Here is a 72,089-nt window from a genome sequence, read left to right as displayed (position 1 = left end):
CTCGCCAAGTGAGTCGATACTTGTCCCAAGCGCTGTAGTGATAACATTATTGCTCGGGTTCTCTGCAAACATCCTAACTGCCTTCTTGAAAGCGCTCACGCGATATGGGCAAGGTGCCATGCTGGGGGCAGCAGCACCAACCGCAACCTGACTACCTGCCTCAATTAACTCGAACCAGTAAACAACATGCTGCACTCCCAATAAATAAATTACTAGACCATCAAAAACTGTTATTTCCAGTAAACAACATCCAGGCAGGACTCTTTCAGTTGCATCAATCAACTGAATTAACTGAATCCAGTAAACAACATGCTGCACTCTCAACTAATGAATGAATATACAGTGCAAAATTCTTATTCCAGTAAACAACATCCATCAGTCTAACTGGACCATTCACCCAGGATTTCAAAAGCAACTTACAGTAGTCTGGATTCTAAATGGGCAAAATTAACTCTAAGCAGCTAAAGAAAAAATGAAACGTATTTTCCTCATCTCTAATTCCAGATAGAAGCATGTGGATTCATCTTTCTAGTTCAGAGCTCCGAGGCCTCACACGAGCTGTCCCTCATTCACCACCGCTGATATGTCCATCGCGCAGATCCGTGCTTCCGCGCTCACTGTCGTAGGCCAGTGTATTGTCTGTCCATACATTTGGGAAAGTGCATGGTTGTGCCCATCTCGATGCTCTGCTATGTACCATCCATTGTCCTTTGTCCGCAGTAGTCTGATAAGGGCTGGGCATTCACACCGGCAGGAACAAGTATTTTCAACAATTGGCTTCCCCTGATGGAACAAACAAAAAGTTAGATTCAGTCACAGGCATTTTCAAATCTGTTCTCTGTGAAAAACTAGTAATCAATTTCTGCTGTAACATTAGCCGTACCACACATCCACGGACTATCTCTTGCATATACTTAGTATTGCTAACGTTTAGCCTGCTCTTTCCATATCGTATTCCAAATCCTTTCTCCCAGGACTACAAATTGTAAAGTCATAAGCTTCTCCGAGCGTGTCAAAACTTGTTCCAATCTTTGGCACCATAACTATGTCACCTGGATGCTCGGCAAATTCCCTGACAGACTTCTCCAGCGCCGTGACCCTGTCCGGGCAAGGAGGCCTTCCTAGAGCAGCAGCACCTACACGCACTCTGCCCAGTCACAACAGAGAAACAGTCAGGTGGTGTTTTCTGCTACACCCATTTGTTATGAAATTCCAGCCCACAAAATTCTGAGCTACACTAACATCTTACAAAATTGCAGTTCATGCTATATTATCCTAAACAAGTTTATAAAACCTTCCCACACACGTATATATACTGTTGGTGTTCATGCTATTTAATCACGGTTATGTATACTGTTCCACCCTCATTTCATCAGTTACTGCTTGCATATCTGACAGGACACACACATTTGCAGTGCCAAATTTTGATGCAATTCAGATGGTAAGTTGTAGTACCTTTGCGTCCACCCTGGTGTTTATGGGTCAATTTGCTCTATTGAGTGCTCGGAGCACTGAGCCATGTCCGCGCCTGCTGCCTCCGCCCGGCAAATCTGCCCGTCAGCACTTGAAGCGGCCGGTGCTGGATCCTCAACCTCAGCCACCGCGGATACTGGGAAGTGGGAACTGCACGGGCTCCATTGCCCCATTGTTATCATTCACCTCTTCCGGGAGCGTTCTACTTAATCAACCCAAAATTTTAAGCGACGGAATCTAGATCAGTACCCAAAATCCGAGTCAAAACCATTGAAAATAATGGGCCAAGTAGCAGATCCCAACCTGTTTATCGGCTGCAGTAAGAACTCCATGGTCGCCGGAGCCTGTCCGAGGTTGCTGCACCGCCCAGTCACCGTCGTCGGAGTCATTATCTCCACCTCTTCATCGACCGGGACGAGAGGCAAATCCAACTTCACTCCCGTAACCAGCGACTGACCCAACTACTGCATTAAGTGCGGGCACTGCCGGCGCTAGCGGAAAGCACCGTACCTGATCCACGGATCAGGACGCCGGCGACAAGCTCGAGCCACGGCTCAGGCACGCACAGGCGACGCCGTGCACCCCTCCGTCCACCTTGCCTCATCTGTCAGACGCGTATTGTGCCGTATATCCTAATTTTCCATCGTCGGCATGGACCCACCAACTGTCTATAGCATTTAATGCGACGAATCTCGTAGCAATTCTGGACGGGCGTGATTCCGAGCTCCTGTGAGCTCGTGATCACATACTCCGCGTCCGTAATTCTTGGCATCTCTTTTGGCAGTGAACCCAAGTACGTAGCTGTAGTAGCTTGCCTTGCTTCAGAGCCAAAGCCTTCGGGCGTACACGCTCAGCTCTTTCCACCTCGACCAAAAGAAGTGCTGAACCACTTCGAAAGCTCCTCAAGCCTCAAGGTCTCTGATCAATTGCTTTGTCTTGACATTTTTTTTTTGAGCAAAGCTTTGTCTTGACATGGCGAGCAGCTCTTTGAGCTGGGCCAGAGCCTTCTGCTCGATGGGCTTGAACGGAATGAGAAGAACAGGGTATCGAATGGAAGTAAAAGGTGATTTTTGTTCTACGGAAAAGTACCAAAAAGGATTACAAATATTCAACCAACACCCTCACTAGGAAATGAAATCAAAATGTTAAATATTACGGATGTAGTTCAATCCGGTCTTTGATGATGTCTGCTTTAGCTCGTTTAGCTATGAGGTGTGCTGTGAATGATTAGCAGTTTAGCAAACCATGCCTTTCTTTCTTATGAAAACGAAATCTCTTCCTTTTGCGAGAAATGAAAACGAAATCTTAACAGATGAAGGTTTTTTCCGGAGATGCTTTCGTGGCGTAGTTTTCTTCTCACACCCTCTCTGCCCTGTACTTCAAAATACTATTAATGAAGAACCTGCCATTCATACTCAGCAGTCAGCACCCAATCCCCCGTCGCACCCACATCCCTCACCGCACCAGGAGCCCAGGAGCGGTGACGCGCTGGAAGAACTGGGCTCCGTCGACGCCGCTCCGCCTCCTCCGTCCCATGCTCTCCTCTGACACTGCTCGGTTGACGCTACTCCGGCCTACACTGCTCTCCTTTGATCTGGTGCTCTCCCGCCGCTGGTCCGGTCGACGCTGCTCTCCCCGACCTGCTGCTCTCCTTCGACCTGCTCTGACACGCCGTTTGCCCCGCCGTCCGAGTCAACCCCCTGGGTCATCTAGTCAGCACGCCAAGCTCCCCTGCAGTCGGGCACCTCCTCTTCCGTGAAGCATTTTGTAAGTTGTACTGTGTCACTAATGTGTGAATAAATTATGAATATAGCTCGGAGCAATTTTACTTTTTGACATTCCTAGTTGCATTTCTGATGTGGTAAAACATGTCTTGAATATCAAAAGCTCAATAGATTAGCACAAGCCCATAGACACAAAATCGATTAAAATGCAACTGCTCACTGTCAACAAATTGCAAAATTGCTCATGGCAAATACAGCAAACGTTACACTAGGCTTCGAATGTAACTCAACTCACTGAGGGTAAAATCACAACATCAGTATGAAAGGTAGCGTACACATGGAATGACTAACGATGAAGCTCACAGGTTCAGAATTCAGATACAAGGCAAGTAGGCAACACAACACAGCCAAGCAGAGTACAATTTAAGGGGGAATCACACTAAACATACTGAATGACACAAACCTGCAGGAGGCAAAAAAATTAGTGGGCAACCAGCACCTCCACTTCGGCTGAAGGAGCCACCGCCGTGCTTGGTTTAGGGGCAGGGGCAGGGCCGGCGTGCATTACCAACGCCCACAGAAGCATTATAAGCTCCACACCACCAGCCATGGCCTCAGCGTGGTTCTCGAGCTTACTTGAAGAAGCGGCACGCAGGATCATCTCTGACCAGAATTCAGCAAGCACATCCCACGCTGTGCTCCCGTCTTCTCTCACCAGCTGCGTGGCAAGAGACGCGCCCTTCTGCAGCACCTCATGCGCCTCCGGTATGCTCAGCAATTTCACAAGGACCTCGTATCTCGTAGCGCCACAGGACAGAAGATGCAAGGAGTTCTTCTTGACTGCCTTGTACAAGCTCTGGCACCACCTGTCATCGTCAGGGAGTAGCTCGGGCACGTTGGACACCAAGTACGCACAGTACCTCGACAAGTGAGTGGCGGTGATCTCACAATCAGAAGCAGGTGCAGGGGATGGTTGCCTCAGTTCAAGTAAGCTTGTTGCTATATGACATATGAGCATCATGTGAGCCACACCCTTGTCACTGCAATTCCAGATGAGGTTGCCGCTCCGAGGCAAAAAGGCTCCTCCACTGCTTGGGGTCCCATTGCTTGCTCTGAGTGTGTTGAAGATCTCAGTTTTTACCATTGGAGGTACCTTCACATCCTTACTTTGATCGCCCAAACAGAGAAGAATCCGAAGACGTGTGAGAAGAACAATTGGGTGGTATCTTTGGTGGAGAACAAGCAACGAGCATTGGTTCATTTTGTCCATCCTATGCTTCATCAACTTGCATCTGAGCCCTGACACAATACTAACACATTTGTGTATGAAAGGAGGTTGCTTCATATTGTCATGTTTTGCTACATGCCGGCAAATGAGGGCCACATTGGTCCAGTTGGAGAATATATAGGAACCAATATCCCTTACCTCTGCAAGCACAACTAGTACAAGAAGTATGGATACGAGTATTATATCAAAGGCCAAGCTTCCAATGTTAACTGTGGCTTTGGTTTCACTGCTATTGAGTTTAAAAGCATCCAAACATACCATTGCACAAGAAATCTGACCAATGCCACCTATGCCTTCAAAAATAATTTTCTTGACCATCAACCATAGAGTATAGAGACAATATTGTATGGTGAGCAATGAGGTAACGATGCTTAATATCGGTAGGTAACTCTTTGAATAAAACATAGGGAGAGATGTATAGTAGTAATCATGCAGAAATGACAGCTCGTCTTCAATGACCCTAAAAACCCTTTCAGCAGTTGTATCCTCCATCAACTGATGCCAGAAGAAGTTGTGAGCTTGTGCAAAGCCAGCCTCAACGATTGTATAGCCAGCAAATCGACACCGCAATAACTTGAACAGTGCAAATGAAAAGCATATTTCGTTGATTCGTGACATTGGCCCAATAAGTTTATCATCCAATTGCCAAACTTTGTCAATTGTCACTAAGGAGTTGTTCCCTATGGAGTTTGTATCTTGGCTGGGTATCGGTTTGATACAATAACCTTGAGGCTGTTTCTCTACCTTCTGTCTCTCCTCGCCCATAAGTATAAGTTGTGGAGGAAGTAATTGTTCATATATTGCCTCTACATTTTGCTCAACTGCTGGTCCAACACGCTGATTTCTCTCATGTAACAGCATCATGTATCCAACAATAAGACGAGGGCTGCGCCCATGAGACAAAGAACGCCGGGCCATCCAAAATGCAAAACATTTTAGCCCCAATTTTGCAAAGAGAAGACCAATGAAAAGCCATACTAGAAATTTCAACGAGGGCCCAGCGAAAAAGCTCAACGCGAGGTACGAGGTCCACATTGCTTGTGCGAGTAGTACCACTGGGAGATCATTGCTTCTACCTTCTCTATCATCTGTAGCGACCATTGTACTGGTATTGATTCCAATCATTTGAGAAAGGCCTACCCACAACAGGATTAGGAGTAGGTGCGCAGCTGCACTGCAGCTGATTACCATGATTTCATATGAGTCGCTTTCCTCCGGAGGGAGGATGCGGATCTGTGTTTTTGAATAGGTTGAGCTAATTGTGGAGCCATTAGAGACAACATATGATAAGATTGGCAGGAACAAGGTAGTGGCTCCAAGGAAGAAGAAGCGAATAAAGGATCGGTGCCGGTAGTGAGGCATGTAGAGGCCTACTACAACAAGAATTCCAACAAATATGACATTGAGGATGCTGAGTCCGTTTACTGGCATTACCATTTGTGGATTCAGCAATCGCGAGAAATGACCCGAAGCAAAAGTGGAGCAGTTTCCAATTTCAGGCCAGTCTGCTTCCATGACCTGATTGATGAATTAATTACAGCATCAGCACAAATGCTGACATATATTAATACTGTGTGCAAGGGATTTGCTCATGAGCTAGTACCATGTACGAGCACTACAACGGACACAGAGTAAAAAGGGAAAGCTGCCGCTATTTCAGGACTCCATGCGAATAAGCACCAGCGCGTCGCAAACATAGCTGTACCGCACATGTGCAAATATAGTTAACAAAATAACCTTATTTTGGTCCCTAAACTATTGCAATTCCTGAAATCTCAATATCGTGGTCCCTTCCTACACCAAGAATGGTTTTGATGATGATATGGTGGTGTTTTCACACATGCGGCAGCCCAGTCAACATAGAAAACCATTCTTTTTAGAGAAAAGCCAGTAATAGCCAAAAACCATAGCAATATCTAGAAAAAAATGTAGAATTCGATAAGTGCAAACGTTACTATTTCTATTTTAAAATGGCAGAATTCAGTGAATTTCTAAAATACTTGAATTTTTTATTTCTCTATTGTTTTTTTTATTTTCCTTCTAGTCCGCAAGGCTTTGAGACACTAGTGACCAAAAATTGATTTTAGCTTAGGTGAGGGGCCAAGCTGAGACCTTGGCAGTAGGCGAAAGCGTAAAACGTGCTTTTTTTGCGGATGGAAAGGAGATTCTCATTACTCACGGAGGCTTCTCAGCCATAACCAAGTTTACAACAAAACTTGGTTACAGCTGAGAACCAAGTTTTCTTTCACCAAATTTAAAGGCACACACACGCAGCTTACTTAGAAAAACTCCTGCATTTATTTGTAAACATATGGACATTTTGGTTGGCAAAGTGAGCATATTAGATTTGCCACAAAAAAACTCATAATATCAATGCTTAATTCAATGTTATCAAATGTGTTAGTCAAAGTGATACATTAAAGATCTGATAAAAAAGTAAACCAGAGTATTAAATAAGAGTTTTCCTTTCATGTAACTTTTGTGTGTGCGGTGCTAAGGTACATCGAATATCTAGGCTACTACTTCATGCTTCATGATCCATGACGGATCGACGGCGTGTCGCCAAAAAATATCCCTCTCTTGATCCATGTAAATTTTGGTTTAATATTTAAAACCTCTAAATCTTCTAAAAATTTAGCAACATTTACAATCCGTTTAAACATTTGTGTTCCTGGTACTGAGTTCTTAAAAACAAGACCAATATATATCAAATATATGTCTGAAAGAAATGGAATGTTCAAGTTAAAAACTGTGTGGAACTTTTATGAAACATGTTTGAAAATAGTGAACTTTTCTAAAACTATTGTCTATACATGAGATGCTCGTATGTTTAATATAATATAGAACTTCTTTGAAACTTTTGTAAAGCTTGGTAAATTTCTTGTGAAAATTATTATTTTTGTGGGGATTATTGTGAAACTGTTGTGCATACATGAGATGTTTTGTAGTTTCACGTGAAACAAGTAAAAAATAACTAGCTTTATAGTTTCAGATATGAGCCATATTTGTTTTATGTTTTAGAATTGAATTGGTTTATTATCTCTAGTTGATGCTATGTTCTCCACGGCTTGGTTCTTATGGATCTCCTCCAGGTCCTAGGCATCTTGTGTCTAGCTCTGCTCTCTATTGGTACTCAAATTAGTACTTTGTCTTTGCATGTGTCTGTCCATTCCTTCAACACTGATGCACTCAGAGTGGCAAAACCCCTTCAATAAGAAGCATAAGACCTAAAGAGAGGAGACAGAACCGAAAGAAAGACAACAAGGTCTTTGAAAGTGGGAAGAAAGCCAAGTATATGATGGTGTGTAGGGTCTTTCAAATCAATTAGGAAAGCATGAGCTAAGAACGCACAGGCTTTCTGCGCCTTGACAAGTGGATCTATGATAAAATAGCTTCTTCAACTATTAAATGTTCAATATTGTTCTCACTAATACAGAAGTAATCATCCCAGCAAAACCAAAAACGTGCATCCCGGCCTTTTCTCCACATGTTTGGGTAAGCGTTATGGATAGCGGGTCGGAGGACTTTCCATGGCGGGTTTTCATGATTTAAAAAGATGAGAGAAAATTCATGCATGTCTCAGTTGTGACCACGGTTTTTTTAAGTTGGCGGTAGTGTTAGCACTCGTGGGCTCTCTGCTCCTCTCATCATCATGGAAGAGCCACAGAAGCGTTCTCGCTGCTTCATCTTGTGTCATATCTTGTGTCATCGGTGGAGGACTGAGATTAAGCCGACATTGGTCGCTAGTTCCCTACTTGTTTCTGTCATGGTAGCTGCTTCTCTCATCATCCCATGGAAGGTGGCTGTTGGAAGCAAAGGGAGCGACCACCTTCTATGCTCTTCCGCCACAAAATAGTTGCCTCCACTGGTGCGGTGGGTTGTGCACCATCATGAGCCCTCGTCCTCCATCTGTTGCTTCAGGAAGCTCATCGTCTGACCACTGTTGGAGCACAGAACCTACGCTAGATCTGCCCCTGGAGGTCACCATCGAGGATCATGACGGCACACACTCAGTGTGGCATGCCTGAGACCGAGCTCTGTAGCTGGAAGTGTCGCCTCTCCTTTCCCATGATCCGCTTCAACCTTGGAGCCAATTGTCGTGATGGAGAGAGATAGGGGATAGGGGAAAACCAGAGTGGATAGGAAGGTTCTCTTTTTAAGAACACAAGCGCGGGAAAGGAATGTTCGACACCAAAGCCTAGTGTCACACTTGGCCCAACTGCTTTGGTGGCGTAGGCTGCCTGAGGGCCTTTTTATATGCTAGGCTTGTTTGGCCAAGCGGTTCTTGTCCAATGCAAGGAAGTTTTGTAAACTAGTCAGTCTTAGTGTTGTTTATTTTGAGACGAGTTTGGGGCTTATTCGGTTTACATGATTTCTAAATCACTGGAATAAGAAACGTAGAGGATTGGCATGGGGAATCGTTTGGGTTTGGCGCGCCGGCCCAACGCTCGGCCGGTCGCTTTCCCAGCTACGCTCATGGGGCCACACGCACAACTCATCGCCCACCCGCCGTTTCCTTTAGAAAGTCTATCCTCCACGCACTTCTCTTTCCTCATGCCTCACATCTCTCCTCCCAAATCCTAGTCCGCCATGAAATCCCTCCCTCTTTTTTCCTCTGACTCCACACCGGCGAGCAAGCCACTCCGGTTAGCCTGCGCTACCCCTTGAACCTCCCCCTTAGTCTATCCCCCACGATCCATGGCCACAGACGGCGGCGTTCTGGACCTGGCGATGTGTCGTGCTGCAAGGGGACAGGTTCCTATGCTGGAACCGTCGCCGTGCTAACCGTCGACGCGCCGTGCTGGAATCCGGCCACGCCGATGCTGGAACCAGTGAAGAAAATTGCTGGAACCGGCTACTCGATTTGTTACAACCGAGGATTCAAGTCGCTGCATCCATGGCGGTGGAGGTATTCTTTTGCTGGAACCCCCGAGTTGATTTGCTGGAACCGGCTACTAGATTTGTTGGATTCGGCAAAGTTTTTTGTTGCGGCCGTCAGCAGCGACGCATATGTTTTTGTTGTAACCGGTGTATGTTTTTCCTACCATCGGTGATTTGATTTGCTACAATCGTTTCATTTTTTGCTAAATTCATTCACAGTCGAGCTACGTCATGCGAACGGCGGCAACCTTTTTTGCTGCAACCATTGTAGTTTTTGCTACGTCCGTCGAGGATTTTTGCTACATCATTTTTTCATGGTGGAGCTGCAAGCTCGACGGCGGCGAAGATGATTTTGTGTTGCAACCATCATTTCTTTTTGCTACGACCTATGGAATTTTTGCTACATACATTCATTTTTTTTATTTTTTCTGAGATGGCGTGCTTCATCTGACGATGGAAGACAGCGAGCGCGGGAGACCAACGCGAGCGCGGCGGCGTGGGGGAGGACGTCGGTGCCGCCGGGCCTCGCCGCGGGCACACGCACGCGGTGGCTGGGGCAGAGACATCTCGCATCGGACGAGTGGATCTGAAACTGAAGAAGACGGGGGAAGAAGACGATGACGTGGGGGTGAGGGGGCGAATCGAACAGTTGTTTAGCTGCTGGATCGCACGGCTAGGTAGCGACCGGCCCTAATTTGGGCCGGTGCGCCGGCATCTATCAGCCCCCATTGTCATGACATTACCACTCCGATCCTTAGCAATTTTTTATGAGATTTCATCTAATGCATTGAAACCTTATGAATATGGCTAATATGAACACAATCCTTAGGAATCTAGTATCTTCATTCGTATAAAACAAATGTAAACATAGAATAATATTCCGTGGGTGAAAATTGTATAAGAAACCTCCAAAGTTTTCCAAACTGCATGAGTCGTACAAAATAGGCCTGTCTTAGTTGTATTGACATTTGTTGTTTGTAGTAAGAGTGTGGAGCTATTTCTCGCTCGGTGCGAATCGGAGCTCCGTCTTGCCTATGACGGGTGTGCTACTGATCCAGCCATTATTATAGCTGTGGTGCGAGTTTTTTTCCTATGTGTTTTTGTTTGTATTTTTTCACTATTTTTTGCCGTTTTCTTCGCTTTTCTTTGCTTTTTTCCTTTTCTTTTTTTTGGTTTTTTTGTTTCTTTCACGGTTTCATTGGTTTTCCTTGGGTTTTTGTTGTTATTTTTCTTTAACACATTGTACATTTTTTGTATACATCAGGAACATTTTTATACACATCTAATACTTTTCAAATATGTATTTTAATTTTAAAAATTATCTTTTGATGCCTACTCTGTTCATACATATTGTACATTTTTGGTATACTTATAAACCACTTTTTACACATGATTAACATTCTTCAGTACATGTTTTTGAGAAACAATTGAATACATGTTAAACATTTTTTAAATGATGTTCAAAACATTTTTTCTAGTAATACTGAACACTTTTAAAATATGCGGATATTTTTGCATTGTATAAATACTTTTTAAAAATGTCACAAATATATATTTGAAATGCATGAACATTTTTTAAATGTAACATACATTTTTTTGAACACTACAAAACATTTTTTGTTGAATTACATGAATATTTTCCTATACATTCTATAACATTTAAAGAAAATTAACATACATTTTTTTAAACGTGACACATTTTTTAAATGTCAGGAACAGTTTTTAAAATTCTATCAACATTATTTTAAAATTACACTAACAAATAATTGACACTGTATTAACAGATAGATCTATCTGATGCGGATTTTCCTAGCCCGTTTCCAATATATTGTATGACATATCGTCTTCTGCATTGTACTTGTGCCTTCTTTCGAATATAGCATCACCACAATCAAAGATTCTAACATGTCGTAAACTGTGTGGCTCTTTTCGTTTTTTGAGATTTCAAATTTAAATTAAGGTTTTTTTCATGCATCGTGAAATACTTAATTTGAATTTGAGAACGATGCATGAAGCTAAGGTCAAGGACTTTACACCTACTCATACCATTGTGGAGGTGAAGCAAGGCTTTTATTTAATGAACCACAAGCACCCGCTGCAATCTATGTCAAGGACTTTACACCTTCTTGTTATGTGTGTGTGTGTGTCTGGGGGGGGGGGGGGGGGGTGGTGTTGGATGGGCGGGGGGTGAGCGAGATCTCGCTATTGGGCCTTGGGCCATGGAGGTCGCAATTTCCACCGCTGGTTCACAGGAGCCCGTTCCCAGCGCCGTTGAGATAACTTTTGCGTTGGTATGGCTCTCGTCTAAGCAACGGGTTGTCAAATTCGTGGGAAAACCCGTGGTGTTGGGGATTTGGAGATGGGTCGGATTTGGTCTGGGTTTTGGAGCGGCGTTGGGGATTTGGGAGATCGTATGACTTTAAGCGTTTTTTTTTTTGCAGGGGGACTTGAAGCGTTTTCGGCCTTAAATTGAGATCAGCAAAGGATAAGAAGATCCTGATCGGATGTCTAACAATATATAGAGGATGGATAAACCAAGACATACTATTTTCAAGAGTAATTCAGAGCATGGAATTCAATTTGACAGAAGTTGTTGAGTTGCAGGACAAGAACTACTAAAATCTTTGTCATAGTCACACACACAAAAAAAAAATCTTCAACAGATATTTATGTATATGGTCTGACGATATGAATAGTATGGAAATGGCATAGCCTCTATCATTCATATTCATGTGATCCAAAGAGTCAGGAAGAAAAAAGATCCTAAGAGTTGAGATTCTTACGCATCTTTGAACGTCTCGTACATGGGATGAAAATTATATCTAAAGCGAATAGATCCTAATGTGTATCGTGTAGAAAGAAGAAAACTCTAAATATGCTTGGAACATAGAAATTCCATAGCAGATGGTCCAGTTTTCACCCAAACAAAAACTCCCCTTTACATTTATAAACGGAGATAACCAGCACGAAGTTAAGAAATTACTTACCTCAAGAGCTACAAGCCACGGGCAGAGCGCAGGAGGACTTGATCGCCTGTCCTTGCGGGCAGGCTGACCTTCTAGGCAGAGTATGTCTCCTTAGACCTTGGGGTGGTGTGTGTGTGTGTGTGCACCCCTTTACGTTTAGTTGATGAATGCAAAACAAGCCTTAATATACAGTAGTTTGCTCGCGACAACATGTGAGACGACGAGCTGCTCCAACAACCCGCATATCTGAATGGATTTGACGTGTTGTACAGCCCCCGCCGTTAACCGCACAACTAACGAAGTCTGGGCTTTTGTGCGGGTTGCATCCCGCCAGCTTGGAACTTGTTGTCATCTGAACTTGTTTGAATTAGCTTAGTAGCTGGAGGTAGTAATGTAGCGTTAGGAGTTGTCAGATGTTTGTCAGACTAATGGTTTGTTAATGTGAGTCTATTACCATACCATGTGAGTTGGGTATAATTAACTTAGGGCCTATTTGGTTTCAATAAGTCACCCGACTTATAAGTCAGGTGACTTAAAACTAGTGACTTATAAGTCACGCATGTTTGGTTGTCACCTGACTTATAAGTCACCTGACACACCTTTCCACATCAATCAACATCATGCAGGTGGTGGGACCCACGCAAAAGGGGGTGATTTATAAGTTTTAAGTTGAGGTGACTTATAAGTCAGGTCTATTTGGCAAAATAAGTCATTTTTTTTCACTTTTCGACTTATAAGTTGGTGACTTATTTAGAACCAAACATGCCCTTAGGGATCTGAATAACCATCCATGTGATCGAAAACCATTGTCTCATTGTCTGTACTCACCTTTCACGGGCAGTCCCTCACCTTGTCTCGTTATCTCTAACCTGCCAGACATGCGGTACTCACCGGCAGTCATTGTCTCATTGTCTGTAATCACCTTTCATGCGGCACTTCGTGCATCGTGATGCCTCCCTAATGACTAGCCAATTCGTCTAAGTGAGTTTATTGCGTAAAAGTACCATCCTTGTCAAGGATATAAATGTTGGTTGATCTCGGCTCTGACCGGGTAAAAAGTATCGCTAAGGGTATGGGCCATGAACCAACGTACGTGGTTGTTGACCCCAACAGAACCGCCCTGATCGGGGGCACCTCTAACCAACAGATGGTTTTGGTCCCCTATTGCCAGCATACATATAAAGGGTGGGGCCTGGATACTTATGGAGCGGAGTTCACGTAAATTATATCCAGCTCCTTTATTCCCTCGAACCCTATCGATCTAGGGGTGTGCTGAAGCAGTGGGAAGGCCGTTTCCATCGCCGGCCGCCGCAAGGCTGTGCCGGCGGCTTCCTGCTGCCTCCGGCGAAGCTCCTGGATGAGCTGCTGCCTCTCCACGACTACATCAACACGGCGCCTCTGGTGCTGCTCATCCTCGCCACTGAGATCATGGGGTACTGTGCCTGCATCGAGCACACTTGTAAGATTCACGAACCTCTCTGGTAATCATATCTTAGGTGACCTAATGCTAGGCAAATGATCCTATTACATAATCCTAAAGTTCCTTTTCTAACATTGGTATCATGAGCACATTTTTTAATGCCTAGATTAGATCCCAAATCAAGTTTAATGATGATCTGTTCGAGTTGATAGTCATTATACATCATAATGTTTTATGTATAAGACTACTGCCCTCTGATAAGTTAATGATGTAGGATTGAAGTAAATTGTTTTGGTTAAAGCCATAATTGCTACCGGTTAGTGCTGATTAGATAATGGTCATGTTCTCCCTATTTGGTTAATGTAGTCATGCTTCCGCATTAGGTGTATCTTTAGTTAGCACCTGATTACACCCGCTTTAGCCATTAGAAGGTAAAGGGGGTCAAGAATGTATAATCAAGAGTAATTCCCCAACTTTCAGAAACCCTAGCCATCAAATCCACAATTTTTTTGTAACAAGAATTAAAGAAAGGGGAATGGATCTAGGGGCTCACCATATGACGTCGCATTGACGTCTCCACCCTCAGGGGTCCGCACGGCCTACGCCGTGCGAGGACGCCGGTGCCGCGATGCCGTTGTCCCTTGGGCCACCGTGCGGAATGAATGGATCCGCCCCCCTTTTCTTCCTGCTTATGGATGTGTGCGTCGCACGGCAGTCGTGTCTTGCACGCCGCCGTCACATCGAAAGGGTCGCGCCGCCGCTCGCGTATGTGGCCGTCGCGACCGTCCCCTAAAGCCGCGGTGGCCGGCAAAGTCCCTCCCACCGTACGAATCGGCGGGCGCGCGGACGCAGAGACCTCGTTCGACGGCAAAGCGCGCGGGATCCAGTCCGCTGCACGCTTGGCCGGCGAGCGGAGCTGCCGCGCCGCCATGGTTGGCGAGCTCCCCGGGCGGCCGCTGTTGTCGCCGCTCTCTACGGGAGCGTAAAGATCGGGGGAGGAGGAGACAAATGTGCTAGGGTTCCCACCGGCAGTTGTTTTGTTCCGGCTGGGGATGATCCGGACCGTCGGCTAGATCGAACGGCTTAGATCGGCGCGGATCAGCTGCTGGACCTTTGAGCGGATAACGGGTCTAATCTGACCATGGGCCGAGGCCCAGTTTTTCTAAACCCCGGAGAGTTTTTCGTTTTCTCTGAGAACTTTTCTCCTGGGCTGAATCAATAAAAGTCTGCCGTGGGTTTCATGGGCCAAATTTGATGTCCTATGTATTCTCCTTTTATTCAGTGCTTCTCTGTATTATTTTGATTCTCTAAAGATCTTGCACTGTTTAAAATGAAAATAGATAGAAAATTATGTTTTATGTTTATGGAATTGAAAGGAGCCAACAAGAAATTTTATTTGGTATTTTTGACACATGAAATTTAATGTTGAGTATCATTTTAAATATCAATTGATATTGAAAATTAATGTTGTCAAATTGGTATTTAATCTGAGAATGATGTGGACAATATGTATGATGAAGAATTCATGCTTTTCTAGTTTTCCAGTGCATTTGATTGGGTTCAATTGTTACTATTTCCAAATAAATTGTATGCACTGTTTTGCATCAAAAAATGCCTAAATATAAAGGGGATATAGTGCTATAAGATTAACGTTGATGTCATTTCTTTTATAGCATTTTAATATTGAATTATGGATATTATGAGATGATGTTGTTTTTAGCATGATTATGCGCTACTCTCTAAAGTTTATGGTTTTCTGTTCGGAGATTTTATTTGATCATGAAGTTTATGTTGTGATCATCTCTTATAAGTTGAGACCATCTTAAGGAAATGTTAGTGACTGCGTGGTTTGGATTTTCCGCATCGCACTACGCGGTCTAATGATGGTGATCCATAATGCTAAAGTATTATGTCAGGTGCATTTTATGTCTTTTGGCATGCACTGACAGAAGGTGATGGAGGCTTGGCATGATGATTCACTGAACAAGAATATTTAGAGAATTTTAATGTCATATAATGGTCATAAGTTGTCATTTATTGACTATTAAAAGTTTACCAAATGTTATTATTTGGTGAAAGCATGGTGTAATATCCAAATTTTGTTTGGAGAATGTTTGTGATGTCATTATACAGAGGATGTCAATCTATTGTTTACTCTGTGAAATGAAATGTCATGATGAGAATGTTCAAAATGAATGATACTTTTGTTATCATGTCATCTGGGTATTTAATGATAAACTTGACAAGTTTTATTGATGTTATTGAAATTATGATGTCAAAGTTTAATGCAAGATGGTCAGTGATAAATTATTGAATCCATGTGTTTGATAAAACATTGGGTTGCATCATGTATATATGCTTTATGATAATGTTTGCTATTAATGTAGTGAATGTGTTTATTGGTGATTATGTGATTTTAAGTTTTCCTAGTCACAGTGAACACATGAAGTTTTGATTATGATTTATGGTATATGACATTATTCTAACCAACGTTGAATATTGTCATGTCCCATTCTCGAATGGATAATGTTCTTTTTCGTTTTCAACCCAACGGTGATGCGGATTAGAACACGATTAGCTTGTTTTTGATTTAGATCATTCAAGTTTTATTATGTTGATGTTTAAATAATGATGCTCATAAAGTGAATGCCCTTGTTTCTGTAATGGACCTCAAAATCGAGTTCATTTATCAGAACGGGCTGATCTTCACAAATGGAAGGACAGGACTCTCTTTCGTAAGAGTTTTGACCTTTATCATGCACCCAGAGTTCCTATTGTGAATTCTGTCGAAGAGAGGGGAAAGTATGGCATAGAAACTATGAAATGAGCAAAGTCGAACAGATGTTGATTCCTTATCATGAAGCATACCATCTCCTCTGAGATAAAGAACGCAATTCCCTTCTTTTATATGCGAATGTGTACTTGGCCTCCATCGAGGAACACTTTAGATATAATTTTACCCGTTGAAGACGGGCTTTAAGGGGTTTTGCTATGAGGACAATAAAGAATAAAGCGTTAGAAGACATTTTGTGTATTCATGTGAACCTTTTTGTTCTTCTTAATGCAACATTTTGATGATGGTCTTACCATGTGGTGAGAATATTTATGAATGAATTATTTGTAATAAAAATATGTGCCATGTCACTCTTAAGATGTAAGTGAATAATGAGACCCCGTCGAAATTGTGGTCATGTTTACCACATTTCGAAAGGGGGAACGGAATGTCTCATTGAATATCGAAGATGATGAATGTGTTAATTCTCCGAGTAGGATGGAACCAACGGGAAGTCTTATTTTGGAGAATGAATTATTATAGTGAATGAAAGATCATATGAATGCCTTGACTCTTTTTTTATGAGAATTACGTGTACTTGCTGTTGGGTAACGTAGTAATTTTAAAAAAATTCCTACGCACACGCAAGATCATGGTGATGCATAGCAACGAGAGGGGAGAGTGTGATCTACGTACCCTTGTAGACCGACAGCGGAAGCGTTAGCACAACGCGGTTGATGTAGTCGTACGTCTTCACGGCCCGACCGATAAAGAACCGAAACTACGGCACCTCCGAGTTCTAGCACACATTCAGCTCGATGACGATCCCCGGACTCCGATCCAGCAAAGTGTCGGGGAAGAGTTCCGTCAGCACGACGGCGTGGTGACGATCTTGATGTACTACCGTCGCAGGGCTTCGCCTCAGCACCGCTACAATATTATCAAGGATTATGGTGGAAGTGGGCACCGCACACGGCTAAGAATATGATCACGTGGATCAACTTGTGTGTCTAGGGGTGCCCCCTGCCCCCGTATATAAAGGAGCGGGGGGAGGTGCGTCGGCCAGGAGGAGGGCGCACTAGGAGGAGTCCTACTCCCACCGGGAGTAGGATTCCCCCCCTTTCCTAGTTGGAATAGGATTCGGGAGGGGGAAAGAGGAGAGAGAGAAGGAAGGGGGGCGCCGCCCCCCTCTCCTTGTCCTATTCGGACTAGGGGTGGAGGGGCGCACGGCCCAGCCCTGGTCACCTCTCCTCTCTTCCACTAAAGCCCACTAAGGCCCATATACCTCCCGGGGGGTTCCGGTAACCTCCCGATACTCCGGTAAAATCCCGATTTCACCTGGAACACTTCCGATATCCAAATATAGGCTTCCAATATATCAATCTTTATGTATCGACCATTTCGAGACTCCTCGTCATGTTCGTGATCACATCCGGGACTCTGAACAAACTTCGGTACATCAAAATGCATAAACTCATAATATAACTATCATCAAAAGCTTAAGTGTGCGGACCCTACGGGTTCGAGAACAATGTAGACATGACCGAGACACGTCTCCAGTCAATAACCAATAGCGGAACCTGGATGCTCATATTGGCTCCCACATATTCTACGAAGATCTTTATCGGTCAGACCGCATAACAACATACGTTGTTCCCTTTGTCATCGGTATGTTACTTGCCCGAGATTCGATCGTCGGTATCTCAATACCTAGTTCAATCTCGTTACCGGCAAGTCTCTTTACTCGTTTCGTAATACATCATTTTGCAACTAACTCATTAGTTGTAATGCTTGCAAGGCTTATGTGATGTGCATTACCGAGAGGGCCCAGAGATACCTCTCCGACAATCGGAATGACAAATCCTAATCTCAAAATACGCCAACCCAACATGTACCTTTGGAGACACCTGTATAGCTCCTTTACAATCACCCAGTTATGTTGTGACGTTTGGTAGCACACAAAGTGTTCCTCCGGCAAACGGGAGTTGCATAATCTCATAGTCATAGGAACATGTATAAGTCATGAAGAAAGCAATAGCAACATACTAAACGATCGGGTGCTAAGCTAATGGAATGGGTCATGTCAATCACATCATTCTCCTAATGATGTGATCCCATTAATCAAATGACAACACATGTCTATGGTTAGGAAACATAACCATCTTCGATTAACGAGCTAGTCAAGTAGAGGCATACTAGTGACGTTTGGTTTGTCTATGTATTCACACAAGTATTATGTTTCCGGAAAATACAATTCTAGCATGAATAATAAACATTTATCATGATATAAGGAAATAAAATAATAACATTATTATTGGCCTCTAGGGCATATTTCCTTCAGTCTCCCACTTGCACTAGAGTCAATAATCTAGATTACACAGTAATGATTCTAACACCCATGGAGCTTTGGTGTTGATCATGTTTTGCTCGTGGAAGAGGCTTAGTCAACGGGTCTGCTATATTCAGATCCGTATGTATCTTGCAAATCTCTATGTCCCCCACCTGGACTAGATCCCGGATGGAATTGAAGCGTCTCTTGATGTGCTTGGTTCTCTTGTGAAATCTGGATTCCTTTGCCAAGGCAATTGCACCAGTATTGTCACAAAAGATTTTCATTGGACCCAATGCACTAGGTATGACACCTAGATCGGATATGAACTCCTTCATCCAGACTCCTTCGTTTGCTGCTTCCGAAGCAGCTATGTACTCCGCTTCACATGTAGATCCCGCCACAACGCTTTGTTTAGAACTGCACCAACTGACAGCTCCACCATTTAATGTAAACACGTATCCGGTTTGCGATTTAGAATCGTCCGGATCAGTGTCAAAGCTTGCACCAACGTAACCATTTACGATGAGCTCTTTGTCACCTCCATATATGAGAAACATATCCTTAGTCCTTTTCAGGTATTTCAGGATGTTCTTGACCGCTGTCCAGTGATCCACTCCTGGATTACTTTGGTACCTCCCTGCTAGACTTATAGCAAGACACACATCAGGTCTGGTACACAGCATTGCATACATGATAGAGCCTATGGCTGAAGCATAGGGAACATCTTTCATTTTCTCTCTATCTTCTGCATTGGTCGGGGATTGAGTCTTACTCAATTTCACACCTTGTAACACAGGAAAGAATCCTTTCTTTGCTTGATCCATTTTGAACTTCTTCAAAACTTTGTCAAGGTATGTGCTTTGTGAAAGTCCAATTAAGCGTCTTGATCTATCTCTATAGATCTTAATGCCCAATATGTAAGCAGCTTCACCGAGGTCTTTCATTGAAAAACTCTTATTCAAGTATCCTTTTATGCTATCCAGAAATTCTATATCATTTCCGATTAGCAATATGTCATCTACATATAATATCAGAAATGCTACAGAGCTCCCACTCACTTTCTTGTAAATACAGGCTTCTCCAAAAGTCTGTACAAAACCAAATGCTTCGACCACATTATCAAAGCGTTTATTCCAACTCCGAGAGGCTTGCATCAGTCCATAAATGGATCGTTGGAGCTTGCACACTTTGTTAGCTCCCTTTGGATCGACAAAAAAAACCTTCCGGCTGCATCATATACAAATCTTCTTGCAGAAATCCATTCAGGAATGCAGTTTTGACATCCATTTGCCAAATTTCATAATAATAAAATGCGGCAATTGCTAACATGATTCGGACAGACTTAAGCATCGCTACGGGTGAGAAGGTCTCATCGTAGTCAATCCCTTGAACTTGCCGAAAACCTTTTGCGACAAATCGAGCTTTGTAGACAGTAATATTACCGTCAGCGTCAGTCTTCTTCTTGAAGATCCATTTATTCTCAATTGCTTGCCGATCATTGGGCAAGTCAACCAAAGTCCATACTTTGTTCTCATACATGGATCCCATCTCAGATTTCATGGCTTCAAGCCATTTTGCGGAATCTGGGATCACCATCGCTTCTTCATAGTTCGTAGGTTCATCATGATCTAGTAGCATGACTTCCAGAACAGGATTACCATACCACTCTAGCGCGGATCTTACTCTGGTTGATCTACGAGATTCAGTAGTATCTTGTTCTGAAGTTTCATGATCATTATCATTAGCTTCCTCACTAATTCACAGAAACTGGTTTCTGTGATGTACTACTTTCCAATAAGGGAGCAGGTACAGTTACCTCGTCAAGTTCTACTTTCCTCCCACTCACTTCTTTCGAGAGAAACTCCTTCTCTAGAAAGTTTCCGAATTTAGCAACAAAAGTCTTGCCTTCGGATATGTGATAGAAGGTGTATCCAATAGTTTCCTTTGGATATCCTATGAAGACACATTTCTCCGATTTGGGTTCGAGCTTATCAGGTTGAAGTTTTTTCACATAAGCATCGCAGCCCCAAACTTTCAGAAAAGACAACTTTGGTTTCTTGCCAAACCACAGTTCATATGGCGTCGTCTCAACGGATTTTGATGGTGCCCTATTTAACGTGAATGCGGCCGTCTCTAGAGCATATCCCCAAAACGATAGCGGTAAATCAGTAAGAGACATCATAGATCGCACCATATCTACTAAAGTATGATTACAACGTTCAGACACACCATTACGCTGTGGTGTTCCGGGTGGCGTGAGTTGCGAAACTATTCCACATTGTTTTAAATGTACACCAAACTCATAACTCAAATATTCTCCTCCACGATCAGATCGTAGGAATTTTATTTTCTTGTTACGATGATTTTCAACTTCACTTTGAAATTCTTTGAACTTTTCAAATGTTTCAGACTTATGTTTCATTAAGTAGATATACCCATATCTGCTTAAGTCATCTGTGAAGGTGAGAAAATAACGATATTCGCCACGAGCCTTAACATTCATCGGACCACATACATCTGTATGTATGATTTCCAATAAATCTGTTGCTCTCTCCATAGTACCGGAGAACGGTGTTTTTGTCATCTTACGCATAAGGCATGGTTCGCAAGTACCAAGTGATTCATAATCAAGTGGTTCCAAAAGCCCATCACTATGGAGTTTCTTCATGCGCTTTATACCGATATGACCCAAACGGCAGTGCCACAAATAAGTTGCACTATCATTATCAACTCTGCATCTTTTGGTTTTAACACTATGAATATGTGTGTCACTACTATCGAGATTTAATAAGAATAGACCACTCTTTAAGGGTGCATGCACCATAAAAGATATTACTCATGTAAATAGAACAACCATTATTCTCTGATTTAAATGAATAACCGTCTCGCATCAAACAAGATCCAGATATAATGTCCATGCTTAACGCTGGCACCATATAACAATTATTTAGGTCTAATACTAATCCCGAAGGTAGATGTAGAGGTAGCGTGCCGACCGCGATCACATCGACTTTGGAACCATTTCCCACACGCATCTTCACCTCGTCCTTAGCCAATCTTCGCTTAATCCGTAGTCCCTGTTTCGAGTTGCAAATATTAGCAACAGAACCAGTATCAAATACCCAGGTGCTACTGCGAGCATTAGTAAGATACACATCAATAACATGTATATCACATATACCTTTGTTCACCTTGCCATCCTTCTTATCCGCCAAATACTTGGGGCAGTTCCGCTTCTAGTGACCAGTCTGCTTGCAGTAGAAGCACTCAGTTTCAGGCTTAGGTCCAGGTTTGGGTTTCTTCTCTTGAGTAGCAACTTGCTTGCTGTTCTTTTTGAAGTTCCCCTTCTTCTTCCCTTTGCCCTTTTTCTTGAAACTAGTGGTCTTGTTGACCATCAACACTTGATGCTCCTTCTTGATCTCTACCTCCGCAGCTTTCAGCATTGCGAAGAGCTCGGGAATAGTCTTATTCATCCCTTGCATATTATAGTTCATCACGAAGCTCTTGTAGCTTGGTGGCAGTGATTGGAGAATTCTGTCAATGACGCAATCATCTGGAAGATTTACTCCCAATTTAATCAAGTGATTATTATACCCAGACATTTTGAGTATATGCTCACTGACAGAAATGTTCTCCTCCATCTTGCAGCTATAGAAATTATTGGAGACTTCATATCTCTCAATCCGGGCATTTTCTTGAAATATTAACTTCAACTCCTGGAACATCTCATATGCTCCATGATGTTCAAAACGTCGTTGAAGTCCCGATTCTAAGCCGTAAAGCATGGCACACTGAACTATCGAGTAGTCATCAGCTTTGCTCTGCCAGACGTTCATAACATCTGGTGTTGCTCCAGCAGCAGGCCTGGCACCCAGCGGTGCTTCCAGGACGTAATTCTTCTGTGCAGCAATGAGGATAATCCTCAAGTTACGGACCCAGTCCGTGTAATTGCTACCATCATCTTTCAACTTTGCTTTCTCAAGGAACGCATTAAAATTCAACGGAACAACAGCACGGGCCATCTATCTACAATCAAACATAAAACAGCAAGATACTATCAGGTACTAAGTTTCATGATAAATTTAGGTTCAATTAATCATATTACTTAAAGAACTCCCACTTAGATAGACATCCCTCTAATCCTCTAAGTGATTACGTGATCCAAATCAACTAAACCATGTCCGATCATCACGTGAGATGGAGTAGTTTCATTGGTGAACATCACTATGTTGATCATATCTACTATATGATTCACGCTCGACCTTTCGGTCTCCGTGTTCCGAGGCCATATCTGTATATGCTTGGCTCGTCAAGTATAACCTGAGTATTCCGCGTGTGCAACTGTTCTGCACCCGTTGTATTTGAACGTAGAGCCTATCACACCCGATCATCACGTGGTGTCTCAGCACGAAGAACTTTCGCAATGGTGCATACTCAGGGAGAACACTTCTTGATAATTAGTGAGAGATCATCTTATAATGCTACCGTCAATCAAAGCAAGATAAGATGCATAAAAGATAAACATCACATGCAATCAATATAAGTGATATGATATGGCCATCATCATCTTGTGCTTGTGATCTCCATCTTCGAAGCACCGTCGTGATCACCATCGTCACCGGCGCGACACCTTGATCTCCATCGTAGCATCGTTGTCGTCTCGCCAATATTATGCTTCCACGACTATCGCTACCGTTTAGTGATAAAGTAAAGCATTACAGCGCGATTGCATTGCATACAATAAAGCGACAACCATATGGCTCCTGGCAGTTGCCGATAACTCGGTTACAAAACATGATCACCTCATACAATAAAATTTAGCATCATGTCTTGACCATATCACATCACAACATGCCCTGCAAAAACAAGGTAGACGTCCTCTACTTTGTTGTTGCAAGTTTTACGTGGCTGCTACGGGCTTAAGCAAGAACTAATCTTACCTACGCATCAAAACCACAACAATAGTTTGTCAAGTTGGTGTTGTTTTAACCTTCGCAAAGACCGGGCGTAGCCACACTTGGTTCAACTAAAGTTGGAGAAACTGTCACCCGCTAGCCACCTTTGTGCAAAGCACGTCGGGAGAACCGGTCTCGCGTAAGCATACGCGTAATGTCGGTCCAGGCCGCTTCGTCCAACAATACCGCCGAACCAAAGTATGACATGCTGGTAAGCAGTATGACTTATATCGCCCACAAATCACTTGTGTTCTACTCGTGCATATAACATCAACACATAAAACCTCGGCTCGGATGCCACTGTTGGGTAACGTAGTAATCTCCAAAAATTTCCTACGCACACGCAAGATCATGGTGATGCATAGCAACGAGAGGGGAGAGTGTGATCTACGTACCCTTGTAGACCGACAGCGGAAGCGTTAGCGCAACGCGGTTGATGTAGTCGTACGTATTCACGGCCCGACCGATCAAGCACCGAAACTACGGCACCTCCGAGTTCTAGCACACGTTCAGCTCGATGACAATCCCCGGACTCCGATCTAGCAAAGTGTCGGGGAAGAGTTCCGTCAGCACGACGGCGTGGTGACGATCTTGATGTACTACCGTCGCAGGGCTTCGCCTAAGCACCGCTACAATATTATCGAGGATTATGGTGGAAGGGGGCACCGCACACGGCTAAGAATATGATCACGTGGATCAACTTGTGTGTCTAGGGGTGCCCCCTGCCCTCGTATATAAAGGAGCAGGGGGAGGTGCGGCCGGCCAGGAGGACGGCGCGCCAGGAGGAGTCCTACTCCCACCGGGAGTAGGATTCCCCCCCTTTCCTAGTTGGGGATTCCCCCCTTTCCTAGTTGGAATAGGATTCGGGAGGGGAAGGAGAGAGAGAGAAGGGGGGGCGCCGCCCCCTCTCCTTGTCCTATTCGGACTAGGGGAGGGGCGCGCGGCCCAGCCCTGGCCACCTCTCCTCTCTTCCACTAAGCCCACTAAGGCCCATATACCTCCCGGGGGGTTCCGGTAACCTCCCGGTACTCCGGTAAAATCCCGATTTCACCCGGAACACTTCCGATATCCAAACATAGGCTTCCAATATATCAATCTTTATGTCTCGACCATTTCGAGACTCCTCGTCATGTCCGTGATCACATCCGGGACTCCGAACAACTTCGGTACATCAAAATGCATAAACTCATAATATAATTGTCATCAAAACCTTAAGCGTGCGGACCCTACGGGTTCGAGAACAATGTAGACATGACCGAGACACGTCTCCGGTCAATAACCAATAGCGGAACCTGGATGCTCATATTGGCTCCCACATATTCTACGAAGATCTTTATCGGTCAGACCGCATAACAACATACGTTGTTCCCTTTGTCATCGGTATGTTACTTGCCCGAGATTCGATCGTCGGTATCTCAATACTAGTTCAATCTCATTACCGGCAAGTCTCTTTACTTTCCGTAATACATCATCTGCAACTAACTTATTGTAATGCTTGCAAGGCTTATGTGATGTGCATTACCGAGAGGGCCCAGAGATACCTCTCCGACAATCGGAGTGACAAATCCTAATCTCGAAATACCAACCAACATGTACCTTGAGACACCTGTAGAGCACCTTTATAATCACCCAGTTACGTTGTGACGTTTGGTAGCACACAAAGTGTTCCTCCGGCAAACGGGAGTTGCATAATCTCATAGTCATAAGAACATGTATAAGTCATGAAGAAAGCAATAGCAACATACTAAACGATCGGGTGCTAAGCTAATGGAATGGGTCATGTCAATCACATCATTCTCCTAATGATGTGATCCCATTAATCAAATGACAACACATGTCTATGGTTAGGAAACATAACCATCTTCGATTAACGAGCTAGTCAAGTAGAGGCATACTAGTGACGTTTGGTTTGTCTATGTATAGTGACGTTTGGTTTGTCTATGTAATCACACAAGTATTATGTTTCCGGATAATACAATTCTAGCATGAATAATAAACATTTATCATGATATAAGGAAATAAAATAATAACATTATTATTGCCTCTAGGGCATATTTCCTTCACTTGCTCCCTTATGAGAATTATGAAGCACACATGAATGTTAAAGTGACAAGCTTGCTAATCTAAAGTTGATTATGATGTAACTCGTGGTGATATTTCCGACCAACGTCGTTTATAATCACGTGTCACATTTCACTCAAGTGGAAAGTTTGTCACGTGGCTCATGGTTATATTTCTGACCAACGTCGTTTTATAATCATGTGTCGCAACTCATGAAGTTCTTTTCCATCTTCTGCCCAACGGTGTTGTGGTTTAGAGCTGAGATGATAGCCATCAAGATTATGGATTTATCTTGGAGCGTATGAACATGAATCTGAAGGATAACTCCATTAGATCTTTGTTCGTATGCATTAGGCAAGTTGAGAAGAAATTCCTAATGCAACACTTAGTGTTGAAGGTTACAACTTCCCTGTGATTGGTAATGTGTGTGAATGATCATCTTAGCGCCTTGTTGCCATATAAGATGAAAATTATGAGCTGTAATGATGTAACCCGGTAGAGTTTTTCTCAGTGCATTGTTGCGACGCTTGTGTTATTATTTATAACATGCTTTTGTGTTGGTTTAGTTAAAAAAATGTATGACTCAACCGTAAGGTTTCGTTATGAAGATAAAGTTGACATAAGACATGTTGTTCAAAGAAACACAATTATGAGATAATATAAGCGTTGGGACACTCATACCATAAGTCAAGGGGGAGTAAGCTCACTACCTTGTGAAGATGGAATATTTTTGGCGAGCCAAGAAATTTCTATCTTCTATTTATGAGTATGAGTTTTGGTGATGCCTCATATCTTGCTTGTATTGAGTTTCATCAAGATATTGGTCCAAAAGGAGTATAAGTATTATTATGACGACATACATGAGTAGAGTATGAAAGAAAAAAAATGATTATGTACTAGTACTCTACCTCACCTGCTATTAAAGTTAAGGGCGATAAAAGTGGACATCTTAGTGTCCAAGGAACCATTATGAACTGATCAGATAATGTTGGTTTCTTATGCTTCAGTTGTCAGAAGCAATATTAAGTATTCAAGTACGAATGTGCCCTATTTATTATCGGGATAGTTGGCAAAAAAAATACAAGTTCAGAAATAGACCACTGGAAAAGCCGCCAAAAGTCTTGCACATATGCAAGGCAATAAAGTTTACATGCTCACTAATAAGAAGTTTGATAACCTCGATATCCTGGGTTATTCAGACATTGATTCTACGAGATGTGTGGATATTAAAGTTTCCACGCTATGTTACATCCTCACTCTCGCACATGGAGCTTTATCGTGGAAAAGCTCCATAATGACACTGATGGCATTAGAAATAATGCACTTAATTATGTGGCATGTTAAGAGGCTACTGATCAGGTTGTATGTCAAGAAATTTTATTCCCGAAATTATGGTGGTAGACAACTTTTTTAACCACCTACTGCACTATGAACACGCAGTTTTCTATACGAGTAACAACAAGTTAAATGGTATTGCCAAAACCATTAACAATATGTTTAGTGTTGTGAAAGATAGAATCCAGGATCAAGCTATGGAAGTTGAGCGTATGAGTACAATTAAATGTTTTACGGATCCGTTTATTGAAGGCTTACCACCCAATTGTATGATTATGTTGCTAGCATGGGTTGTTGTAAAGCCTTTTGATCCTGGAAGCAAGGACCTTCTAAATAAACCACTCCCTTTAAGAAATATGTTTTCCATTTTGAAGTAGGCTGATGTATTATAAGTATTGAGGTTCAATACCATTTCATTCGCTGTTGTAACACCTTACTTTTATATATTATTCCTATGGAGAATGGGCGAATGAAGTTGAGCCTAACGATAAGGGGGAGAATGTTGGTTGATCTCGGCTCTGACCGGGTAAAAAGTATCGCTAAGGGTATGGGCCACGAACCAACGTACGTGGTTGTTGACCCCAACAGAACCGCCCTGATCGGGGGCACCTCTAACCAACAGATGGTTTTGGTCCCCTATTGCCAGCATACATATAAAGGGTGGGGCTTGGATACTTATGGAGCGGAGTTCACGTAAATTATATCCAGCTCCTTTATTCCCTCGAACCCTATCGATCTAGGGGTGTGCTGAAGCAATGGGAAGGCCGTTTCTATCGCCGGCCGCCGCAAGGCTGTGCCGGCGGCTTCCTGCTGCCTCCGGCGAAGCTCCTGGATGAGCTGTTGCCTCTCCACGACTACGTCAACACGGCGCCTCTGGTGCTGCTCATCCTCGCCACTGAGATCATGGGGTACTGTGCCTGTATCGAGCACACTTGTAAGATTCACGAACCTCTCTGTTAATCATATCTTAGGTGACCTAATGCTAGGCAAATGATCCTATTACATAATCCTAAAGTTCCTTTTCTAACAATAAATTCTGGTTAAGATAAACTGAAGGGGTAGCAAAGACCAATGTTTTTGTCCTTATTATGATAAGATGTTAAGCTTGACATCAAGTCTTACCTGCCTGACATCATCTCTAGCTTACTCGGCCTGCTAGGTCGTCGATCCATGACAAGTTTCCGTAAAGAATGAGAGCTGAATACACCCAACCTTTTTAATCCATCCATGATTGGATCTGATAATTGGCACCCAGATGGAGTCGATGGCAACAGGACAGCTGACAGTCCGTCAAATGGCATCTCTAGCATCCTGTCATTTGTTTGAGAAATAAAATCGTATTCAAGTCCAGCTACACGTGAAGCCGGAGGTGATTCGTCGTTTCCTTTGACGTCCTTGGCGACGGGACTGTATGATGCGATCTGGACTCACTCGCGCCACTGGACGTTTTTTCGTTGCGCGCATGAGGCCCGAACAGTGCCGGACGGAAAGAATATGTGTTGTTTGTTTTCTTGTGTTTACTGTTTAGCCTGCATAGCATGAACTTAAAGTATCTTGAAGCCAGACTCATTGGGAACGGCTAAATCGACAGTTTTTTTACATCAAGGCATGCCAAATGCACGTGGGCGGCGGCAGCTGCACGCGAGGAGCCACGCTCGAGGCGTCGCGTTGTTTTTCGATGTGCCGGTAATAATTACCCTCACCTTCCCTCACCGCTCTCTCCACCCTCCCACTCTAACACTGGCAGTGGCGATCAATGGATCGGGCAACAGCAAGGCGACCACCGGCCTCCACCACCGGCAATAGCACTAAGCCCTATTTTCACCTCCTCGCTTAAGATCCGCATTTAGATTCGGTCCGCGTTCTAGGGGAATGGGGTATCGGGAGAAATAGTCATATGATTGATCAGAACTTTTTCATGAGTACTAAGTAGCGATGCATTTTAGGGTTCTGATCAGGATTGAGTACAAGGGAAAAGGGGATTCGGGGTTAGTCTTACACAGTAGCGGTAAATCCTAGCCGCGGCGACCCTGGAGGCGCTTGGAGCGGGGGGGGGGGGGGGGGGGGGGGGGGGGGGGGGGGGGGGGGGGGGGGGGGGGGGGGGGGGCTTGGCCTTGTAGTTGTCCTTCGGCTTGACCGTTGCATGCACCATCTCATCATCCTCGCAATCGTCCAGATCGATTGGCATACTACAGTGGCTTGGCTCCGGCGCCCTGACCGCCACCTCAACCATTTCTTCTTCCTCCTACGGCTCTAGAGCTATGACCTCCGGTGCCACCAACATCTTAATCCAGAACATTGTCGCACGCTGGTCTTGAGGAGACCTATACCCCCGTACTTGGCCCATCTTGCCCTCTGACCAGCATCACCTGAATCTGATTCATGACCCATGGCAGGATGTCCACTGACACAACGCTCAGCGTCTTCAACTCCTCTGTCGTCCCCTTCTTTATGTGTCCTTATGCATGTCATCGATGCTAGTGAAGTTCGAGCACACTTGGTGTTCATGGCGATGGAGACGTGGAAGAGGAGAGTGAGACAGAGAGGGTAGTGTGGTGGTAGGTAAGTAGTGAGTGTTTGGGTGGATAAATATAGGGGCTTTGGACGGCAAGATTTAATGTCGATCAACCTTTGAACTTTGTGTTGTTTGTAATGCAGACACTAGTGCATAAAATCCTAGTTATGGCGTGGCAAAAAGGGTCTTGCTGGCGTGGGAGTCCGGCACCACCAATATGACGCCATTGTCTAAAAATAGTGATGACATTGGAACCCAAGTCAGCAGTATTTTAGATGTTGATGGCGTGCTATGTTGCCAACGCCACCATTCTATGCACAGAACCAACATTTTGTGCAGTCAAAAATAATAATTTCGCACTACCATATAACATTTTGCATCTCACATTGCAGGGGCACATATAAAACAACACACAATAGACCAGCAATAAGTTTACTAGGTAGTCATTGTCAACATTGCATCTCATCGAGCAATGGACGTATATAGAACAATACGAGTTAAATAAACACAATCTCACAAACACTAGCTAGGTAGTCATTGTCAACATGCATACATCATGGCAAACTAATATATAAGCAGTTTACTTAGTAGCATTGATGGCCCATCCACAAACATACTTTTAAATGATGCCGGTGACGATCATCATCCTAAAGTCATGGCGTCTGGTGTTTCTGATAGTGATTAAGACGGCATGTCCAACCGAGAGATTCTTGCCAACGAGAAAGTTGTTTCATCCCACCGAGCTTAAGACAGTGCGACCGTCCATGTCCACTGCGTACGCACAGGTGATGACGGAGCCCCTTGCGGTGAGGCATACTCCAACATAGCTTGCTTCATCAGGATCGATACCACGGCTCACAAGTAGCCTTTTAGGCAATGAAGGAAAAAAACATATCAATTAAGTAGCCTCGCACATATATACTGTCGCAAACATATCAATTCGCATATATCATTAGATTCTATACTACTAAATCGGACTCTACTAAGTACGGATTCTACACTAGTAAGCAATGCATGGATTCTATACAGTACTAAATTTCTACTAAGTATGGATTTCTACACTAAAACAATTTACACTACTAGATTTATACTAAGTATGGATTCTCTACACTAAAAACATTTACACTACTAAAATTATACACAAAGCAATTCATGAATTCTACACTACTAAGTCAGATTCTACTAAGCATGGATTCTACACTACTAAGAATTCCATGTATTACTACATTAAGCATATCATCGGATTCTACACTAAGTAACATACCATGACATGGCGGGTAACATTGGTCATGGTCAAACGTGTCACGAATGACACCCCGACATAGTCATCACGTGGCGGAAGTATGTACCAAAGGTTGCCCGTCTCGTCCTCGTTCAGCCTCATTGTTTGGGCTTAGAGGGCTTCATCAAGTGGGTCCTCATCATTTTCTTCCATGTTGACATAGACACAGGCAGCCTGGGCCTTCGTCATCTGAAGGAGAAGCTGATGAATTCACCCCCAGTGAGACGCATGTGGGCGATAAAACGATCGCATCCATCTCCTCCCATCTAGAACATCTTTCGTACTTTCTCGACCCTAAAGTGTAAGGGGGTCCAGGAACATCGAAGGTCACATTGTCTCTGACTAGTTCATTCAATTTCAACCTCATATTGAAGAAAATGATGAGGACCACGATCTGTGTAAGAACACACACACACACACACACACACACACACACACACACACACACACATTAATGTAATAGCAGTAAAAGCCAAATAAATAACTTTTATAAGGTCCAAATAATTTGTTACCACAGCTAGAACAAGACTCGGCTAGAAATAGATGATGAATAGCATGCTAGTTACAAGGTTGTTGGCGCACCTTGACTTGCATATTCAACATTGTGATGGTGGTGGCGCCATTTTCCTATTTGTGAAGATAGTTAATGGCCAAATAGACTACAAATATTCGATCGAATTGAATACAAAAGCATATCAATCGGTGACTCAACACTAAAAGAATATATATCATTCGATCGTTTCTAAACTAAAAAAATTTGGACACCAAAAAAATTCTGCACTTAATTCACTATTACAATCATATCAAGCAAATTTTCAACACTAAAATACTATATCAAATGGATTCTACCCACTACTAAATTACTACTAATTATGTATTTTATACAAATTACACTACAAAAATTCTACACAAAGCAATCCATGGATTCTACATTACTAAATCGGACTCTACTAAGCAATCCATGTATTCGACACTACTAAAACTGACCACAAAGAAAACTAATCCATGCATTCCATGGCGTCTGCGGCTGAGGGAGGTGCAAGGGGAGGGAAAGAAGTTGCGCGAAGGGAGGGAATCTAACCAGCAAGGTCCGGAGATGGCGGTGGCCGCACCTGTCCAACGGTGACGAGCGATCAGGTCTGGAGGTGGCGACGGCACTGGTCCGAAGGGGGTGTGAAAAAGATGGGGTGGTGGATAGGAATGACTTAGGTTTTTCCACTCGGAGAGGTAGATAGGAGATGCACTAGTGTTGGCATGGGCCTAACAGGCCATGCCATAACAAAGTGTAGCCCATAGAAAAAACTTATGATGTGAAAAAGAAAGTACAACACGACTACTATTTAAAAATATAGTGCTGGTGTTGATTGGAAATGGCGCGCCACCAACAAAAGTTGTGGCTAGCCATTTTTCTACTAGTCAGAACTTTGTGTTGTTCATAATGTAGATCAAGAAGAAGAACAAGGGCAAGGACGTGGTGCCGCCCACGGCAGAGGATGTGATGTTTGAGGATCCCCCCCCCCCCAACAGCAAGCGTCGGAACTACGGGCACTACCATGAGGAGGGTGGGCCAACTCACTTCTGCAAGGTGATCCTTGCCCCAAAGCTGGGTCGAGTGCCTGCCTATGCCCCTAGACTTCATGAAGCACTTCACGGCCGTGCTGACGGAGTTCAAGCTGAAGACGAATACCGGCTGTGCATGGAGGGTCACTATCCGGCTGATGAACGACGGGGTCACCCTCGATTAGGGTTGGGCCCCCTTCGCTGCCATTCACAATATCAGGATCGGGTACATGATGATCTTCAAGTTGCTGACTCCCGGCACCGTGAAGGTGATCGTCTTCAATGATGACAACATTAAATTGGTGACCAAGTGCGGGAAGCACAATGGCGCCTTCATCATGAACGCTAGGAGAGCTCTATGTTGCACATGCTGATTTGATTTGGACTATATCGTACTTGTTTGGTTGAAAACTGCTTGGTTTAAGTGTCGTACTATGTTGAAAACTGCTTGGTTCGGTATGAAACTATATTTATATGCTATCTATTCGTGTGTCTTTGGTTTATTCTGCCTGCCTAGTGTGTTGATAATCTCACCATCTTCACGAGAAGGTTACCAGACAACATACGGTTGCATGTAACCAAACACCATGGTTTGTGTTTTGGTCTAAATAAACAGGCAACCAAACAACCTACCTTTTATTTCGCCACAGCCAGGCTAGAGAGTATGCAGACAACCAAACAATATGTAGATGTTGGGTTTTTGCAAAAAAAATTCGAGTCAGACTAGACTACGACACATATACAATGCAGGCAAAATCATGCGAGCAAACCAAACACGTCGAACCGTCCGATCAAAATGTGCAGTGATTCAATCAGGAGAGAGGGCTTATCTTTTTTCTTTTGATTTTTTTTTGCCAACGGAGACTTCCAGCATTCTTTCCCTTTTCTCTTTATCAATATATGGGATTTGTTTTTTGTTTTTTTAACAGAGTACAGACGCAAGCGTTCATATACACGTGCATACACTCACCCTTATGAACATACACGCACACCCTACCCCTATGAGCACCTTCGAAAGACTGAGCCGGTATATCATCTTGAAATTTACGAAGTCACCATAGCCACCTCGTCGTCGACGGGAACGTCTCCTCCCACTGAATGCGCATCGTCGAAAATGGAAACATCTCCTCACACTGAATGCACATGGCTGGAAATCCTGAAATAATCCATAAATAAATGCGAGCAACAGGACTTGAATCCTGATGGGTTGGGAATACCACAGTCCCTCTAACCATCCAACCACAGGTTAGTTCGCATATATGGGATTTGTTGTTTGTCAATGGCTTATCTGCATCGCAAGTTTTCCCTTTTTCCTTTACAAACCGTTTTATTTTCTCATGCGTGCGTGACAGTGTCGGATCGGCAGTAGAGCATGCATGTTCACTACTTTTCACTGGATGAATTTTCAGCATATAACATTTTTACAGACATGGCTACCTGATTTTTTTAACAAGCTACATGTTGTCGATCCCCTGTAAAAAGCTACTCCCTCCAATCCAAATTAGTTGTCGCTCACTCGATACAAGTTCGTCGGAGGGAGTACCTGCTGACACTGAAAATTTGAACCGAAGACGTGCTTCGTGTAGCAAACCAAGCATTCATAGTGATAGAGGTGGGTATGCAAAACAACATGCTACTAAAAAACACTATATATTCGTTTTAGCCTTCCAGACTGCATATCTGCCGTAGATGTATTATTATCCCAAACAGACAGTTGCAAACCAAAAGAAGAAAGCAGGAGGCAAAACCACATACAGAAGGAATCCTTTACGGATTATTACAAACGGACAGATCTGTGGCGCAACCTACCATTCGTTGTACTGTACTGTACACCCTCCGGTCCTTTTTAGTCTGCATATAAGTTTTGCCCGAAGTCAAAGTATATATACTTTGACCAAACATATAGACAAAAGTATCAACATTCACAATGCCAAATGAATGTTGTCATGTTCATTATGAAATGTAGTTTCATAGTATAAATATTTGGTATTGTAGACGATATTTTTTTATATAAATTTCGTCAAACTTTGCAAAGTTTGACTTGACAACAATCTCATACGCGGAGTAAAAAGGATCGGAGGAGTACCTGCAAACTTGCTGTTCGGGGGCCTGGCCGGCTGGAACATCGGCGAGTCGGCGACAGCAATGATAGGGAGAAACAAGCTACATTTGCCACTAACAGAAGAAACATCTATTTGGAAGAAGCTTGATGTACTCTTGCTCTTGATAGGGATAAACAAGTAATTTACAAATAATAAGCAGAATCTGAGAAAAGACTAGAGTGGTATTTCCTCCGGCAGTCAACCAACATATGCAGTTGTAGTCGCTCACCTTCTTCAATGCCAAAGCTACCAAGAATTCCCGCCCTGCTCTTTCTACCTCGACCAAAAAAAGCGCTGAACCACTTCAAAGAGCTCCTCAGGGCCTCATCAATTGTTTTGTCTTGACACGGCGAGCAACTCCTTGAGCTGTGCTAGAGCCTTCTTCTCGATGGCCTTAAATGGGATCCGGTTTATCACCTGCGCTCCAAACGAGAAAAGCAGGGCATCGGTCGCCGTTTTGGCGTCGACGCCTCTCGCCTGGAAGTAGAAGAGCTCGTTGGGGTCGAGGTCCCCGCTGATGGCAGCTCCGTGCGTGCATTTGACATCGTCGGCGATGATCTGAAGGTTTGGCTTCACATTCACCACAGCCTTTGGTGAGAGCAGAAGACACTTGGTTTGTTGCCCTGCATCGGTTTGCTGTGCATACCTGCAAATCAACAGAATTAAGACATTAGGCCAGGGAAAAGCTCACATGTAGCTATAAGCTTTGTCAATAGCCATAGATGCGATATTTTCTCATGCTGCATCATACAGACAATGTTACAATAGGTAAACAAATTAACACTCTGCATTTCCTGTAGTAGTAGGTACTACATTTTTTACCTTAACTGCCTTGTAATGCAATAGCTACAAGACTTGTAATATTTTCATCAGTATACACTTGTAATATTTTCATCAGTATACACCATTTTAATCTAAACTACTGCAGTATTCCACATTAATATTGGTCCTATTTACAGCAACGGTTAAACATGTGGGAAATCAAAGAATTTACATAGCAGATAGCAGGGATAACAAGTATATTTCCAAAACTAGTAAAATTTTACATTCATTGCATTGTACGTACTGCTACGGCTACAAGACTACAAAGACTACAACCAAAATATGTTTCTGCCAGCTTGCTTGTATTTGCATCAGTGTACGGCATCTTTTATGTAAAACTAACACTCCCTCCGATCCATATTACTTGTCACTCAAATGGATGTATCTAGATGTATTTTAGTGCTATATACATCCGTTTGAGTGAAAACTAATATGGATTGGAGGGAATACACTATTCTAAGTTACATGAAACTACAGTAAGTAATCTTACAAAGGCCTATTTTCAACAACAGTGAAACATGTGTGTAATCAAAGAATTCACATAGCACTAGTAAGGGCGTGTTCGGTACTCCTCCGTGGCCACAAAATCCTGAACTCCACCGCCAGCTTCTGATCGCCAGCTTCTCACGAGAGAGCCGGGATCCAGCGATCCGTTCGCCTACACAGCTTCTCGCTCGCACCAGGGAGCGAGCCTGAAGCCCAGCATATTGCCCTTCTGTAGCCCATTCAGATAGACATTGTAGTAGGCTAATAGTCCATACAGTGTGGAAATGATGGGATGGCCCATAGGCCCAGTCAGCTGTAGCTGTTTTAGCAAAAAGTAATAGCCCGTGCGGGGGTGTGGAGGAGAAAGAACGAGCGAAACGGTACGAGGGGCTCACTTCGCGGTGGCAGGGACCGGTAATATCTCCTCAACTCCCACTTCCCGGTTTTGGAGGAGCTGTGATTTCTCAACTCCATAACTCCTCAAATATTACACTGCGTCTTTAGCCAGCTTCCCGTGCCCATAACCAGGAATTAAATCGTTCGGCTGTACTCCACACCTGGAGTTGTGGAGCTTAGAAGCGGGAGGGCTCCCGAACACGCCCTAAGATGGTACTAACTCCGCCACAAATTTAGCCTACCAAAAACATCTTCTAATTTGGGACAGAGGAAGTACTACCGAAATATACATTTCTCCAATGTTGCTCCAATGATCACTGTAAGGATTTCTATCGGAATACAAAAAGTTAATAAATGAGAAGAGTCTGGCGAAATACCTGTTGACTTGAATATTTCCATCAAAAATACCATTTCCTGTACCACAAGCAATCAATTTGTGGAGCTGTCGTGAAAAACCTCTTGGGTGATCAAGTATTAGTCTGCTATGCAGATCATGAATCTGCTTATTCTGAGATGTTAAGTGAAACGTTGATAACTCCGTTTCTGTCTCAGGACCCAATTGCTGGATGTGAAGATTGTGCCTGTTCAGTCTTGCTCCAGTGCTGACTTCAACAAACTCATATTTACTAGATGTATTCTGCAAAAACAAAAATATATGTAACTAACGAGATAGACAATATCCATTTCGAATAATTTTGACAATAAACCCTTATTTACATGCAGAATTTCTAGTAAGTACTGAAACATAAATATGCATACTATTCTTTATACAGTCAGAAAAGGTAAACTTGGCAACAGCATGAATAGAAACAATGTGACCACTTTATGGTACTCCTTTAAGAGGATATAACAAGAAAACAAGAATAACTCCAAAATTTTGGTTTCCATGATAATTGCTTGATTACATGGATAGCCAATTCAGAAAAACCTAAATTGCCACTGGTTACTGATTAAGACTGACTTTACTTGAGTTCTCACTGATCCATATTATGTGATCCTACTCAACCTTATGCCAGCCATCCCCACAGATGTGAATATGATTAGTTCAGATCTCAGATCAAACTATTATATATTGAAGTAATTACTACCCTTACAATCAACCGAATAAGTCTGACCATGTTTATTCCATATCATATCAAAATAGCAACGCATCAGTAATGAGCAGGTTCCTATTCCATAATGAAAATGATGAACTAAGACATGAAACTATTACTCTGAAATGTAAATTTGCAGGGATCTATTTGGTTTATTGGTTGCTAATTCAAGATAACAAAGCAATACCAAGGCATCAAATGTAGAAACTTCACATATTCCTCTCTTTTTTACATTCAAATGATCATATCTCCTTCTGTACCTAATGTTACTAAAGATCGAGTTCACCGACTAACTCGAATTAGTTCAAAGGATCAGATATTGCCCAAATTGCAGCTGGTGCTGCTAATAAGACTGACTTAACTGGCGTCCCCACTGATCCATATTTTGTGGTCCTACACCTTATGACAGACATCTTCACAGATATTAATGTAATTACTGCCTCTACAATGAACCGAATAAGCCTGACCATGTTCATTCCTAAATCCTAATCGAATCAAAATAGCAAATCATTCAGTAATCTGTAGGAACTAGGAATACATCAAGTTATGTCCAATTTAATAGTGAAAATGATGAACTAAGATGTGAAACCATTACTCTGAAATGTAAATTTGCTGGGGGATTTATTTGGTTTTACTGCTTGTTAAATCACTGACTAACTTGTATTGCTGAAGAGTGAGTTCACTGATGGACTTGCTTACTATCCTACTCCTACACTGAAAGCAAGCACATGATGATGATACTCATAACCACTAGAACAATAGACAACAGGTGTAAACCATCCACAGTTGCAATATATAGCTCAAAGGATCGGATATTAATGTGCTCACTGCCCCCTACAATCATTTAATCAATTGCAACCATATCTCTTCATAACTGATTTCTCATCAGCGCTGGTTACTGTCCTAGCTAAATGTGCAAATAATTATATAGCTCAAACAACCTTTTACCACCATCAGTTTCACAATATTGATGTAAAACCAATATCAAATAAAATTAGCGCAAATTGCATAAGACAATCGCACCTGCTGGACGGTGGTCCACTTGGTATGCGCCGCGGCAGGTGACTGTCGCTGCACATAGGAATGAACCACTCTACCACCCTCCTCCACGATGATGTCCACCACCGGGTTGGCCCAATAGCACCCACCGTCCTCTTCCCCAACCCCGAAATGCTCCTCGACGATGGCGACCTCCGCCCCCTTCTCCGCAATCACCAGAACCCTCGGGTTCGACATCATCAGGCTAGCACCGTCGCTGCCGCTGTAGGCGAACATGATGTGGACGGGGTCGTCGGCCATCTTGGCCCACTCGGGCACATACACCACGGCGACGTCGCTCGCGCCGACGGCGTTGAAGTCGTAGAAGATGTCCCTGTGGGAGAACCGCGCGGAGGCGGCGACGGCGGCGGCCGCCCGGTCCCGGGCGTGGCCGGGGGGCATGTCCGCGAGGGCGGAGACGTGGGCGCCGGAGGCGGCGACGAGGCGGCCGTCGGAGAAGAGGACGTGGGAATCCAGGTCCGAGGAGGGCGTCGGCGGCGCGAGGCCGGGGGTCCGGGTGGGCGTCGAGATGGGGAGGGAGCGGAGGTAGGAGATGTCGGTGAAGCGGAAGGCCTCGTTGGAGCGGCGGGTGGGCCAGGGCGTGGTGAGGAGGGAGAGCGCGGAGGCGGAGCGCAGCGGGTCGAGCAGCGGCGAGGACGGCGCCGCGTCCTCCAGCTGCTCGGCGATGCGGAGGACCAGGTCGTCGGAGACGGACGGGGCCGCCGAGCGCGACGCGGCGACGGAGGAGACCGCCCGGCGGCGGAGGCGAAGGAGAGGGGGCGGGGGCGGGCCGGCGCGGGGAGGGGCGGCGCAGAGCGACGGCGGCGACATGGCGGCCGGCGAAGCTTCGCCGTTCCTCTCGTCTGGTGGCAGAGGAGAGGGGGGATGGGGGCAGAGTTGTTGGGTTGTGACGCGTTGGTGGAATCGGCTGACGAGTGGGGCCCAGGGAGAGCAGATGATGGGCCGACTCGTTTTCGTTTAGACTGGACATGGGCCGACTTGTTTTTATGTACAATGGCCTCCGATTATTATTCACTGATGACAGCCTGCTGTTTTTTTAAGGCCAACAATGCTGGAGCTACAGAGGTGAATCGAGTACTGAATAGCTGTTGCCAAGCATCGGGGCAAAGGATTAACTTCTCAAAATCTTCTATCTTCTTTAGTAAGGGGGTTCCAGGGTACACTAGAATGGAAATAAAGGGTGTGCTAAATGTTCCAAATGAAACACTTAATGAGAAGTATCTTAGAATGCCGTCGGATATTGGTGGGTCAAAAAAGGGGCCTTCAAATATCTCAAGGACCGTTTATGGAGCAAAGTGCAGGGCTGGCTCGAGCGCACTTTATCAACGGCGGGAAAGGAGGTCTTGGTGAAATATGTGGCCCGGGCAGTCTCAGTCTTCTCAATGTCTTGCTTTAAACTGCTAAGAGGATTGTGCAAACATTTGAATATGCTCATTAGGAAATTCTGGTGGGGAAGCAAAGATGGGAAACGAAAACCGCATTGGGTTCCCTGGAAAACAATGATGCAACCCAAGTGTATGGGTGGTCTCGGGTTTAAGGACTTCGAACTCTTCAATCTGGCAATGTTGGCTAGGCAGGCATGGCGCTTGTTACACAACCCAGAGACTTCAAGTGCACGTCTCCTGAAGAGCATCTATTACCGTGATTCCTCCATGTTGCAAGCTAACTTGGGAGGACACCCAAGCCAAATTTGCAGAGCGATTATCGAAGGACGGGATACACTCAAGTTAGGCTTGATCAAGAGGATAGGCAATGGTGCCTCGACAGATATATGGAATGACTCATGGCTTCCCAGGGATGAGAATCTGAGACCATATGGCTGTCGTGTGACCGACCCTCCGACCCTTGTTTCCGAGCTTATAGACCACACCACCGCGACATGGAATAAGACTCGGGTTGAGGAGGTGTTCATGACAACGGACTCGCGAGTCATTCTAGGGACCCCGATGTGTACGCGTTCCATCCAGGACTTTTGGAGTTGGAATTTTGACAAGCACGGGCTATTCTCGGTTAAGTCTGCATACAACTTGCTGGTGGCAATAAAACAGAGGAGAGAAGCGTGGCTGGAAGGGACTCCGGGTACATCAAATTTGGCAACAGAATCTAGCTCATGGAAGAAACTTTGGAAAACACAGGTTTCGGCCAAAGTTAGAATGTTCCTTTGGAGGCTTTCCAAACACTCTCTACCAACAGAAGATATCAGATCGCAGTGAAATATGGCAGATTCTTCGGTATGTGGCTTCTATGGAGTGAATGATTCATGGAGACATTCTTTAATTAGCTGTACCACTTCAAGATGCACTTGGGTATTGGTTGATGAGGATATGGCCCAGAAGTTGGTATCTAATACTAAACCGAGCACCAAACAGTGGATGTTCACTATGATGGATTCTATGGTACATGACAAATTTGTTCTGCTCTCGGTCACTTTATGGGCAATTTGGTCGGCTTGTCGCAAGGCCATCTATGAGGGGATTTTCCAGTCTTCCCAGGCAACTCTCTCTTTCATAAACATGTCCATAGGGGAGCTCGACGTCATCAAGGTCCCATTGTCATCTGCGCAACCGCGAGCACCGCTAGCCAATACTGGACTGCGACCAAAAGCACCACCTCCTGGGTTCATCAAAATTCATGTAGACGCGGGAGTGTCAAAGGGAAGAGGCGGTTCGGCGGCAGCAGTTTGTCGGGATAGAGATAGAAAATTCTTGGGCAGCGCTGCACTTGTTATTGCTGGGGTTGATGACCCAGTGGTCCTTGAAGCCATAGCTTGCAGGGAGGGATTGGCACTTGCCAAAGACTTCAACGTCCAGAATGTTACACTAGTAGAAAAAGGGTCAAATGTGAAGCACATTAGTGCCGGTTTGAATTTGAGCCGGCACTAATGTGACCATTATTGCTGGTTCCAACGGCTAGGCGGGCGGGCATCATTAGTACCGGTTCGTGGGTAACCTTTAGTACCGGTTCATGCCACGAACCGGTACTAATGAGGCTGTGTCAGGCTATGGTCAGTCTGGGGCCCCACGAAGACCTTTAGTACCGGTTCATGCCATGAACCGGTACTAGAGTTTCTTTGTAAGCTGATTTTTAGTCCCACCTCGCCAAGAGAGAGGCAGTATGAGCGGTTTATAAGCCGTGAGTGCACAGACAATGACGAAGAGTTGCAATGCTCACCTACATGTTGATTAGCTTCAAGCCTTGCGGAATAGCATAGATTGCACTGAGCTATGTGCAGTGCAGTCTACACTATTCCGAATGGCTTGAAGCAAATTAACCAGCATTGCACCACTTTTTTATTTTTAATAACTTATTTGAACTCCGGACTTCTTTTGTGTTCAGTATGCAGCATTCAAAGCAACGTCATCAATTTCCAACATGTTCTGACATCATTTGTTGTTTTTCGGTCATTTACCTAATTGTTTAGAGAGCTAAATGACCGTGAAATTGAAAATCACTACAAAATGAATCCTGAAAATGTTGAAACTTGGCATGGTATCATCATATCACCCGCATAGCATGCGCGAAAGAGTAGAGAGGGTCACGGCAAAAACTGGACGCACTTCGTGTACAAACTGTGTTGGGAAACGTTGCAGAAAACAAAAAATTTCCTACGGTTTCACCAAGATCCATCTATGAGTTCATCTAGCAACGAGTGATCGGATTGCATCTACATACCTTTGTAGATCACGCGCGGAAGCGTTCAAAGAACGGGGATGAGGAAGTCGTACTCGACGTGATCCAAATCACCGGAGATCCTAGCGCCGAACGGACGGCACCTCCGCGTTCAACACACGTACGGTCAGCGTGACGTCTCCTCCTTCTTGATCCAGCAAGGGGGAAGGAGAGGTTGATGAAGATCCAGCAGCACGACGGCGTGGTGGTGGATGCAGGGGTCACCGCAGCAGGGCTTCGCCGTTCTACTGCGAGTGGGAGAGGTGTAGCAGGGGAGAGGGAGGCGCCAAGACTCAAGGGTGCGGCTGCCCCTCCCTCCCCCCTTTTTATATAGGCCCCCTAGGGGGTGCGCCGGCCCTAGGAGATGGGATCTCCTAGGGGGGCGGCGGCCAAGGGGTGGAGTGCCCCCCAAGCCAGGTGGGGCGCCCCCCCCCCCCACCCTAGGGTTCCCAACCCTAGGCGCATGGGATGGGCCAAGGAGGGCGCACCAGCCCACTATGGGCTGGTTCCCCTCCCCACTTAGCCCATGGGGCCCTCTGGGATGGGTGGGCCCACCCGGTGGACCCCCGGGACACTTCCGGTGGTCCCGGTACAATACCGGTGACCCCCGAAACTCTCCCGATGGCCGAAACTGCACTTCCTATATATAATTCTTCACCTCCGGACCATTCCGGAACTCCTCGTGACGTCCAGGATCTCATCCGGGACTCCGAACAACTTTCGGGTTACTGCATATTCATATCTCTACAACCCTAGCGTCACCGAACCTTAAGTGTGTAGACCCTACGGGTTCGGGAGACATGTAGACATGACCGAGATGGCTCTCCGGTCAATAACCAACAGCGGGATCTGGATACCCATGTTGGCTCCCACATGCTCCTCGATGATCTCATCGGATGAACCACGATGTCGAGGATTCAAGCAACCCCGTATACAATTCCCTTTGTCAATCGGTACGTTACTTGCCCGAGATTCGATCGTCGGTATCCCAATACCTCGTTCAATCTCATTACCGGCAAGTCACTTTACTCGTACCGTAATGCATGATCCCATGACCAGACACTTGGTCACTTTGAGCTCATTGTGATGATGCATTACCGAGTGGGCCCAGAGATACCTCTCCGTCATACGGAGTGACAAATCCCAGTCTTGATCCGTGTCAACCCAACAGACACTTTCGGAGATACCCGTAGTATACCTTTATAGTCACCTAGTTACGTTGTGACATTTGGTACACCCAAAGCACTCCTACGGTATCCGGGAGTTACACTATCTCATGGTCTAAGGAAAAGATACTTGACATTGGAAAAACTCTAGCAAACGAACTATACAATCTTGTGCTATGTTTAGGATTGGGTCTTGTCCATCACATCATTCTCCTAATGATGTGATCTCGTTATCAATGACATCCAATGTCCATAGTCAGGAAACCATGACTATCTGTTGATCAATGAGCTAGTCAACTAGAGGCTTACTAGGGACATGTTGGTGTCTATGTATTCACACATGTATTACGATTTCCGGATAACACAATTATAGCATGAATAAAAGACAATTATCATGAACAAGGAAATATAATAATAATCCTTTTATTATTGCCTCTAGGGCATATTTCCAACAGTCTCCCACTTGCACTAGAGTCAATAATCTAGTTACATTGTGATAAATCGAACACCCTTGGAATTCTGGTGTTGATCATGTTTTGCTCTAGGGAGAGGTTTAGTCAACGGATCTGCTACATTCAGGTCCGTATGTACTTTAAAAATATCTATGTCTCCATCTTGAACATTTTCACGAATGGAGTTGAAGTGACGCTTGATGTGCCTGGTCTTCTTGTGAAACCTGGGCTCCTTGGCAAGTGCAATAGCTCTAGTGTTGTCACAGAAGAGTTTGATCGGCCCCGACGCATTGGGTATGACTCCTAGGTCGGTGATGAACTCCTTCACCCAAATTGCTTTATGTGCTGCCTCCGAGGCTGCCATGTACTCCGCTTCACATGTAGATCCCGCCACGACGCTCTGCTTGCAACTGCACCAGCTTACTGCCCCACCATTCAAAATATACACGTATCCGGTCTGTGACTTAGAGTCATCCAGATCTGTGTCGAAGCTAGCGTCGACGTAACCCTTTACGACGAGCTCTTCGTCACCTCCATAAACGAGAAACATTTCCTTAGTCCTTTTTAGGTACTTCAGGATATTCTTGACCACTGTCCAGTGTTCCTTGCCGGGATTACTTTGGTACCTACCTACCAAACTTACGGCAAGGTTTACATCAGGTCTGGTACACAGCATGGCATACATAATAGAACCTATGGCTGAGGCATAGGGGATGACACTCATCTCTTCTATATCTTCTGCCGTGGTCGGACATTGAGTTGAGCTCAATTTCACACCTTGCAACACAGGCAAGAACCCCTTCTTAGACTGATCCATATTGAACTTCTTCAATATCTTATCAAGGTATGTGCTTTGTGAAAGAGCTATGAGGCGTCTTGATCTATCTCTATAGATCTTGATGCCTAATATATAAGCAGCTTCTCCAAAGTCCTTCATTGAAAAACTCTTATTCAAGTAGGCCTTAATGCTGTCCAAAAGCTCTATATCATTTCCCATCAAAAGTATGTCATCTACATATAATATGAGAAATGCTACAGAGCTCCCACTCACTTTTTTGTAAACGCAGGCTTCTCCATAAGTCTGCATAAACCCAAACGCTTTGATCATCTCATCAAAACGAATGTTCCAACTCCGAGATGCTTGCACCAGCCCATAAATCGAGCGTTGGAGCTTGCACACCTTGTCAGCATTCTTAGGATCGACAAAACCTTCCGGCTGCATCATATACAATTCTTCCTTAAGGAAACCATTAAGGAATGCCGTTTTGATGTCCATTTGCCATATTTCATAATCATAGAATGCGGCAATTGCTAACATGATTCAGACGGACTTCAGCTTCGCTACCGGTGAGAAAGTCTCATCGTAGTCAATCCCTTGAACTTGTCGATAACCCTTAGCGACAAGCCGAGCTTTATAGATGGTCACATTACCATCTGCGTCTGTCTTCTTCTTAAAGATTCATTTATTTTCTATGGCTCGCTGCTCAACGGGCAAGTCAGTCAAAGTCCATACTTCGTTTTCATACATGGATCCTATCTCGGATTTCATGGCTTCCAGCCATTTGTCGGAATCCGGGCCCGCCATCGCTTCTTCATAGTTCGAAGGTTCACCGTTGTCTAACAACATGATTTCCAAGACAGGGTTGCCGTACCATTCTGGTGCGGAACGTGTCCTTATGGACCTTCGAATTTCAGTAGGAGCTTGATCAGAAGTATCTTGATCATCATCATTAACTTCCTCTCTAATTGGTGCAGGCACCACAAGAACATTTTCCTGAGTTGCGCCACTTTCCGGTTCAAGAGGTAATACTTCATCAAGTTCTACTTTCCTCCCACTTACTTCTTTCGAGAGAAACTCCTTCTCTAGAAAGGATCCATTCTTAGCAACAAAGATCTTGCCTTCGGATCTGAGGTAGAAGGTATACCCAATAGTTTCTTTAGGGTATCCTATGAAGACGCATTTTTCCGACTTGGGTTCGAGCTTTTCAGGTTGAAGTTTCTTGACATAAGCATCGCATCCCCAAACTTTTAGAAACGACAGCTTAGGTTTCTTCCCAAACCATAATTCATACGGTGTCGTCTCAACGGATTTCGACGGAGCCCTATTTAAAGTGAATGCGGCAGTCTCTAAAGCATAGCCCCAAAATGATAGCGGTAAATCGATAAGAGACATCATAGATCGCACCATATCTAACAGAGTGCGGTTACGATGTTCAGACACACCATTACGCTGAGGTGTTCCAGGTGGCGTGAGTTGTGAAACTATTCCACATTTTCTTAAGTGTGTGCCAAATTCGTGACTCAAGTATTCTCCTCCACGATCTGATCGCAGGAACTTGATTTTCCTGTCACGTTGATTCTCAACCTCAATCTGAAATTCCTTGAACCTTTCAAAGGTCTCAGACTTGTGTTTCATTAAGTAGACATACCCATATCTACTCAAGTCATCAGTGAGGGTGAGAACATAACGATAGCCACCGTGAGCCTCAACACTCATTAGACCGCACACATCAGTATGTATGATTTCCAATAAGTTGGTTGCTCGCTCCATTGTTCCTGAGAACGGAGTCTTGGTCATTTTACCCATGAGACATGGTTCACACGTGTCAAATGATTCGTAATCAAGAGACTCTAAAAGTCCATCTGCATGGAGCTTCTTCATGCGTTTGACACCTATGTGACCAAGGCGGCAGTGCCACAAGTATGCGGGACTATCATTATCAACCATACATCTTTTGGTATTCACACTATGAATATGTGTAACATTACGCTCGAGATTCATTAAGAATAAACCATTCACCATCAGAGCATGACCATAAAACATATCTCTCATATAAATAGAACAACCATTATTCTCGGATTTAAATGAGTAGCCATCTTGTATTAAACGAGATCCTGATACAATGTTCATGCTCAAACTTGGCACTAAATAACAATTATTGAGGTTCAAAACTAATCCCGTAGGTAAATGTAGAGGTAGCGTGCCGACGGCGATCACATCGACCTTGGAACCATTCCCGACGCGCATCGTCGCCTCGTCCTTCGCCAGTCTCCGTTTATTCCGCAGCTCCTGCTTTGAGTTACAAATGTGAGCAACTGCACCGGTATCAAATACCCAGGAGCTAGTACGAGTACTGGTAAGGTACACATCAATTACATGTATATCACATATACATTTCGTTTTGCTGGCCTTCTTGTCCGCTAAGTATTTGGGGCAGTTCCGCTTCCAGTGACCACTTTCCTTGCAATAAAAGCACTCAGTCTTGGGCTTGGGTCCATTCTTTGGCTTCTTCTCGGTAGCTTGCTTGCCGGGCGCGGCAACTCCCTTGCCGTCCTTCTTGAAGTTCTTCTTACCCTTGCCTTTCTTGAACTTAGTGGTTTTATTCACCATCAACACTTGATGTTCCTTTCTGACTTCTCCCTCTGCTGATTTCAGCATTGCAAATACTTCAGGAATGGTCTTTTCCATCCCCTGCATATTGAAGTTCATCACAAAGCTCTTGTAGCTCGGTGGAAGCGACTGAAGGATTCTGTCAATGACCGCGTCATCCGGGAGATTAACTCCCAGCTGAGTCAAGCGGTTATGTAACCCAGACATAGTGAGTATGTGCTCACTGACAGAACGGTTTTCCTCCATCTTACAGCTGAAGAACTTGTCGGAGACATCATATCTCTCGACCTGGGCATGAGCTTGAAAACCCATTTTCAGCTCTTCGAACATCTCATATGCTCCGTGTCTCTCAAAACGCTTTTGGAGCCTCGGTTCTAAGCTGTAAAGCATGCCACACTGAACGAGGGAGTAATCATCGGTACGTGTCTGCCAAGCGTTCATAACATCTTGTTCTGCAGGGAGAACAGGTGCGTCACCTAGCGGTGCATGTTAGTCGGTGGAACCGGTCTCACGTAAGCGTACGTGTAAGGTTGGTCCGGGCCGCCTCATCCCACAATACCGCTGAAGCAAGATAAGACTAGTAGCGGCAAGAAAGTTGACAACATCTACGCCCACAACCAATTGTGTTCTACTCGCGCAAGAAGAACTACGCATAGACCTAGGTCATGATGCCACTGTTGGGGAACGTTGCAGAAAACAAAAAATTTCCTACGGTTTCACCAAGATCCATCTATGAGTTCATCTAGCAACGAGTGATCGGATTGCATCTACATACCTTTGTAGATCACGCGCGGAAGCGTTCAAAGAACGGGATGAGGAAGTCGTACTCGACGTGATCGAAATCACCGGAGATCCTAGCGCCGAACGGACGGCACCTCCGTGTTCAACACACGTACGGTCAGCGTGACGTCTCCTCCTTCTTGATCCAGCAAGGGGGAAGGAGAGGTTGATGAAGATCCAGCAGCACGACGGTGTGGTGGTGGATGCAGGGGTCACTGCAGCAGGGCTTCGCCGTTCTACTACAAGAGGGAGAGGTGTAGCAGGGGAGAGGGAGGCGCCAAGACTCAAGGGTGTGGCTGCCCCTCCCTCCCCCCTTTTTATATAGGCCCCCTAGGGGGTGCGCCGGCCCTAGGAGATGGGATCTCCTAGGGGGGTGGCGGCCAAGTGGTGGAGTGCCCCCCAAGCCAGGTGGGGCGCCCCCCACCCTAGGGTTCCCAACCCTAGGTGCATGGGGTGGGCCAAGGGGGGCGCACCAGCCCACTATGGGCTGGTTCCCCTCCCCACTTAGCCCATGGGGCCCTCTGGGATGGGTGGCCCCACCCGGTGGACCCCCGGGACCCTTTCGGTGGTCCCGGTACAATACCGGTGACCCCCGAAACTCTCTCGATGGCTGAAACTGCACTTCCTATATATAATTCTTCACCTCCGGACCATTCCGGAACTCCTCGTGACGTCCAGGATCTCATCCGGGACTCCGAACAACTTTCGGGTTACTGCATATTCATACCTCTACAACCCTAGCGTCACCGAACCTTAAGTGTGTAGACCCTACGGGTTCGGGAGACATGTAGACATGACCGAGATGGATCTCCGGTCAATAACCAACAGCGGGATCTGGATACCCATGTTGGCTCCCACATGCTCCTCGATGATCTCATCGGATGAACCACGATGTCGAGGATTCAAGCAACCCCGTATACAATTCCCTTTGTCAATCGGTACGTTACTTGCCCGAGATTCGATCGTCGGTATCCCAATACCTCGTTCAATCTCGTTACCGGCAAGTCACTTTACTCGTACCGTAATGCATGATCCCGTGACCAGACACTTGGTCACTTTGAGCTCATTGTGATGATGCATTACCGAGTGGGCCTAGAGATACCTCTCCGTCATACGGAGTGACAAATCCCAGTCTTGATCCGTGTCAACCCAACAGACACTTTCGGAGATACCCGTAGTATACCTTTATAGTCACCTAGTTACGTTGTGACGTTTGGTACACCCAAAGCACTCCTACGGTATCCGGGAGTTACACGATCTCATGGTCTAAGGAAAAGATACTTGACATTGGAAAAACTCTAGCAAACGAACTATACGATCTTGTGCTATGTTTAGGATTGGGTCTTGTCCATCACATCATTCTCCTAATGATGTGATCTCGTTATCAATGACATCCAATGTCCATAGTCAGGAAACCATGACTATCTGTTGATCAACGAGCTAGTCAACTAGAGGCTTACTAGGGACATGTTGGTGTCTATGTATTCACACATGTATTACGATTTCCGGATAACACAATTATAGCATGAATAAAAGACAATTATCATGAACAAGGAAATATAATAATAATCCTTTTATTATTGCCTCTAGGGCATATTTCCAACAAACTAGACAAACTCTTTCAGAGTATCAGGGTTTCGGACGAGATCTCATCTGTTACATGGCCACTTCAATGTTTTTAAACTTATTTGAACTCTGGACTTCTTTTGTGTTCAGTATACAGCATTTAAAGCGACGTCATCAATTTCCAACATGTTCTGACATCATTTGTTGTTTTTCGGTTATTTACCTAATTGTTTAGAGAGCTAAATGATCGTGAAATTGAAAATCACTACAAAATGAATCCTGAAAATGTTGAAACTTGGCATGGTATCATCATATCACCCGCATAGCATGCGCGAAAGAGTAGAGAGGGTCACGGCAAAAACTGGACGCACTTCGTGTACAAACTAGACAAACTTTTTCAGAGTATCAGGGTTTCGGACGAGAACTCATCTGTTACACGGCCACTTCAATGTTTTTTAAACTTATTTGAACTCCGGACTTCCTTTGTGTTCAGTATGCAGCATTCAAAGCGACGTCATCAATTTCCAACATGTTCTGACATCATTTGTTGTTTTTCGGTCATTTACCTAATTGTTCAGTATGCAGCATTCAATTTGCAGAAGAAAATAAATAGAAGAAAAGAAATAATGCAGAAAATAAAAAAAACTATACAAAAAATTACTCAGAAATAAATAGAAGAAAATAAATAATGCAGAAAAGAAAAAACTATATAAAAAACTACTCAAAAATAAATTCAATTTCCAGAAGAAAATAAATAGAAGAAAAGAAATAATGCAGAAAATAAAAAACTATACAAAAAAATTACTCAAAAATAAATAGAAGAAAATAAATAATGCAGAAAAGAAAAAACTATATAAAAAACTACTCAAAAATAAATAGAAGAAAATAAATAATGCAGAAAATAAAAAAGTATATAAAAAATTTGTTGGCGCGCTGCCCAGTGGGCCTGCCAGACCTAGGGTGTGCAAATGCAGGCCCAGAAGGGCCAACAGGCTCACAGGGCAGCGCGCCCTAATTAATTAGGCCCAGAAGCCTGCTATATAGAGGAGTTCGAAGAGGTAGCCGCGGCTGGGTTTATAAACAAGTGTGGCTGCTCTCCGCCCGGCGAGGTGGGACTAAACTTTGGGGTGGCAGCGCGAGGCCTTTAGTACCAGTTGGTGGCTCCAACCGGTACTAAAGACCACCCTTTAGTACCGGTTGGAACCACCAACCGGTACTAAAGGCCTGCTCTTTCAGCCTCTTGGCCTGGCCAAAGTTGGCCTTTAGTACCGGTTGGTGGCTCCAACCGGTACTAAAGACCTCTCCTATATATACAACACTTACGAAAATTCAGTTAGATCTCCCCATTTCTTTCGTCTCCAACCTCTCGCGCGCCGCTCGAACCCGTCCTCGCCGCTCGTCGCCCGTCGTCGTCGCCGTCTCGCGCCGCCGCCCCGAACGCCGCGCGCCGCCGTCCGTCGTCGTCCCGCCGCGGTCCCGTACGTCTTTCGCTCTCGCGTATACCCGCCGCGCCGCCGTCCGTCGTCGTCGCACCCGGCCCGTACGGCGGCGCCCCCGCCCGTACGTACGCCGGCGCCCCCGCCCCGTACGCCGGCGCCCCCGCTCGTACGTACGGGGCGGCGGCGTACGGGGCCGCACACATACACACATACACACACATATATACGTACACACTACACACACACACATACACACACACATTTTTTTACTTATTTTCTATTTTTTAGAAAAGTTAATTAGATGATCGAATGTTTGATTAATGTCGAATGTTAGATGAATTAGCTAGATAGAAAATTGTCGAACTATAGAGATTTGAACTAGTTGAATAATTAATATAATTAGTTTATTTTTAGTAAGAAAATTATCGAACTAGTTTATTTAGGTATATGAGATTTGAACTAGTTCAATAATTAATATAATTAGTTTATTTTTAGTAAGAAAATTGTCGAACTAGTTTATTTAGGTATATGAGATTTGAACTAGTTCAATAATTAATATAACTAGTTTATTTAGGTATATGAGATTTGAACTAGTTCAATAATTAATATAACTAGTTTATTTTTAGTAAGAAAATTGTCGAACTAGTTTATTTAGGTATATGAGATTTGAACTAGTTCAATAATTAATATAACTAGTTTATTTAGGTATATGAGATTTGAACTAGTTCAATAATTAATATAACTAGTTTATTTTTAGTAAGAAAATTTAGGTATCTGAAATTTGATGATCTAATTAAAATATTATTTGTTAATGAGTTTTTCTGTTTATTTAATTTTTTATATATTTTGATTTTATATAAATGTTAGATTAATGTCGAATGTTAGATGAATTAGATAGAAAAGTTAAATATATAGTAACGTCAATTGTTAGAGATGAATATAGTTAGATATATTAATGTCAAATGTTAGATGAATATATATTTGGCTAGATATTAATTAATGTTAGATAGTAATAGGTGTTTAATGTTTCACCTATATGAACATAGAAAATGTCATCTGACGACGAAAAAGATTTCATTATGTGCGAACACTGTGAAGACCAGCACGGCCTGTGCGACAGAAATTTCCTTGTTGATGGTAGGAGCTTCAGTATCAAGCTGGATGAGACATTCGAAGTTGATACAGTAAGTCACTTTGTCAATTATTATTTGAATGCAAAACTTATACTTCATTTACTTCAACTTATAATTTTAAATTTTCACTATTGTACTAGCGCATCTCCTGCCATGCAAGAATTTTTGTCTTGGATAAGATATGTTTTAGTGCTATAGATGATATGGAGGTAAAGAAAGTTTACTTGAAGACGGAGCATGGGTATACTTTCAATGTCAAATTATATAATGGAGACATATACACCCATTTTGAATGCAATACTTGGCAAGCACTACGCAAGGCTTATACATTTGAGCCTGGTATGGTTGTCACCTTTGATATTCGTCTGGAAGATGATATTGAAGGTAATATAGACATCTGGGTCGATATGCAAACGCCTCCAGTTCTACCATTATGTGAGTTTTTCTCAACCATGCATGCATATGTTTATGTCTTTGATACAGTTTATTCAAAAATAGTTGACAACTAATTTGTATTGTCAGCTTATTTCGGTTCAAGCAAACATGTCCGGCGCTTGGTAGACAGGACCTACTACTGTCCCGGGGCTCAACTAAACTGCGAGGAGATAAGTCATTATGTTTCATGGCTTGAGGATCTTAATACTGACAAGACAATTTTTTTTCTGAACTTAAAAATGTTAGTACTCAAAACGTGCGACCAATGATGATCGTATTGAACTACGGTCACATCTATAATCGAAAGATGGTAAGATTTTAACTATTTGTTCTTAATTAGTGCATCTTTTGCATACATCATTTTTGAAGCTAAACTTTCATTGCTTAGTATATTAATTACTATACGATGTTCTTCAACAGGGACTTCCGATGACAGTTGTGCCTCAGTGGATCGAGACTAAAGGTGACATGTCAATGGTTAGCTTACGGCCAAGATATCCTACATTGCACATGAGTGCATTCAGGACTTCTGAAAGCGAAGAATGCTTAATAGTGAAAGATTGGAGCAAAATTGTTAACGATCGCAGAGAAGTACTAGGGGGCAGCAAGGAGAAGCGCAACCCAAGATTAGGAGACAGATTCATCTGCATGCTCCAGTATGATGAATCAGGAGAGCTATACATGTTCTATGCTATTCTACCTGAGAGGGAGCAGCACTAGTTCATGCTCTTAATTAGTGTCTCATGTCCGTGTCCTGAACTTCGATGTTGATGATGATTATGTTGAACTCGATGATATCTTTGCTTCTGTTACAAAGTGAATGTTTTCTCTTTAAGCTAGCCAGTGTTGGTGATGATTAGATATGTAGCGGTAATGATTATGATGATTAAATAGTGGTAATTAGACGGCTACAATGATTTTTAGCTAGCTAGAGTTTATTTATTTATTAATATGCGATGATGATGATGATGATGACGACTACAACTCATTATAACGTAAAACAATCCTAAATTAAATTGATAACACAAATTTAATTGAAAAATACAAAATAAAACAAAAATCCACAAACATTTAGTACCGGTTGGTGTTACCAACCGGTACTAAAGGGCTCCCGGCCCCCGGAGCTGGCTCGTGCCATGTGGTTTCCCTTTAGCACCGGTTCGTGCTGAACCGGTACTAAAGGGGGGGGGCTTTAGTGCCCACACTTTAGTGCCGGTTATGGAACCGGCGCTAAAGGGCCTTATGAACTGGTGCTATTACCCGGTTCTGCACTAGTGTTATCATTTCATGTGACTCAAAGCAAGTCGTCTCAGATATTCTAAATGGTAGCAAAGGTAATTACGGAGCAATAGTTAGTGAGATTAAACTCAAGTCAGAGCAGTTTCAATGTAATTTTATTTTTGAGAGTCGTGTTGTCAATTTTGAAGCACATACATTAGCCAAGTTCGCTCTTCCACTAGGTCCGGGGCGCCACCTTTCAACCCAAGTTTGAACCTTTCCATAAAAATATTTTGGCTGCACCTCCACTTTAGAAAGCTTATGAAGGTGCACTTTCCGCCTCTTACCGACAGCGTGTGGCGCGTCTTGGGGGATGGAAGGGCAAGAATTTTCCTATCTGGTCGTGTTGTTCTGGCAAATTTGCCCTTGCACTTGCATGTCTGTTCATCCGCCGGGTTTGAATATAGTTTTAAAAAAACTGGACCAAACCGGACCAAAAAATCGGAACCAGCGATCCTTGCATAGGGATGCAAGGACAACCTCCGTATATCTACGACTGTCCACAAACAGAAAAACTAAACTAAAATGGTAACTAAAGTACTGAAGGTTAGAGCAACTCCAACGGGCCGACCCGAACGGACGGCGATTTCGTCCGCTTTTTGTTCGTTGGGGTCGGCCGCCTGCCCGGCGTCCGCCTTGTTTTTCATATGGGTCGGCAGCGCGCTTAACGCGTCGATCCATATGTGCAGGCGTGGCCGGCTGGCTGGCCAATTTTGCATTGCATTCAACATATTGTGAAATGAAAATTTAACAAACAAAATAGTTCGCCCAAATAAATAGTATAGTTTTACAGGCCAAATAAAAATAAAAATGTTTCACATAGTTTTGCAAACGAATAAAAAAAGATACATTTATTGGTTGCCAACATGAGTCCACATATGCTCAACCAAATCATTTTGCGGTTGCACGTGAGTTTTCTAATCACGCATGTCTTCATGAAACTGAGTGAACTGCTCAAATGTTGCCACTACTCCATGCTCAGGCACAACATTCTCACCCTGAAACTGAAAGCCTTGATCGTACAGACGTTCCGGACGCTCGTCTTCTACGATCATATTGTGCATGATCACACAAGCAGTCATCACCTCCCATAGTTTCTGCGTGCTCCAAGTATTAGCAGGATACCGAACGATGCCCCATCGAGATTGCAAAACACCAAAGGCACGCTCGACATCCTTTCTAGCACTCTCTTGCTCTTGGGCAAATCTTTTCCTTTTCTCTCCGACAAGGTTGGGTATTGTCTTTACAATAGTGGTCCACTGAGGATAGATACCGTCACCCAAATAGTAGCCTTTGTCGTAGTTGTGGCTGTTGACAGTAAAGTTCACCGGTGGGTTGTTGCCTTCGGCAAGCCTAGCAAACACCGGCGAGCGCTGAAGCACGTTGATATCATTGTGTGATCCAGCCATGCCAAAGAAAGAGTGTCAGATCCAGAGATCTTGAGACGCCACGGCCTCTAGTATGACAGTGCAAGCCCTGACATGTCCCTTATACTGCCCTTGCTAAGCAGAAGGGCAGTTCTTCCATTCTCAGTGCATGCAGTCTATGCTGCCAAGCATCCCCGGGAAGCCCCTGCTAGCATTCATCGCCAACAAACGGGCTGTATCTTCAGCTGTCGACTCTCTCAAGTACTCAGGGCCAAACACAGCAATCACAACCTTGCAGAACTTATACAGGGACTCTAGGCATGTAGACTCGCTCATACGGACGTACTCGTCAATGAGATCACCGGGCACTCCGTATGCAAGCATTCGGATGGCGGCGGTGCATTTCTGATAAGAGGAGAAACCAATCTTGCCGATGGCATCCTCTTTGCACTCGAAGTAGTCATCATAGCCGACCACTCCCTCCCTAATACGGTTGAAAACATGCCTACTCATACGGAACCGGCGGCGGAATTTGTGATGTTTGAACAACGGGTTTGTTGTATCAAAGTAGTCCTTCCAGAGAAGGAAATGCCCGCTCTCCCGGTTACGATTCAACGCCGGAAGGTGGCCCTGAATGGAGCCACGGAACAACGGCCGCTGGTTGTTGAGGTGGTGATGGACCAACACGACAGCTAATATCTCCTCCTCGTCGTCGGACGACGAATCGTCGGAGTCGCAAAGAAAATTGTGAAAAAAGAACTTGTCGGCGGAGTCCATTTTCGTACCTTGGCAAACTGTCGAACAACTTGCGGGCGTCGAAGAAGGAGTCGGCCGGCGAGGGGAGACGCGGCGCCCACAGACCAGCTAGCTGCCCGGCCGGCGTCCGACGAGTGTGACGGCGTCCGACGAGCGTGCCGGTCGTATGTGGCGGGGGCGGCGAGGCGTCTTCTTGGTCGCGGGCGGCTGGGCGGTGGGGGAAGCGGCGGCGGGAACCAGCTTGCTCCCCGGCGGCAAAACGGCGGCGGCGGCGACTGGGGGCAGGGGCGGCGTTGCTGGGCGAATGTGGAGGCGGCGGCAGTTAGAAGAGTCGCCGGCAAAATGGGCGGCGGCGGCGGTGACGAAGGAGGCGGGGGTGAGGGTTGCTTGTTGGCCGGGGGGAGGGGAGGCCGATGTGCCACAGACGAGCGGGCCCGGGGACAGGAGTAGGCGAGCGCGTGCGTCCATCGCGTGTCCGTGCCAACGCAAATCAGGTTCAAAAATGGGCCGGGAATGAGTCGCCTGCGGACGAAAAACGAATGCGCGTCCGTTTGGGTCGATATGTTGGGCCGCCTTTTCTGTCCACGCCGATCCAAACAGACGGCCGTAGACGAAATGGGTTGCCCCCTTGGAGTTGTTCTTAGGATAATTTTTGCTACACGGATGACACGGACACGTCCGCCAACGACAGAGCTACATAGAAGGCTGACGGGGCCGTGGCCCACCCCCAACCAAAGTGCAATTTTCTTTTACTAGGTAGTACTCGCCCTGCCCTGCAGCTTTTAGATGGGCCATGCACATACACGTAGAAAGCCATCCCCTGGTCGCAGGCCACCCCCCATGCGAATTTGTGTATTTGATTCTGTAAGTGCCATCCACCTAGCTCAAATACAACCCTAATCTACTTATCTACAGGATCCCTTTTTGCACCAACGAACAAGCCCTATTCCCGCACCAGCTCGATCGCTTCTCGGTGGCGTGCTTCACTCAACCAGCCGATGGCGCCGTGACGGATAGCCTCGAGCCCTCGACGTCATCTGGCCGTTGCTGGGGAGAAGGCGAGGACGTTAGGAGGAGCTCCGCGTTTGGGCCGGTGACGACGACTCGAGCGCCTGGGGCGATAAGGGCGCGCCCAGCATCAGCCAATGGCCGGTGGTCGCGGGTCTTCGGTGTTGTCAGCTAATTGAACTCTGGCCGGCCGGCCGGCCGTTTGGTTGTCGCCGGCTGCCGCAGCCTGCAGAATTTGTCTCAATTCTAAATTTTGTTAGAGTTCAACTTGATCTAGCCCATACTCTATTTACATTCTGAACGTTTATGCGCACATGGTTAACATTCAGCGGAAAGCCTACTTCATTTCAAAAGCCCGGACTGAAAGGAGGAGGGATACTCCTTCTTATAAGTTGATCATGGCCTCCTCCCGTAAGCGAGGTGGGATTAAACCAAGCCAGCCTTCACTGATGGACAGCAGCCCTAACATCCACATCCCCCTGAGAAGCCCCTAAGGAAGTAATGGTGATGCTGGCTCTGATACCAGATGTTAGCGTCCAACTCAATCTAGCCCACACACTACTTACGTTCTGAATGTTTATGCGCACATGGGCCAACATTCACCGGAGAGCACACTCCATCCCAAAAGCCCGGACTGAAAGGAGGAGAGATAGTCTCCCTTATAAGTTGGTCATGACCTCCTCCCGTAAGCGAGGTGAGACTAAACCAAGCCAGTCTCCACTGATGGACGGCAGTCCTAACAAATTCTCTAACACCGAAGTTTTGGCGGTACATCACTAAAGTAATGATCTTACTTTAGTGGTCTAAATGCTCTTATATTTTTTTATAGGAGGAGTAGGTGGGATTTTTTTTGTGATAGCGGTACAATTTTCTCTCTCAGTTAGTTAGTTGTTGATTGAATTGGACTATACACATTATAAATTTATTCTTTCAATAGCACAGTAGCAGTTGCTGATTACAGATATTCTTTATATTTTAGAGCAACTTCAATGGGGTGACCCATTTTATCCGTTTTGGTCATTCAGACACAAAATTTAGCCCAACGGGGGCGACCCAAACGGATACAGCGTCCGCCTGCTGTCCGTTTGGTGTCCGCTCGGACCCACTAGGTGAGGAGGAGGTCGTCCACTAGATGAGCCAGGAGTTTTCTTCTTGCTCGCGTCCGACGTGCGCGTGGTCGGGGCGTGCGTTCAAGCCAAGTCTTCGCGTTGGAGCTCGCCACGCTCGCCGTGCCGCGCCGGGCCGCGCTCACCCTGCCTTGTCTCACACACCCACCGTGTCGCCCTACTCGTGCGTGTCCGCGTTGGAGCTCGCACGCCCGGCCGCCTCCACTCTGTAGCTCGACCGCCGGCTTCGCCTCGCACCCGGCCGAAGCTGCTCGAGCAGGTGGTCGTGCCCGCCAGGCGCGGAGGCGCCCCTCGTACGAGCTCGCGTGGCTGCAACTTGTCCCGGCCATGGTGAACGTGCACCCCAGTGCGAGCTACCCTGCCTGCTACGTGTTCGAGGAAATGCCAAGACGGACATGCAAAAAATGTGTCTGTCTTTCGGTGGACACACATGCCGACTCAAATAAAAAGGCGGATGCGAACAGGCGGACGGGCGACTCAAACGGACAAAATCGGTGTCCGATTGAGTCACCCCGTTGGAGTTGCTCTTACCCCTCACCCCCAAGAACATTTTTGTCTAGCTCCACCACTGACGTCCGCCTGCATCACTGCCCTCGCTCTTTCTTTAGCTCTGTGGACCACCCTCAGCGGACAGGAGTTACCTGGTCAAATTGCGTTGTTTTCTTGCAAAACCCCGAGGAAAGCCAGAGTGCTTGAACCAGTCATGGGAGTATTCGTACGTGTGGATTGAAAAACATGTGTCACACGAAATGTGTGTCATAGTTTCAAGGTAATACTGCGGCAACCAAATCATCTCTCATACCTTATCAAATAAAATAAAACTAATATAAATAAAGTTTTATCCTAAAAATCACACACTGAACCATGATCAGACCGATGAAAACCTGAACCGGCGGCCTCACCGGTTCGGTCACCGGTCTGGGTTTTTAAACTATAGGTTTGGGGCGTTGTTCCAAATTGGTTCTTTGTATCCTACAACGACGCTTATGAGTATTTTTTCAATTGAGGATAGGTGAAATGAGAATACACATGTGATACATCATGGCGAAAGCTTTTGAGAGAGATCATCACGTATGTTTTGTGGAATGTAAAAGTGAAGAATCTTTTTAGGAATCCTAGCTCAACATCCGGGACTCTACATTCACGATAAAATAGGACATCACTCAGAAAGCGGTTGGTGATAAACTTTGTAGTGTAAAGTTACAGATCTCCTCCTTTCTTTTCCTTTTTGAAACGTAAATAGCTTCTACATTCCAGCCTTCAGGGTAAAATAACGAGGTGCAAATATTTAGCCAATGATTTCACCAGCATTGTTTATGGGAAAACCCCATCTTCCCTCCATGAACGTCATACACCACCTCTGTCCTCTCCTGCAGCAGGGTGCCAATGACCGCAGTGATCCCCGGTGGCAAGTCTGATGCCGCAGCAAATGCGAGGCACCCAACGGAGAAGATATCTCCCCGACGCCCAAAATACATCATTTGTTCCATGCCGGGGACAATATATGCCCATCCTTCGAACCATAGTGTGATGGATGGCATACTCATTCTCGTTAGACCAGTGAAGTTGTAGCAGGTGTCGAGGTCGCCCATCGACGGCGCCACGCGGTACTCCGTCATCTGCGACTTGAACTGCTCACGAAGAACCGTATAGGTCTCCGGCTTCAGGTAGGTGAACGTGGTGCCGAGCACGAACAACGCGTTTCCGGCGTGCGGCGCGTACGGGGTCTTGACATCCACCCCGCTGACATCTAGTTTGGTGAGCCGGACAACGTACATGTCTGGGAGTAGAGTGTTGGTCCGTAAGGGGGTTTAGACAACGAAGTGGCGGGAGCGTTCTGGCCGGGGTGCGCCAATGGAGAGGAAGCCCTGGGCGGCGACCGTAGAGGGTAGGCAGTAGGAGAAGGCCACCGTGTCCGGAGACGAAGGAGCTCGAGATGCCAATGAGTGGTTGTCCCAACTGAGATCGAGAATGCCGGATAAGCTCTTAGATGTTTCGCTGCCCATCTCCAAGCATATGGCCCTGATGTTCTCCTGTGTCGCTTGCGCGAGTGTGAGTGTGTCCATCACGGCGGTGGCATTGAAAACCATGGAGCCATTCTTGCTCCCGATGACCGTGCAGCTAGGTCCGGAGCAGGACTTCAACGGGCACTCCGGCGAGCCGCATGGGACTTGGACAATGGAGGAAGACTGAGAAGGATGGAATGCCTTGTCGATGGCATCATCGACACGCGTCTTGCACTGGATAAACGTGGTTCCCAGTGTGGTATCAAATGACACGGCGAGCTTCTGCGCCGGAGTGCCGTAGCCGACGACTACGTGGAACTCGGAAGCGCCCGGGAGAGTCGGGGAGGGAATGCCAGTGGTTGGGATGGTCGCACCGGAGTTAAGTAGCCGTGAGTGTGGACGACCTAGGCTGCCACTGCGTCGGAGAAAGCCACGTAGAGCGAGCGTAGACGTGTTGAGGGGAGAGCATGGGCTCAGTCGATGGAGTACGGGCAACTTTGTTGCTATTCCCCCGCCATCTCCTGGAGAAATATACATATGTTAGTTGACATGTCTTATTTTAGATTGAAGACGTCAAAAAAGCCAGATGTAAAAATAATGTCCCAAGCTGCCAGGGTCTGCACCACAAATCAATGATAAATAGCAAGACTAAGTTTTTTTGCGGGGTAATAGCAAGACTAAGTTAACCAAGGAAGTCAACTTGTTTTCAAAAAGAACTTTTTTCCGAGCTCTGAAGTTATCGTCCCAAGATTATTGAAGTTGCAGTTGTGATGATATCAAAGTTGCCATGTGGTAACTTTTGTGACCATGCCTGACAACTTCAGAATATATTAGGTGGCAACTTTGAAGGAGAAAAAGAAGTTGAAACAAAGTTGATCATGGAGCTAGACATGTCGTAAAATTGAGAAGCAGTTTGAGAGAAAAATCCATTTGAAGAATGTTATACATTCTCTTGTCCTTACCGGAAGAAATAAATGAACCATCTGGTCTTGCTATTCCACCGCCGCCACCTAAAATATAGACAAGTTAGTCAACACCGGGGAACATAAAAATGTTATACTGTCTAGGCATGAAGAAATGTAATACTCCTATATATTATGCATAATGACGTGCAATACATGCAAAGTTTCATTTCATATTTAGTATGGAGTACTAAAGTCTAGTTAAAGACCATATGGGATTCACGCAGTCAAGGTATTCACCAAATAAAGAAATGGTAGAGCAGGACGTCGGTGGTGGTGGACGTTGTGCGCCGGATGAACCGAGAATGAAATGCTTCCCACCACGGATGTAGCCTGTGTACTGGGAGGAGCCGCCGAGACGAGGAGCAAGAAGAACAACAAGCAGAATCAGCAGGTAAAAGTGCACAGAGGGAGTTGCTGATGAAGCCATTGCTCCTCTATGCAAGCTGTATCGTCGTAGTACACAATACGATCAGGGTGCGCTGCCGTATATATACACATAGGGTTCGATTGCAAGCATAAGCATGCTCAATTCTCCTTTGTAGAGTGTTGGCGTGAGCTCATGGCATCTTCTCATCCTTGTGAATGGCATCTCCCTTATTTTATGTTTTCCTCTTTCAGCCGAACGCTCCAGACAGAACAATTGATAAGAACGAAACAAGACTTGTGCCTATGGAAAAGTCGCACGATATATAGGAATTAACGCCCGCCTGTGCCGAAGTTACAGCGAAATTACGAGAAGAAACAAAGGCATTAAAAACTCCTCCGTGTCATATCTACAGCTGACAATCTGTGCGACCAGAACGTGTGTCAACCGATCAACCACGACAGTCACACCAAGACGATTATATGAGACTTCTATTTTGTGTGACGCCATTTTCACCATCAAAACTTCGCCAGAAAAGATGATATAGCACAGCTGCACTATAGACATCGATTAGATGTTCACTGTCTCCTGGTGCTAGATTGATCAACAATAACTAGAGGACGTGGCTAAAATCTGAGGACAGAGCGACTCTTCTCTTCTCTTCTACTTTCTCTGCAAATAAAATAAAATATAAGAGCATTTAGATCACAAAAGTAGTGATGTAAACGCTCTTAGGGCATCTCCAACGCTGACCCGTAAATTTGCTTCGGCATCCTTTCGTAGACAGGGGGGTTAGTTCGTAGACACGGATGAGGGGGGCAGCCATCCAATGCTGCCCGCATACAATTCAAACCGCATTTCAATAGACCGAACGAAATTCATGCAAAGCCGACGGAATTCATCAAAGTTCGGATGTAAAATAGTACAAATCATTCATACATCACACGCAAATAAGTCTAGTACAACAATAGTTAAAATTGAACTAGATTAACCAGATGATGAACAAGTTTTTCATGAACGAATCATGTCATCCCACACCTACTGCCCCAGCTTCATCTAACAGGGTATGTACCTAAATAATGGTCATCCGTCTGTCCTATGGTACATCATGGCAACACGTATGGATTACACAACATGTAGAGCAACAACCAGTGAATGAATAATTCAATCGACAAGTTGAGCAAGAAGTAAAGCTTACGATCTTTTCCCCTGCCGCGCGCAATGGCCAAATTGCCCCCAGCAAAGCAACCGTGTCACAAGACTTGATGACGGTGGTCTGGATGGCGTACCATGGATACAATAATGACCTCATATTTCGTTGTTGGATGATGTGCATATAGTAGGGCACAATGTGCTTTCACACGTGAAACGAATCATGCACGCGCCGCCAGAAGAGCCCCATTCCGTGCATGCCTAGGAAATCCGTTCATATGGCCAACCATGCATTGCACAACCCTCATTTTCCATGCTCGAGTACCTTGAGATCCTTCGTACTCTAAAATAACGACATGCCATTCGAAAATTAGCTCAATGACATTTGACCGAACACCTGCCGGGTGTAATGTCCCCCATGGACGTAGTCCATAGGGGAGGAAGAGTGTACCTTGCTATGGACGAGTCCTGGGTGGACTACACTGTCGTAAAAGATGAGCGGGTGCGTCGGTGCTGGTTGCGGAGGTCCGGCAATGCCTGTGTGGCGGCCGAAGAGGTGCAGCTACGGCGTCGGAGGAAGAGGCCGAGGATGCAAAGCAAGAGGTAGAAGGGGCGGATCGGAAGAAAATGGGACCAAGAGGGGGGATTCAGTGGGTCGGGGGTGTCGGAGTCCTACCTGACTGCTGTCCGGACTCCCGCAAAGCCCCCACACCTAGTTTGTGTCCAATTTGTGGGAAAAGTGCATCCACAAATCATATTAATAATTTTGTAATACACAAACATTTCCTTAAAAGTAGCAAGGGCATATATTTAGATGTGCATGAACAACTATTTTTAAATTTAGAACTATGTTGTTAAATATTTCTACTATTGAAAGTATAAATATTTTTGTCATATTCAGGAAAATTTTAGAAGAGGATATGAAACATTTCAAATGTATGAACATTCATATTAAGGTACATAAAGCTCCAATTTTCTGCAATATATGAACTGTTCCCGTTTAAAATTAGTATTGTTGGTATTTTAAAAATCTATTACATGTAAATAATATGTTTCAAGATAAACATATACTATGTGTGAATGGTTCATCTCAGTGGTTAGCGGCTTATATAATAGTGCCTACTCCCTAGAGGTGAAGATTAGGAGCACTCCGGGTGATCTCTTGACCGACTGAGGCATTGAACATGACGATAGACTTGTAGGCCTACTTGTGGGCGTAATTGTTGTGGACTAGTTCAATCTACCCCCCCCCCCCCTTCCTAACACTGTGATCTTTGTTATTGTTATCACGTGATCCCTTAGTTTATGTATTCCATTCCATGTGTATAAATAAAGCTTAGCACCATGTTATATCTAAAAACACCAGCCTTCTCGGCATCCATTGTCGCATCTTTTTGCGTTACGTCAACCATTACAGTACTCAACTTGGCTAGTTTTTGTTACTCGATCACCTATCTCATGTGGTTGTTTTCAATTATTTTCTGATAAAGGGTGGTTTATTGGCTCATATTGCCGCATTAAGGGAATACAAACGTCATGAGTATACAGCCCGCTTCTAGATGATTAGGATACACACACAATCAACATCAGTGCACACACATAAAATGATACTTCCTTCATCTTAAAATAAAGGGAGTTGAGACACTTATTTTGAGATATAGGGAGTATATGATTATAGAAAAGGCGAGCTCCGAAACACCCATTGAAATGAACTACATCTACATCAGCAACAATGAACATCATCCACCACCTATCTGATGTAATGCATATATGACTAAATTGAAGGGAAGCTTCGTGTGATGCTTAAAAAACACCAACCTTCTCCTTTGGGCATCCATCGTCGGTTCTCCATGGACAGATCACCGTTGCCACCACCGGGATGGCGCCATGAACGATCGACAACTCCAAGAATGACGACGACACCATGGTGTTGATATTTCTTTTTGGACTGGAGAGTTGCCATTTGCCAAGTGCCTCTGTTTCCTCTTTACCAGCAAAGCTCTGGCGTTAATCCCGATCATCATCTTCTCCATATCTTGTTCAAAAAAAATCTTTTCCATATGCACGAGACGAGGGACGAGACAATCAATCACCATCAGTTCACCACCGCACTCTACAATATAATGAAAATTAAGAGCTGGCGGGTCCTATATATGTATATATGGGCAGCAGCTTACACACAAGCAATTGTGACTCCAGCCATGATTTCCTCCGTGCACTTGCTGCGCCTGCTTCTTCTTCTTCTTCTTCTCCTGGCCCCCGTCATGCTCACGTTCGAGTTCGACGCCGGTATTTCCACCCAGGCCCGGTACGCGGCCTACAAAGCCCAGCACGCACCGCCACCCAACTCCCTCCCCGTCACTCGCAGACCCCGCAGTCCCCTCGTCACTCTCCCGGGCACGTCCGAGTCCGAGTACCACGTCGTCGTCGGGTACGGCACTCCGGCGCAGAACCTCACCGTGGGGTTCGACGCCGGGGCGGGCGGAGCCACGCTCCTCCACTGCAACTGCAAGCCAGGCGCTTTCGACCCGTCCCGGTCCTCCTCCGTCGCCCATGTTCCGTGCGGCTCGCCGGACTGCCCGCTGGAAGCTTGCTCCGGACCCAGCTGCGCCAGCACCACCGTGGCCAAGAACGGCGCCGTGATATCGAGTGTCACCGTCGTGACAGACACGCTCACGTTCTCTCGATCCACGCCGACCACCGTGGATAACTTCAGGGCCAACTGCATGGAGATGGGCGGCAGAACGGCTGGCCGCTCATCCGGCCTTCTCGATCTCGGCCGGGACAGCCACTCACTGCCGTCCCGAGCCCCTTCGTCTCCGGACACGGCGGCCTTCTCCTACTGCCTGCCGACTTGGACGGGCGCCCGGGGCTTCCTCTCCATCGGCGCACCCCTTCCAGGCCCAGAACGCAAGGTGAGCTACACCCCGCTACGGAGTAACGCGGCCCTTCCCAACTCGTACTTCGTCCGGCTCGCCGGATTAAGCCTAGGCACCGGTAGGCCGGTCATCCCGGTCCCCGCCGGCGACGCGCTCATGGCGCTGCGCACCACCTTCACCTACCTGATGCCGGAGACCTACGCGGCCCTCCGCGACCAGTTCAAGGAGCAGATGGCGCAGTATCCGGTGGCGCCGCCGATGGGTTTCCTCGACACGTGCTACAACTTCACCGGCCTGAGGAAGATCGACGTGCCGCACGTGACGCTCACGTTCGATAGCGACGCGAGCCTGGAGCTCGGCATCCGGCAGATGATGTACTTCGAGGACCGCGACCACGTCTTCTCGGCAGGGTGCCTCGCGTTTGCCGCGCCGCCGTGGGCTGTCTACCCGCCCGGGGTCGCGGCGGTCATCGGGACCTTGGCGCAGGAGACGACGGAGGTGGTGTACGACGTTCGTGCGGACATGGTTGGGTTCGTCCCCGACCGCTGCGGACAATAGTAGTTTGGGCACTAAAGATCTGCGTTTACTTGCGTGCATGTCGATGTAATTAATAAGCAGCTGCTACATCTTATGCTGAGATTTGGGCCTGTTTACTCCACCTCACTCTTCTTCATCAGATTGGCGTCCAGGCGAAATGAAAAACCAGCGGTACCGGTTTCTAGTTTCTACCGGGTACCGTAGAGGCTTCGGATTAAATCCCGCGATTTGTGCGTACACTAGTCAATATATCAACAGTGGCCGAATGATTTTTTTGTTGTGTGTATTCGTACACAATCGATACAGTGGAGCCCACACCCGTACTTAACTCATTGTGTCGGCCGCGCCGCTGCCACCGTTGTTCCGCAAGCGCGCCGCCCGGTGGAAGTTGAGGGGATCTCCAAGCTTCGGCGTCTCAGGTTCGCAGTCTGGATTTGAGGGTCGGAGGCAAGACATTCGAAGCCCTTTAGTATATATTGACGGTTTTGATTTGTTAGATGGCGGTACTCAAACCCCAAATACTCCATAAGTCCCATCAATCAGTGCAGTTCTTACGGGCCTTGGTCGTTGCAATTTCACGGTTGTTAACATATAAGAAAACCCCGGAGTGTCTTGAGCATATAACAGATCTTTGATTCTAGCGCAGCATAATGTTGTTTATGGGTTGTCGAGTTTAGAATTCCTATTATGTCTGTCAGAGGGGCATTTATGATTTGGTGATTTTCTGCATTATGTATTAGTAAGAGGAAGTTTTGTGTCTTTTTTGTCATTTAAGGACTGTGGGGATGTATAACTGATTACCCTGGTAAACATGGAAGAAAACCTATCTGGTAATGAGCTCTGCGCACATAGATTGCCTAGATTTACAAAAAGACGCGAAATGGATATAACTGACATTTGCATTTTGTTACAGTCTTAACCGAAAGCTTCTACGTCTAATGTGACAATTTCTTTGCTCAGCTTTACAGACAAAATATTCCAGAACATTTCTGGTTTAGTCTTGTTATATCTTAAGCCAGAGATTAATAATCTCAATAAGTTGTATCATCCTCCCACTTGCTCTTCTAACAAGAAAACCTGTTTCTCAAAAAATATTCATTCTATAACAAACATTTTGTCCTTTAAATTTAGTGAAAGGAACACAAAACCTAAAATGAAGCCTTGGTCTAAAATATTCCATAACTCTTTATGGTTTTTATCAGGTCATTTTAGATGGTGTATCTGTTTAGTGAATATTATGTTGTTTCATTTATGAATCCCCAAAATTCTAATAAGAGCAGATCAGTAAGAATAATTCGACAATTATTTAATTTATTGCTAAACTTATGGCTTAGATATAGTTCTCCATGAAAGAAGGATATTTTTATCTTCTGTCATATTGATATTATATCTTCATCCCGTGAGCCATTTCAATATTTCAGTCTTTATGTTTTATCTAGCAAATCATATTTACTCGTAACATTGATGAAGTATAAATATTCACCGCACCCTGTTATATCCATCGGACTTTATACATCTCAATGTATTCAATCAATATCAAATACTCATGGCATACAGAAATTTACAAGCAGAATAACATCAACTTTGTGTAATGATTATACCTTTACCAGAAGAGCCGTTCTTCTTATCCGCCAAATACTTCTTGCAGTTACGCTTCCAGTGTCCCTTCTGCTTGTAGTAGAAACATTCAGTCTCTTTAGAGGCTCCGCCCTTGTTCTACTTCTGAGACTCGGTCTTACCGGCTTCAGTATATTTCTTCTTTTTGGACTTGCCCTTCTTCTTAAAATTGGTGGTCTTGTTGACCATGAACACTGTTTTGTTCTTCTGCATTCCAGCTTCCGCAGTTTTGAGCATAGCAAACAACTCATTTGCACTTTTCTTCATCCCATTCATGTTGTAATTCATGATAAAGCCATCGTAAGATGGGGGAGTGAAACAAGCACAATATATGTACCGAGTGTTGGAGGAATCCCAAATTCGAGAGAAGCATGTTTATCAACATAGCCAGCAAGCTTTACTATATGCCCACTCATTGAGGAATCCTCTTTCATCTTGCATTCAATCAAGGCCTTGGTTAATTCAAAACGTTCGGTCCTTTCCTGCTTCTTGTTTAGAACTTCCATTGACCCAATTATAAATTGAGTAGTAGATTTTTCAAAGTGCTTCTGTAGTTCCGGATCCATGCAAGTTGACATGAGACACTGGACTAAATCATAGTCATCACTACGAGCAATGTAAGCAGCAACTTCTTCTAGTGTTGCATCCTTTCCAGGAGAATCACCCAGTGGCTAATCCAGCACGTACTCCTTCTTATCACTCCTCAAAACAAATTTCGGGTTTCAGATCCAATCCGCATGGTTTCCCCCATTAGCAGCCAACTTTTCTTTATCTAACATAGGGGCTAAGTTGAATATATTGCAAGCCATTGATCAACAATGATAGACACAAGATTTATTTAGAAATTTATTCATAATTAATGTTGCACTAGTGTTTAAATAAATTTAATATAAAGTGCACTCCCACTCAAATCAATATCTATCATAATTGATAGTGAGTGATTCAAGATCCAAATCTAGTTCTCAGCATTGATGTGGACATTACTGATGACGAGAATTTTGACTGGTGGGCAAATTTTTGCCGATCATATCTCCATGTGACACCTGTTCATCTTTAGATGCTTTGTGCTCCGAGCTCAGAACGATTCTACTAGAAATTCAAGGCAACAAAGTGCTATGTGCTAACATGGTCTGGCCAGTTTCAGCTTACACCTCACGTCCCATTTGTACTCATGTGGACATGATGCACTCCGAAATGCTACGTGTTATAGACGGTTGCAACATCGGGAAGAGCACCTTTTAACTTGATATTTACTGTGGGAGATCACCCTAATAATTGACTACTATGCAATCAAATGGTGCAAACAACAAAGCGACAAACATCTCAGGCAATTCATAAAAGCATGATACGGTATAGCCCTAGGCGCCGGGAATCTCCATGATCATCTTCAATCTTCTATTGAAGCGTTGTGACGGCCAATATTTCATTGTCGTGTGCTACTTGTGAGATGTGTTGGGATTTCCTCGAAGAGGAGAGGATGAAGCAGTATTTAGAGATAAGTATTTCTGTCAGTTAAGAACCAAGGTTATCAATTGTAACACCCACAATGCGGCTATATCTCCCACGTGTCGGGGCACGACTTAGAGGCATAGCCACATGGTAGGCTTGTCGCAAGAGGGGTAATCTTCACACAACCCATGTACTGAATAAGAAAGGGATAAAGAGTTGGCTTACAATCGCCACTTCACACAAATACAAGTTAAACATACATCATCCAGAATACAATCAAGGTCCGACTACGGAACCAAAATAAAAGAAGACAACCCCAAATGCTAGATCCCCAATCGTCCCAACTGGGCTCCACTACTGATCAACAGGAAACGAAACAAAACAATGATCAAGATCTTCATCGAGCTCCCACTTGAGCTCGGTTGCGTCACCTGCACTGGTATCATCGGCACCTGCAACTATTTGAAAGTATCTATGAGCCACGAGGACTCAGCAATCTCACACCCACGAGATCAAGACTATTTAAGCTTATGGGTAGGATAGGGTCAGTGAGGTGGAGCTACAGCAAGCGCTAAGCATATATGGTGGCTGATATACGCAAATAAGAGCGAGAAGAGAAGTAACGCAACGGTTGAGAAGTTAGAAGTGATCAAGAAGTGATCCTGAAACTACTTACGTTCAAGCATAACACAAGAACCGTGTTCACTTCCCGGACTCCGCCGAGAAGAGACCATCACGGCTACACACGTGGTTGATTCATTTTAATTAAGTTAAGTGTCAAGTTCTCTACAACCAAATATTAACAAATTCTCATCCACCCATAACCGCGGGCACGGCTTTCAAAAGTTCAAAACCCTGCAGGGGTGTCCCAACTTAGCCCATCACAAGCTCTCACGGTCAACGAAGGATAATCCTTCTCTCGGAGACCCGATCAGTCTCGGAATCCCGGTTACAAGACGTTTCGACAATGGTAAAACAAGACCGACAAAGCCGCCCGAATGTGCCGACAAATCCCGATAGGAGCTGCACATATCTCGTTCTCAGGGCACACCAAATTGTCCAAACTTCCGGTAGGCCAACCCAGAGTTGCCCCTGGTGGCCACCGGCGGCTGACAGGTTGGACCAACACTCAGAGGAGCACTGGACCGAGGGTTTAAAATAAAGATTACCCTTGAGTCTGCAGAACCCAAGAGAAAAAGGCTTAGGTGGCAAATGTTAAAACCAAGGTTGGGCCTTGCTGGAGGAGTTTTATTCAAAGCGAACTGTCAAGGGGTTCCCATAACACCCAACCGCGTAAGGAACGCAAAATCAAGGATAACACCGGTATGACAGAAACTAGGGTGACAAGAGTGGAACAAAACACCAGGCATAAGGCTGAGCCTTCCACCCTTTACCAAGTATATAGGTGCATTAAAGTAAATAAGAGATAATAATGATATCCCAACAATATCCATGTCCCAACAAGGAACAAACTTCATCTTCACCTGCAACTAGCAACGCTATAAGAGGGGCTGAGCAAAAGCGGTAACATAGCCAAACACCAGTTTGCTAGGAAAGGTGGGTTAGAGGCTTGACATGGCAATGCGAGAGGCATGATATAGCAAGTGGTAGGTAGCGCGACATAGTAATAGAGCGAACAACTAGCAAGCAAAGATAGAAGTGATTTCGAGGGTATGGTCATCTTGCCTGCAATGTTCTTAGAGTTGTCGAAAGCTTGATCCTCGTAAGCATACTCAACAGGTTCCTCGGTCACGTACTCGTCTCCCGGCTCTACCCAAAGCAAGAACACAAGCAAAGGAACAACAATCAACCACAGTGCAATGCACAAGCAACATGATGCAAACACATGGTGAAAGTGCGTTATATCGACTAGAGGGGGGGTGAATAGGCGATTTTTATGAAAGTCTTCAAAACGTCGGAGTTATGAAGACAAACGATAGAAATAAACCTAATACCCTGCAGCGGAAGGTAGACTACACTAGGCAAGCCATAGTCAAGTATTCAATAGAGTGAAAGCATAATGACTAATAGCAGCAATGTAGTAAGGATCAGGTAGGAAGATATTGTGAAGCCAGACAGAACACACAGTCACTTAGTGAAGACAAAAGATAGTGCAAACATACAATGACTTCACAAGGAATAACAGTAAGTAAAGGAAAGGGAAGATGAAACCAGTGACTCGTTGAAGACAATGATTTGTTGGACCAGTTCCAGTTGCTGTGACAACTGTACGTCTGGTTGGGGTGGCTAGGTATTTAAACCTTAGGACACACAGTCCCGGACACCCAGTCCTGAACACGCAGCTCAGGACACCCAGTCCTCACCGTATTCCCCTTGAGCTAAGGTCACACAGACCTCGCCCAATCACTCTGGTAAGTCTTCAAGGTAAACTCCCAAACCTTCACAGACTTCATTCACCGGCAATCCACAATGTCTCTTGGATGCTCAGAACGCGACGCGTAACCGGCTGGAGGATGCACAGTCCTCAAGTGTAATAAGTCTTCAGATCACACAGACAAGAAGACTTAAGTGATGCCCAATTCTCTTTGGCTCTGGGTGGTTAGGGCTTTATCCTCGCAAGGAATTCTCTCTCAAAGGCTTCGAGGTGGTTTGCTCTCAAACGACAAAAGCCGTACTCTCAATCTGAGCAGCCAACCATTTATGGTTGTAGGGGGTGGGCTATTTATAGCCACTTGGCAACCCGACCTGATTTGTCCGAAATGACCCTGGGTCACTAAGGAACTGACATGTGTTCCAACGGTCAGATTTCAAACTCACACGGCAACTTTACTTGGGCTGCAAGCAAAGCTGACTTGTCCGACTCTGGACAAGATTTGCTCTCATAGTCTTCACTCGAAGACATAGGTTTTGGTTAGGCATCACTTCAGTCATTCTGACTGGTTCTCTTGGACCCCACTTAACAGTATGGTGGTTCCTATGACTCAACACAAAAGAAAAAGAACTACGAAAGATCTAAGTCTTCGATCTTCATAGGCTTCATGTGGTGTCTTCTCTTGTCATAGTCTTCA

At 44.9% G+C, this 72,089-nt stretch overlaps 3 protein-coding genes and 1 pseudogene across 3 annotated transcripts; 1 reads left to right on the top strand and 3 right to left on the bottom strand.

Annotated features, from left to right (window-relative positions):
• Window positions 1-13,341: 13,341 nt before the first annotated feature.
• LOC125547717 lies at window positions 13,342-14,776 on the bottom strand. The gene is made up of 2 exons (XM_048711518.1): window positions 14,306-14,776; window positions 13,342-13,774 (listed from the first exon to the last, which is right to left on the bottom strand). The coding sequence occupies exons 1-2, from the start codon at window positions 14,681-14,683 to the stop codon at window positions 13,712-13,714; spliced, it is 441 nt and encodes a 146-aa protein (XP_048567475.1). The 5' UTR covers window positions 14,684-14,776; the 3' UTR covers window positions 13,342-13,711.
• Window positions 14,777-34,741: 19,965 nt separating this feature from the next.
• Window positions 34,742-39,623, bottom strand: LOC125546522 (protein ABCI7, chloroplastic). Its single transcript, XM_048710754.1, has 4 exons — window positions 39,586-39,623; window positions 38,489-39,470; window positions 36,749-37,008; window positions 34,742-35,313 (listed from the first exon to the last, which is right to left on the bottom strand). The coding sequence occupies exons 1-4, from the start codon at window positions 39,621-39,623 to the stop codon at window positions 34,995-34,997; spliced, it is 1,599 nt and encodes a 532-aa protein (XP_048566711.1). The 3' UTR covers window positions 34,742-34,994.
• Window positions 39,624-59,392: 19,769 nt separating this feature from the next.
• On the bottom strand, window positions 59,393-61,489 carry LOC125549615 (annotated as a pseudogene).
• Window positions 61,490-64,779: 3,290 nt separating this feature from the next.
• LOC125547716 (aspartyl protease family protein At5g10770-like) lies at window positions 64,780-66,015 on the top strand. The gene has a single exon (XM_048711517.1). It carries the CDS (start codon window positions 64,780-64,782, stop codon window positions 66,013-66,015), a length of 1,236 nt encoding a protein of 411 aa, XP_048567474.1.
• Window positions 66,016-72,089: the final 6,074 nt, after the last annotated feature.

Source organism: Triticum urartu, chromosome 3 (assembly GCF_003073215.2).
Source record: "Triticum urartu cultivar G1812 chromosome 3, Tu2.1, whole genome shotgun sequence".
Lineage (NCBI taxonomy): Eukaryota > Viridiplantae > Streptophyta > Magnoliopsida > Poales > Poaceae > Triticum > Triticum urartu.
The sequence above is the reverse complement of the archived record's forward strand: the minus strand, read 5'-3'. Positions and strand labels throughout refer to the sequence as shown.

Bases quoted from the DNA above. Each gene is read 5' to 3' on its own strand.
- LOC125547717 (XM_048711518.1), bottom strand. From the start codon at position 14,683: ATGGCGGCGCGGCAGCTCCGCTCGCCGGCCAAGCGTGCAGCGGACTGG. The intron at 13,775-14,305 runs GTGAGCCCCTAG...TGCTCGATGCAG, and splicing joins CGTCAATGCGACGTCATATG to GCACAGTACCCCATGATCTC.
- LOC125546522 (XM_048710754.1), bottom strand. From the start codon at position 39,623: ATGCTTGGCAACAGCTATTCAGTACTCGATTCACCTCT. The intron at 37,009-38,488 runs GTGCGATTGTCT...TTGTTTTTGCAG, and splicing joins AGTGGACCACCGTCCAGCAG to AATACATCTAGTAAATATGA. The intron at 35,314-36,748 runs GTATTTCGCCAG...GTTGATTTGCAG, and splicing joins GGAAATATTCAAGTCAACAG to GTATGCACAGCAAACCGATG.
- LOC125547716 (XM_048711517.1), top strand. From the start codon at position 64,780: ATGATTTCCTCCGTGCACTTGCTGCGCCTGCTTCTTCTTCTTCTTCTT.